Genomic DNA, 72,089 nt, shown 5'->3' with positions numbered 1-72,089 from the left:
AAAGCACCTAAGCAAAAGAAGACATCTCAAAATAACTATGACAGTGGGAGAATCGATTGGGGATTATGCAGAAGCACTTCAGATTCAGAATCAGATTCAGAATCACTTCAGAATGAAGATGAACAAGATCTATCAGGTATGAATTTGTTATCCTCTGGTGATACAGGTATCTATCCATTTGGAAAAGATGAAAGTGATAGCGAAACAACTGAATTTTCTCTTATGGGTGAACAAGAAAGATATCAAATAGAGGCAGAATTTAAAAGGCTGATAGACAAAATTAGAGATCATGAAGATATATTGAACATAAAGAATGGTGCCTTCAAAGAAGTTGTTACCAGACTAAAGGATCAACAAGAGAAAGGAAGCAAGGTAAGGAAGTTTTTCAAGGACAAATAAGAAAAGTTGCAGGATGAAGTAACATCTCTAAGAAATGAAGTCAATGAAAAGAACACAACAATAAAGAAGCTCAGAGATAGATCCAGTTATTATGAAAGTCTTGAAGCTACGACCCTCTCGCTAAAGGAAGATCTTGAAGAATCAAAGAAGCAGAATAAACATCTACTCCAAGCTATTGAAAAACAGGAAAATGAAGTCATCAGCTTAAAATCTCAGCTGGAATGTGCCTTCAGAATTCGTCAAATGCAGCAGGATCTGAATGAAGAACAAGAAAAGGAGATACTCAAATTAAGGCAACAAATGGAAGAAGGAAGAAAGTCTGAAGAAATTTTGAAGAAGCAATGTCTTGAAAGGGAGGAACAACTTCAGATTGAGGTAAATATCTTAAAAGGTAAATTAGAAGAAAGGTGAAACTGTTACGATTTCAAGATAGTACTAAAGCCTTGGATGATATTCTTTGCAGTCAAAGGTCTCCTGCTATCAAGACTGGTCTTGGTTTTCATGAATCTGTTGAAGGTGAATCTAGTTCATAAGGAGAGGCAAGGAACTCTAAAGAGAAGTCTAAAATGATCAACAAGTAGAAGAGAGGTCAACTCCATCAACAATCAAGGAAAGAGATTCTTCAAAGAAAATCTTTTACTCCTAACTATGGAAGTAATAGTTGGCCATTTACTCAGATGAATAATATTTAATGTTATGAATGTCATAATCTTAGACATGTTGCAGCTAGATGCAGAAGAAGAATGGTTCAAGATCATCACACATAAAGATCATCACATTCCAGGTACTTTAATGGATATTGCTTTGCTTGCAATATGTTTGGTCACAAAGTTACTGATTGCTACAGAAGGAATATGAAACATGTAAGATGTTATGCATGCAACAAGCTTGGACATATGGTAAAGGAATGCAGGAACAAGGTACAGGCACCACACCAAAAGGAGAAAACATCATCACACTTGAAGATATGGAAGAAAAAGGAAGTGCAGTCAGAAAAATGTGGCACAGAACAATGTATAGGCACAACAGACTCAAAAGGAGCTGAAAGTGTGAAACTTCATTATCCTAAATTTCATACGCAAATTTCATAAAAGATAGTTGCGTATATACGCGAGTTGGTCACTGCACATTCGCGTATACGATTGCTTGAGGAAAAGCAGTAGGGATAGGCTCAGGAAAGAGGGTCTGATATGATTCAGTCCATTATTTATCATGTTTGATAATGGTTACAATCTGTTAATGATGTGTGGAAATGTCTTGATCCTAACTTGATGATGATGATGTCTTGATACTTCTTGTTGATATATGCGTGATTAGATTTGACGGTAAACAGATGGCACAGGTTCAAGGGGAGCAGATACATTTAATAATGCACTGTTGGCATTATGGTTAGTGGTCCTTGGTGATGATGCTTAGGATACATCTTACTATGATATGGTTATGAGTTGTCCATGACAAAATCTCTTGTGATACATAGTTGACTTTCAAATAAGATTTGTGGATTCACTGATGTATATATGGTGCTTACATGGTGGTCGTCATAAGGATAAGGAGAATTTCTAAGCTTGAATTCACATCTTCTTTACTTGATGATGAATCACTCATATGTTGTTGTCGTCATATGCATAAAGATCATATATTACAGTTATGGTGCAGGATTCCTATAGTTCTTTGTGCTCACATTGTTGTTGTTGATGATATCAAGGAGTTTTGACAAATGATCTTGAGCTCATGATACATAGTACTGGATACATGGATGATTATTCAAAGTTGCATTGTTGGAGACATGATGATGATGGTTTCTTACCTATGTGATGATAGGTTGTTGCTTACATATGTTGATTGATGAAGATGTTCCCAATTGATGATACTTGGTTCATGCAGATCTTGATGGCTATGGTAGTTCTCACATATGGTATAATGTGATTGTTTCTATGCAGAAGTCTGCTATTAAATCTTGCCTATTTCAGAGAAATGTGGTTGTGCATGATTTTAATGAAGGGTATCCACGTACATACGCTTGTTTATGAAGATACAGGCGCATATATTTTGATTTGAAGATATTCTGTGGGCCAGGCTCTGAATGAAAAGAGTCTAATATGGGTCTGACAGAGACCATCTGGCACAGCTTCAGGGGGAGCATATTAACTTCTAATAATGCATTGTTGGCATTACCTTAGAAGCTCTTGGTTCGTGTACACAAGCTGTTTTGGTTAGATCAGGTGCAGAAGGAGAACAGAACGAGATCATGGTTGCAGATCTGAAAAGTGGTTGCTTTATTAGTCATTGATGACTTTCATAAGTCTTGCTCTTGATACTTGGTCTCTATGTCATGTATCTCTTGGGTAATGGTGTCAAGGTCATGTAACGACCTATCTTGGTTTCCCCACTATGCCTAGGATGAAGATGTAATGTTCTTGTTTTATCATATGTAAACTTTTGATGTATCCCCACTTGGTTGGAGGATGAGTCAATTCTAGTATATCCCCACTTGGTTGGGAAATGGATGTATGTATGAGTCCTTGGTGATAGGAAGGTCATTGATGATAGAGTCATGCTCTTCTTGTAGAACGTATTTTTGCAGATCTTGCCTATAGTCAAGGGGAGCATGAACATCACAACTCAGCAAGAGCAGAGCTTTCAGCATGTAGCATGGACAGATTGGTACAACTTGGCATATACAAAGGGGGAGCTCATTCAGAGATTTTAGCAGGTACTCAGGGGGAGTATGGGCAGCGGAATGTTCATCTAGGAAAGAGATTATCTTGGTCTGCCCTTTGCCCTTGATGTCAAAGGGGGAGAGTGATAGGTTGTTGTTGCCATCAAGTCTAAAGGGGGAGATTGTTGGCATTATGATACATATGTTGTACTTGATGGCAACCCACTCATCTCAGATGATAAATTATAGTGCAACCAAGTTCATGCACTTTCATGAAGATAAAAGTTTCTTTCATGTAGAGAAAAGTTCACGCACTTTCATGAAGATAAAAGTTTCTTTCATGTAGAGAAAAGTTCACGCACTTTCATGAAGATAAAAGTTTCTTTCATGTAGAGAAAATTTCACGCACTTTCATGAAGATAAAAGTTTCTTTCATGTAGAGAAAAGTTCACTCACTTTCATGAAGATAAAAGTTTCTTTCATGTAGAGAAAAGTTCACGCACTTTCTTGTAGAGAAAAGTTTGTTTCATGTAGAGAAAAGTTCACGAACTTTCATGCAGAGAAAAGTTTTTTTCATGTAGAGAAAAGTTCACTCACTTTCATGCAGAGAAAATTTCTCTTCATGCAAGAGAAAAGTTCATGCACTTTCATGGTTGGTTCATGGTATTAGTCCGACAGTTTTGGATCCTATGGTGTTGGTCCATGGTATTGCGTCCAAAAGTGTTGATCCCAAGTATTGGGTCCATGGTATTGTGTTATTATGGTTTTGGACCGTGGTGTTGTGAAAGGCCTAAGACTATACAAGAGGAAGGAGATCATTTGGCAAAGAATCATCTGAATTATTGAATATATGATAAAGTGCTAGATCTGGAATACTGTGATTGGGTTATGGTGCAGATCTGGATCTAAGCTAAAGAGGGATCTCACCGGTTGATGGAGAACAAGATCTAAGGATAGATTGGGATCAAATGGTTTGAAATGAACTATCTCTATATAGTTGATTATGCTTATTCTAGATATGTATACTGACGCTTGTAATGATGTGAACTGGGTATAACTTAAGTTTGAAATCGCTGCAAGTCATGATAGAATATTTAGAGATTTGTACACGGGTTAGCTTTGGTGAAAGCGCGTATGTACGCAGGTTTAGTTCACTGTAGTAGCGTATACCATTTGAACTATGATGTTTAAAGTTACAAGTGGTTCAAGTTGTTGATGTGTTCGGATGACTGTTTAATGGTGTCAGTATTCTACATATTCAGTTTGTTTGATTGTGTTGATGGATGAGATCTAATAATGGATCAGGATCAAAATGACTCATATTTATGTGATCTAATGGACTAGATCGGGTTGTTAAGACACATATTATCCTTGTGCAAGTAATAATCTGGATATGTCTGAAGTCAGAAAGTGCATCAAGTTATAAGAAAGTAATTGATGACATATACGCTAGTTCACTTTGGTGAAGATGCGTATACACGCAGGTTCAAAACTTCCAAGTAGCATATGCACTCTGGTGAATGTTTTTGATGATACATTTGGATCTGGTTATTATTGCAGAGTTCTGTTGTCTGTTATGTGACTGTGTTGATTGATAGTGTTACAGTATTGGATAAATTAGAGATTGATGATTTAAGCGTAGTTGATGGGTTTTGCAATAGTGATTGTTCTTGTGCTTCAATGTTGTTGTTGGGTCCAGTATGAAAATTGGATGAAACGTGGCCTTTCAGATAATGATGTTGTGCTTCAGTGTATCCAGTCTGAAAATTGATGAAACATGGTACCTGGAGAAAGAAAGAGAAGTTTGTAGCCTTCAGTAGGTCGGCACCTACGTACTAGTACATCAGCTAGTACAAGAGCCAAGGGGGTGATAGCTCCCTTCTAGTAGCAGCTGGAAAACAAGTAAAGGTTGGATCATTTCAGCAGGTAGCAGCCTGGGTACTAGTAAATAGATCAGCTAGTACAAGAGCAAAGGGGGTTGTAGCTCCCTTCCAGGAGAGTCTGGAGAATGAGAGAAAGTTGTAACCTTCTACAGGTAGAAGCCTGTGTACTGGTATAAGTCTGCACCAGTACAGAACTATTGTAAAAGGTACTTCTTATTAAAGAAGATTGAGATGACTTGCAGCAAGTGGTTTTCACCCACATTGGGTTTCCACCTTACATCATGGTGTTCATGTGTGCTTCTTGTGTGTGATGATCTGTTCTATTTTACTGCTCCGGTTTACTGCTCATATGGTTAATAATGTTTTGATGCACTCATTAGAGATCAACTAACTTAATCATATGTTTACTGGATGTATACCTGTTGCATCACATATGAATCTTAATATGGAAAGTGAAAAGTTATATTGATCTGATAATACTCATTCACCCCCCCCCCTCTCAGTATTATTTCCAACAATTGGTATCGGAGCAGGTCCTTTGTAGAAGCTTGATGGCTTGAAGGAGATCCGTGGAACAATGGGAAAGAAGCTTAAGAAGAAAGCGCCTAAGCAGAAGAAGACATCTCAAAAGAACTATGACAGTGGGAGAATCGATTGGGGATTATGCAGAAGCACTTCAGATTCAGAATCAAATTCAGAATCACTTCAGAATGAAGATGAACAAGATCTATCAGGTATGAATTTGTTATCCTATGGTGATACAAGTATCTATCCATTTGGAAAAGATGAAAGTGATAGCGAAACAATTGAATTTGCTCTTATGGCTGAACAAGAAAGATATCAAATAGAGGCAGAATTTAAAAGGCTGAAAGAAAAAATTAGAGATCAAGAAGATCTATTGAACATAAAGAATGGTGCCTTCAAAGAAGTTTTTACCAGACTAAAGGCTCAACAAGAGGAAGGAATCAAGGTAAGGAAGTTTTTCAAGGACAAATATCAAAAGTTATAGGATGAAGTAACATCTCTAAGAAATGAAGTCAATGAAAAGAACACAACAATAAAGAAGCTCGGAGATAGATCCAGTTATTATGAAAGTCTTGAAGCTACGACCCTCTCGTTAAAGGAAGATCTTGAAGAATCAAAGAAGCAGAATAAACATCTACTCCAAGCTATTGAAAAACAGGAAAATGAAGTCATCAGCCTAAAATCTCAGCTAGAATGTGCCTTCAGAATTTGTCAAATGCAGCAGGATCTGAATGAAGAACAAGAAAAGGAGATACTCAAACTAAGGCAACAAATGGAAGAAGGAAGAAAGTCTGAAGAAATTTTGAAGAAGCAATGTCTAGAAAGGGAGGAACAACTTTAGATTGAGGTAAATATCTTAAAAGGTAAATTAGAAGAAAAGGAGAAACTGTTATGATTTCAAGATAGTACTAAAGCCTTGGATGATATTCTTAGCAGTCAAAGGTCTCCTGCTATCAAGACTAGTCTTGGTTTTCATGAATCTGTTGAAGGTGAATCTAGTTCACAAGGAGGGGCAAGGAACTCTAAAGAGAAGTCTAAAATGATCAACAAGGAGAAGAGAGGTCAACTCCATCAACAATCAAGGAAAGAGATTCTTCAAAGAAAATATGTTGCTCCTAACTATGGAAGTAATAGTCGGCCATTTACTCAGATGAATAATATTGAATGTTATGAATGTCATAATCTTGGACATGTTGCAGCTAGATGCAGAAGAAGAATGGTTCAAGATCATGACACAGAAAGATCATCACATTCCAGGTACTTTAATGGATATTTCTTTGCTTGCAATATGTTTGGTCACAAAGTTACTGATTGCTACAGAAGGAATATGAAGCATGTAAGATGTTATGCATGCAACAAGCTTGGACATGTAGCAAAGGAATGCAGGAACAAGGTACAGGCACCACACCAAAAGGAGAAAACATCATCACACTTGAAGATATGGAAGAAAAATGAAGTACAGTCATAAAAATTTGGCACAACATAATGTACAGGCACAACAGACTCAGAAGGAGCTGAAAGTGTGAAACTTTAGTATCCTAAATTTCATACGCAAATTTCATAAAGGAAAGTCATGTATATACACGAGTTGGTCACTACACAATCACGTATATGATTGCTTGAGGAAAAGCAGCAGGGACAGGCTCAGGAAAGACGGTTTGATATGATTTAGTCCATTATTTAACATGTTTGATAATGGTTACAATCTGTTAATGATGTGTGGAAATGTCTTGATCCTAACTTGATGATGATGATGTCTTGATACTTCTTGTTGATATATGCGTCATTAGATTTGATGGTGAATAGATGGCACAGGTTCAAGGGGAGAAGATACGTTTAATAATGCATTGTTGGAATTATGGTTAGTGGTCCTTGGTGATGATGCTTAGGATACATCTTACTATTATATGGTTATGAGTTGTCCGTGACAAAATCTCTTGTGATACATAGTTGACTTTCAAATCAGATTTGTGGATTCACTGATGTATATATGGTGCTTACATGGTGATCGTCATAAGGATAAGGAGAATTTCTAAGCTTGAATTCACATCTTCTTTACTTGATGATGAATCACTCATATGTTGTTGTCATCATATGCATAAAGATCATATATTACAGTTATGGTGCAGGATTCCTATAGTTCTTTGTGCTCACATTGTTGCTGTTGATGATATCAAGGAGTTTTGACAAATGATCTTGAGCTCATGATACATAGTACTGGATACATGGATGATTATTCAAAGTTGCATTGTTGGAGACATGATGATGATGGTTTCTTACCTATGTGATGATAGGTTGTTGCTTACATATGTTGATTGATGAAGATGTTCCCAATTGATGATACTTGGTTCATGCAGATCTTGATGGCTATGGTAGTTCTCACATATGGTATAATGTGATTGTTTCTATGCAGAAGTCTGCTATTATATCTTGCCTATTTCAGAGAAATGTGGTTGTGCGTGATTTTAATGAAGGGTATCCACGTACATACGCTTGTTTATGAACATAAAGAATGGTGCCTTCAAAGAAGTTTTTACCAAACTAAAGGCTCAACAAGAGGAAGGAAGCAAGGTAAGGAAGTTTTTCAAGGACAAATATCAAAAGTTATAGGATGAAGTAACATCTCTAAGAAATGAAGTCAATGAAAAGAACACAACAATAAAGAAGCTCGGAGATAGATCCAGTTATTATGAAAGTCTTGAAGCTACGACCCTCTCGTTAAAGGAAGATCTTGAAGAATCAAAGAAGCAGAATAAACATCTACTCCAAGCTATTGAAAAACAGGAAAATGAAGTCATCAGCCTAAAATCTCAGCTAGAATGTGCCTTCAGAATTTGTCAAATGCAGCAGGATCTGAATGAAGAACAAGAAAAGGAGATACTCAAATTAAGGCAACAAATGGAAGAAGGAAGAAAGTCTGAAGAAATTTTGAAGAAGCAATGTCTGGAAAGGGAGGAACAACTTCAGATTGAGGTAAATATCTTAAAAGGTAAATTAGAAGAAAAGGTGAAACTGTTACGATTTCAAGATAGTACTAAAGCCTTGGATGATATTCTTTGCAGTCAAAGGTCTCCTGCTATCAAGACTGGTCTTGGTTTTCATGAATCTGTTGAAGGTGAATCTAGTTCACAAGGAGAGGCAAGGAACTCTAAAGAGAAGTCTAAAATGATCAACAAGTAGAAGAGAGGTCAACTCCATCAACAATCAAGGAAAGAGATTCTTCAAAGAAAATCTTTTACTCCTAACTATGGAAGTAATAGTTGGCCATTTACTCAGATGAATAATATTGAATGTTATGAATGTCATAATCTTAGACATGTTGCAGCTAGATGCAGAAGAAGAATGGTTCAAGATCATCATACATAAAGATCATCACATTCCAGGTACTTTAATGGATATTGCTTTGCTTGCAATATGTTTGGTCACAAAGTTACTAATTGCTACACAAGGAATATGAAACATGTAAGATGTTATTCATGCAACAAGCTTGGACATATGGCAAAGGAATGCAGGAACAAGGTACAGGCACCACACCAAAAGGAGAAAACATCATCACACTTGAAGATATGGAAGAAATAGGAAGTGCAGTCAGAAAAATGTGGCACAGAACAATGTATAGGCACAACAGACTCAAAAGGAGCTGAAAGTGTGAAACTTCATTATCCTAAATTTCATACGCAAATTTCATAAAAGATAGTTGCGTATATACGCGAGTTGGTCACTGCACATTCGCGTATATGATTGCTGGAGGAAAAGTAGTAGGGATAGGCTCAGGAAAGAGGGTCTGATATGATTCAGTCCATTATTTATCATGTTTGATAATGGTTACAATCTGTTAATGATGTGTGGAAATTTCTTGATCCTAACTTGATGATGATGATGTCTTGATACTTCTTGTTGATATATGCGTGATTAGATTTGACGGTAAACAGATGGCACAGGTTCAAGGGGAGCAGATACATTTAATAATGCATTGTTGGCATTATGGTTAGTGGTCCTTGGTGATGATGCTTAGGATACATCTTACTATGATATGGTTATGAGTTGTCCATGACAAAATCTCTTGTGATACATAGTTGACTTTCAAATAAGATTTGTGGATTCACTGATGTATATATGGTGCTTACATGGTGATCTTCATAAGGATAAGGAGAAGTTCTAAGCTTGAATTCACATCTTCTTTACTTGATGATGAATCACTCATATGTTGTTGTCGTCATATGCATAAAGATCATATATTACAGTTATGGTGCAGGATTCCTATAGTTCTTTGTGCTCACATTGTTGCTGCTGATGATATCAAGAAGTTTTGACAAATGATCTTGAGCTCATGATACATAGTACTGGATACATGGATGATTATTCAAAGTTGCATTGTTGGAGACATGATGATGATGGTTTCTTACCTATGTGATGATAGGTTGTTGCTTACATATGTTGATTGATGCAGATGTTCCCAATTGATGATACTTGGTTCATGCAGATCTTGATGGCTATGGTGGTTCTCACATATGATATAATGTGATTGTTTCTATGTAGAAGTCTGCTATTAAATCTTGCCTATTTCAGAGAAATGTGGTTGTGCGCGATTTTAATGAAGGGTATCCGCGTACATACACTTTTTTATGAAGATACAGGTGCATATATTTTGATTTGAAGATATTCTGTGGGCCAGGCTCTGAATGAAAAGAGTCTGATATGGGTCTGACCGAGACCATCTGACAGAGCTTCAGGGGGAGCATATTAACTTCTAATAATGCATTGTTAGCATTACCTGAGAAGCTCTTGGTTCGTGTACACAAGTTGTTTTGGTTAGATCAGGTGTAGAAGGAGAACAGAAGGAGATCATGGTTGCTGATCTGAAAAGTGGTTGCTGATATTAGTCATTGGTGACTTTCATAAGTCTTGCTCTTGATACTTGGTCTCTATGTCATGTATCTCTTGGGTAATGGTGTCAAGGTCATGTAACGGCCTATCTTGGTTTCCCCACTATGCCTAGGATGAATATGTAATGTTCTTGTTTTATCATATGTTAACTTTTGATGTATCCCCACTTGGTTGGGTGGATGAGTCAATTCTAGTATATCCCCACTTGGTTGGGAAATGGATGTATGTATGAGTCCTTGGTGATAGGAAGGTCATTGATGATAGAGTCATGCTCTTCTTGTAGAACGTCTTTTTGCAGATCTTGCCTATAGTCAGGGGGAGCATGAATAGCACAACTCAGCAAGAGCAGAGCTTTAAGCATGTAGCATGGACAGATTGGTACACCTTGGCATATACAAAGGGGGAGCTCATTCAGAGATTTCAGTAGGTACTTAGAGGAAGCATGGAAAAAGTGGTACTTCTTGGCATATACAAAGGGGGAGCTCATTCAGATATTTTAGCAGGTACTCAGGGGGAGTATGGGCAGCGGAATGTTCATCTCGGAAAGAGATTATCTTGGTCTGCCCTTTGCCCTTGATGTCAAAGGGGGAGAGTGATCGGTTGTTGTTGCCATCAAGTCCAAAGGGGGAGATTGTTGGCATTATGATACATATGTTGTACTTGATGGCAACCCACTCATCTCAGATGATAAATTATAGTACAACAAAGTTCACGCACTTTCATGAAGATAAAAGTTTCTTTCATGTAGGGAAAAGTTCACGCACTTTCATGAAGATAAAAGTTTCTTTCATGTAGAGAAAAGTTCACGCACTTTCATAAAGATAAAAGTTTCTTTCATGTAGAGAAAATTTCACGCACTTTCATGAAGATAAAAGTTTCTTTCATGTAGAGAAAAGTTCACGCACTTTCATGCAGAGAAAAGTTTCTTTCATGTAGAGAAAATTTCACGCACTTTCATGCAGAGAAAAGTTTCTTTCATGTAGAGAAAAGTTCACGCACTTCCATGGAGAGAAAAGTTCCCTTTGTGCAAGAGAAAAGGTCACGCACTTTCATGGTTGGTTCATGGTATTAGTCCGACAGTTTTTGATCCTATGGTTTTGGCCCGTGGTATTGCGTCCAAAAGTGTTGATCCCAAGTATTGGGTCCGTGGTATTGTGTTATTATGGTTTTGGACCGTGGTGTTGTGAAAGGCCTAAGACTATAAAAGAGGAAGGAGATCATTTGGCAAAGAATCATCTGAATTATTGAATATCTGATAAAGTGCTAGATCTGGAATACTGTGATTGGGTTATGGTGCAGATCTGGATATGAGCTAAAGAGGGATCTCACCGGTTGATGGAGAACAAGATCTAATGATAGATCGGGATCAAATGGTTTGAAATGAACTATCTCTATATAGTTGATTATCCTTATTCTAGATTTGTATACTGACGCTTGTAATGATGTGAACTGGGTATAACTTAAGTTTGAAATCGTTGCAAGTCATGATTGAATTTTTAGAGATCTGTACATGGGTTGGCTTTGGTGAAAGTGTGTATGTACACAGGTTTGGTTCATTGTAGTAGCGTATACCATTTGAGCTATGATGTTTAAAGTTACAGGTGGTTCAGGTTGTTGATGTGTTCTGATGACTGTTTAATGGTGTCAGTATTCTACATATTCAGTTTGATTGATTGTGTTGATGGATGAGATCTAATAATGGATCAGGATCATAATGACTCATATTTATGTGATCGAATGGACTAGATCGGGTTGCTAACACACATATTATCCTTGTACAAGTAATAATCTGGATATGTCTGAAGTCAGCAAGCGCATCAAGTTATAAGTAAGTAATTGATGACATATACGCTAGTTCACTTTGGTGAAGTTGCGTATACACGCAGGTTCAACACTTCGAAGTAGCGTATGCACTCTGATGCATGTTTTTGATGATATAGTTGGATTTTGTTATTATTGCAGAGCTTTGTTGTCTGTTATGTGACTGTGTTGATTGACAGTGTTACAGTATTGGATAAATCAGAGATTGATGATGCAAGTGTAGTTGATGGGTTTTCCAATAGTGGTTGTTCTTGTGCTTCAATGTTGTTGTTGGGTCCAGTATGAAAATTGGATGAAACGTGGCCTTTCAGATTATGATGTTGTGCTTCAGTGTATCCAGTCTGAAAATTGATGAAACGTGGTACCTGGAGGAAGAAAGAGAAGGTTGTAGCCTTCGGTAGGTCAGCACCTATGTACTTGTACATGAGCTAGTACAAGAGCCAAGGGGGTGATAGCTCCCTTCTAATAGCAGCTGGAAAACAAGTAAAGGTTGGAGCATTTCAGGAGGTAGCAGCTTGTGTACTAGTAAATAGATCGGCTAGTACAAGAGCAAAGGGGGTTGTAGCTCCCTTCCAGGAGATTCTGGAGAACAAGAGAAGGTTGTAGCCTTTTGCAGGTAGAAGCATGTGTACTGGTATAAGTCTACACTAGTACAGAACTATTGTAAAATGTATTTCTTATTAAAGAAGATTGAGACGACTTGCAGTAGGTGGTTTTCACCCACATTGGGTTTCCACCTTACATCATGGTGTTCATGTGTGCTTCTTGTGTGTGATGATCTGTTCTATTTTATTGCTCTGGTTTACTTCTCATATGGTTAATAATGTTATGATGCACTCATTAGAGATCAACTAACTGAATCATATGTTTACTGGATATATACTTGTTGCATCACATATGAATCTTAATATGGAAAGTGAAAAGTTATATTGATATGATAATACTGATTCACCCCCCCTTCTCAGTATTATTTGCAACATTTCACTTGTGTAGTGATTTCCTGTCTATAAATATTGCACAATTTATATACTCAAGGAGTTGCACAGTCGCTAGTTGTTGGCTTGTTGGGGTTTGACCCAGGTTCAGTGGTGATTTAGCTAAACAAATCCCGGTACTACCAGCACTTTTGGAAACAGTCCGTAGAGTGCAGACTGAGGTCTCACTCGAAACTGTATGGGAGGGTGCTAGAACCTGGTTTCTACACCCTAGAGATGTCTGATGGTTTCAGGTGGTCCGTAGTTCGACCCTGCACACACATCGCTATGCACACTTACCTATACCTCACAGCCTGAGATGTTGCCTTCACACAGACCTACTTGGGATTCGAATGCTATTATTACCCAAGTCCTTACTAGTATTCCATTGTTAGTTGATTAATTTAGCTTTATAAATCATTCATACAAGTGTGCAGTAGATAAACAGTATAATTGCAATTCATATCAAACACGTAACAACCCAAGAACAGATACACAGAATTAAGATCAAAATTCTCTTTATTATTATCTTGCTTTGGTTATAGACTTGACTCTACCCTGCGCACTCAACTGCGAACTACTAGGCCTATGTGCACTCAGCTGTAGAGCCTTCTCCTACTTTACGACCCAAGACACACTTAGACACTTAAACTCTTGCTCTTCACTTCTGCTTCCTCTATTTGTTTCTTTTATACTTAGGGCCTCACTTTATTTACACAATCCCATGGTATGCGGACCATGGGTAGGCCGACATTACATTACGAGACTAGGGCGGACAACCTTATGACACTAACATAGTTCCGCGCCCGCAATTCGTGGGGCTTTACAACATGATTTGGTCAAAACATGGGCTTGGAGCCCTAAAACATTCCTCGAGGGGATTCCATTCCCAACAGGCCCCCAAAAAAATGTTGTGACTCGCCCTCGAGTCACTTAGTCGGTGTGGCGATCTTGGCATGGAGTTCTTCCAACTATCCTCAAATTGTGCTGATGTCACCAATGCACTGAGTTGTTGCTTGCTGAATCTGTTGCATCCTCTGTTCTGAGACCTCGGTGTCTAGGGTGCTTCTCTACATTAATGTGTGCATCCCTTGTATGTGCACAAGCTTTCCTTCGATGTTTTCCATGATAGTGAAAGCCTTGTCAATCCACGGCTAGACGCGTGCTTTGAGAATTGCCTCCTTATCTCACGCCGCATCCACCAGCTCCTTTAGTGCCTTAGCTTGCTGCATCCTCGCAAGTTGCTGAGTGAGGACTACTATCTACACAGTTCCTTGGACACTATCGTATTGCTACTGGAGTTCTCGCACCTCTGTCTCTAGGTGCTGGATGTTGGGGTCCTCTTGCAGAGTTGTGAGGACCCCAAGTGCTTGCTCCAACAAAGTGGTACATTCTTGCACCACACTTCCAATTTCTTCCAATCCTGCTGTGATAGTGCTAGCGCGCTATTCTTGGACCTCCTGGGGAGTGGAACATTGCACCTTTAACCACAGTTCGGCTATCTGAAGATTCAACTTCAGCTAAACCTTGGTCGTTTCTTCTCTAGCCTCACGAACTTTGGTTTCCAACCTATGGATCCACAACTCTAATGGTAGATCTGCTGGGATGGCCAACTCTGGGACACGTGAGGAAGCGTCATCTACCACCTGCACCAACTGTTGATTCTACGATACCAATTCTTCACGCTGCAAACTGAGTTATTCCATGTTTATCTTTTCCTCGCTAAGAAATTGGATCGTGCAACTCTCTCGAGTGCGCAGTTTTTCCATTATCCCATCCTATAGCAGATATAATGTCTTACGCAGAAGGGCAGCCAAATTGAGGCCAAGGCCTCTCATCATGTATACCAAAAATCTATTATTCTCATTCATTGCTACTAGGTCCCCTTTCGGAAACACTATTGTGTTTTCCATTCGTGCGCGCAACATTTGTTCTGCTGTCAAGGATCTTCCTACCAGGAGGGCGGAAAGGGTACCCACCTGAGGGGGACACACCTGTAACTCTTGTAGTTGCACCCTGAGGGCCCCCAACATAGTCTGGTGCTCCTGCATAAATTCCTAAAGAGCCTTATTTGTGACATCGCGAACCGTCTCACCGATGTCATGGTGGTCACCTTTGGTTAAGGCGATCAGGTTAATGGCCAACATCAAGGCCTTGACCTTCTTCCTCGATCCTGCTCTCTCTATCGTGTGTGGACACTTCAGCTGTGTGGATGCAGTCCATTGGTCCGTGGTCCCTTCTGCCATTTCTTCTTCCTCTGCCTCCTGTCCTTGCGAGGAGATTTCTTGGTCCTCGTCCGCCTTCACAATTTCTGCCTCTACCGCCTATTCTGTTGTTGTTGTTTCTATGGCCTTCTTCTGATTGGTGGCTTTCTATGCCATTTGACGCGTTGCCCTTTCCTTAGCTACTATTATTTCCTTTCGCCTTTCCTCGGCCAATTTTTTAATGTGCAGCTTGGCATCATCCTTCTTCTTCTGCACTGCCACCTTCTTAAGTTCTACAAGATCTGGGGCATGTTATTCTGGAGGCCATGTCTCCAAGATAGTAAAAATGGCATCGTTAGTGACTACAAAAGGTAACTTTGTCCACTGCTTCGCCCGATCCTTACATGCCCTGATAAAAATGTTGTGCATATCAGCTTTAAAGTCTGCAAAACTCTACAAACTGTTGTACACCATGCGCGACAGGCGTGGCTTCTAGTTGATCCACATCTGGATGTTCATCTCCATGAGCACCTAGAAGATTTTGGTTTCATGTGTTATTTTCGTGTCCTTTGTGGCCCAAAGTGAAGCGTACTTCATGGCCTCTGGTAAGTCTCTGTCAATTGGGGGCAATTGATTGTCCTTTGCCAGCTCCCCCGCTATGAGCACTATGTATAGCAATAGCCATGAATAGTGGAAGGTTTTACCCTACTCCTGGGCTTCGTGACATTTCTCCAAGAATTCAGTGTAGAGGAATTCAACCTAGTTAAATTGGACTCCTTCTGCGCATTGGTCAGCCAGTGTGATCACTGGTGCAGGTACCTTGTGTGTGTGACACTTTCGCATGGTTTCGCTGGCCAGGATTTGGGTAGCTACGTATACCACTTTGTCCTTGATGCTAGAGATACCATAGCCCCTCTTCTTATTCTTTAGCTTCTATTTTGTCTTCATGGCCTCTGCAAGCGCCAAATCACTACCTTTCCCTTATGATATGGTCGCAGGGTCCTTTCCTCTGTAGGGGAGCATAGAAATGTGGTGAATTATGTTTGGTGTAATGGGGATAGTCTCCTCCAGCCATAGATACCCATCATGCATCAGGTAAAGCAGCTGCCTGACGACAAAAATGGTTATGGGCACGTGGTGGAAATGTGGCAACCATAATAAGTTCAGCAGCCTCACCTTTTCCACTCCACGCAGCCACTTCCATGGCTCTAATGTTGTCACCACCCCCGTGCTATTCTGGTTCATGAGATTCCCGGTCTCTAGGTGAGGGAATTTCTCACCATCAGCGAGGTCCCAATCTTCGAACTTTATGGTTAGCATGCGGCCTATGTGTGGGCCCTCAAACAAAAGGCCATTAGGGAGGAGCGGGGTCTAGAGCAAACTCTTGGTTTCGTCCAGGTCCTTGGGCACTTTGGCCTTCTCTTTTCATAGGGGGATATATGTGGGCAGTTTTGTCGCAGAGTGTGTAGGTTGAATATCCTCCTCCATGCCTTCGTCTTCTTCTTTTGCGATGATAAGAGCCTGCAAATCTTCTTCTTCCTCATTTGTGTCTATCGTGATAGCTTTCCCCTTCTCTTCCATTCATATTTTGTTGTGCAGCGGGTTCCTCAGGGACACATGTACGGGAGCCATTGCCTGCTTATTCTTCTTGGGTCATGGTGTATGTGGTGATTTGGGGATCTCTGCCACAACCTTGGCACCTTCTAGAACATCTTCCACAGTTGGGGTTTGCACGGCCTCACTGGCGGTTACCTCTTCTATTCCCAAACCATCTTTAGTCGATGTCATCATTCTTGGGTTGTAATCTGTCACTCACAAATTGAGGGGGTGATTTAATGCTCAGCTCAAAATGCTCAAGGCTCTGTTCAATTGCTCAATTCTCAAATGACTAAGTGTTGTTTGTTGGGCATCCCTCTATGTTTTATAGTGCCTTTTGAGTTCAAATTCGACCATTCCCCCCAATTCCAGTTCATTAATGCTTTCTTGGCGGCAGATTTTCCCAAATATTGCCCATAAATCGCGTCTTAAATGCCCACTGCCCACTCCATTTGGCCTCAAGTCGCACATCCCATCGTGAATCTTGACCTCAATGGTCACTTCTTCGCTAATCTGTGCAATAGCGCAACCCTCCGTGTGTGGACGCGGATCCTGTGACACTCCACTTCTGCGTGCATCCCCAATATCGTGTAGTTCCAAGGCAGAATAGTTTATAGTCCCATGCTTCGTTTCAACTCCCTGGAGCACTAAAACTGTCCTTCCCACGGCTAGTCATGTGGTCGCACTACCCATGTGGGACTCCATCCTTTCCTCCACCATGGTTCAAGGAGAATCCCCACCTTTCGTCATTGTGGTTGGTATCATGCATTTTACTACATGCAACTCGCTACCCTGGTCACTTCGTTTGGAAATATGCGGTCCAAGCCAAGGCAGCAGACTAACTAATTCATGGCAATAGTGGTCAAACTTGTTAGTATGATCGTACACACATTGCCTTACCATCCTAGGTTCTTCGACGAAAAATGCTTGCTTTATCTCGTCCTCCATCTTCTTTACCTCTGCGTCCATTATAGTGCTTTTCTTCCTTAATCGTACCCTTTCTTTTTTAAGTTCACAGAGTCTAGCCCATCATATTTCTTCCTCAAGTCCTATGTGTTCTATTTCTCGTGACTGTGTGATTCCTTCATTCCAGGCTTCGCCGACCATCGTATCTATGGGTATTGCTATGCGCGAACTAGGCTTCAGATTCTCCATAGGGATTACAGCCCCTACTTCATATTCCAGCTTCGGAAATTCTTGCGTGGTCAGCACTTTGCTCATGGTCGTATAAGCCCATAGAACCGCTGGTACGCATATGTCCTAGTTAGTGTGTTTCACATGGCGGACTGCGTTCAGCACTTTTCACACCTTGTCAAAGGCTTCCCCATGGATAATATTTGGTGCGCTTGGTCTTATCATACTTCACTGTTCGCACCCTCATCTTACTTGCTCCAGCTTGTCAGTCCCATTTCCTATTGTGAGGATGGTGTGAGTTCGTGCAGGTTGCATACCATACACCTGTACCCATCTAGAGAGGTGGGTGCACAGACTATTTTTCCCATCATACTCAGCTTTTGTCTGCATATGAGGCTTTCCAAACTGCATGAGCATCATCCTTTTGCATCCCTGCTATTCCTCAAAATTATGTTAGTGCATAACCCACCACCTTGTGGGTTTAGTGTGTAGTACCCATTTCAGAGCATTGAACCGCTACTATTCTGGCACCTCTCTTTCAAATTTGTTTAAGAAATCATCCACCTCTATCAACCCATCATACATAGGTAGATCCCTTACTTTTATGGTCACGTAGTGTAGTGATCTTACCATCATGTTGCAATTGAGTGTGATTACCTCGTGTAACCAGTTCTGCCATCGTTCTATTTCCTCATCTGAATCTGATGTGTAGGAGCTTTCGCGCTCCCACAAAATCCTACCATTAGCTGTAAGATTCACCCAATCCTGTTCCTGAGCCATTATCCTGTAGATATAGTCTAGATAGATCCTTCTACAGGGTCTAAAGGTACTACTACACACAGTGACTTTTTCTCAAAAATATTTTTGCACTTCTTTAGATTTATCACTCCATTCATATCAGTGTCCCAATCTATTCCTAATAGCACGAGATAGGGATTGCTTTCATCAACGGTCTCTATCACTTCAAAATCTGTAATCGCACTCGCACCTTTGATATCTATCGTTATTCCCTACAATCTTCCCATTGGTAGGATCTTTTGTTGGTTCGCCATTCATAATTAAATAGGAGACCATTGCAACGCGGGCTTTCCCATGCATTCCCATGTTTGCTTTGGTAGGACATTCACATCTGATCCTAGATTCAAAATCACTTGATCCATTTCATATTCTCCAATTTACGTAGTCAGTTTCATCTCCCTTCCTTTTCAAGTTGTGTGTTTCCCGAGCTTCCAGACTATGTGTGGTTCCCCTAATCCAGCACATCTAGTGATGAGTTCTTGCAGCCCTTTCACTGCTTTGCTATCATGCAGTAGCTTCATGCATGTCTCCAGAAAGGTAGTGAGCATTGATGAGTCCATATCTCATTCTAGTTTGTTTTTACTACCTGAAGTGGAGGCCTTCGTGAAGCTCTTCTTAGTTTCCATGAATGTCTCCTTCGCACGCTCCAAATCGAACTCTGGTTCCTTTGTTGGAGCCTTGCGAACCTAGGAACTTTCTTTGGGTTGCTTTCCCTTGTCATCTCCTATCGTGATACCACTTTGGAGCATGATGTTCACATTCGGGTCCTCCTCGTGCAGCTCAAACCTCATCATTTGCAGGTTCTGAGTTAGGGGAGGTTGTCCAGTGTTCCTTCATCGCACAACTTGGCTATCAGTGTGGGGCAGTCTTTCATTTTATGATCAAATTGGGTACAATATGAACATGATTCTCTCATTATATTCATACAATCATGGGAGTAATTCCCTTGCCCTCCACAATTGCAACAAATCAGCTACCTGCGACCGTTTCGTAGTCCCATTCCATCTTGACCTTGTCCGTGCCCCTGAAATCTAGTGTGCGTTGTCCCTGCATTTCGATCGAGAGTTCGTGTTTCGGTCTGAACTCTGTAGGTAGGATTCAGATCCATCATTAGTTCGTAACTTCTACAGATGCGCTTATCATGGCCTACTGACCTATAGAAATTACATAACAGCTGCTGGGACATCTGCGTATACTTCTATAATAGGTGGCAGTTATCCATAGCATGCCTCCCTCCTATCTGACAAATCGTGCACCATAATGCAGGCACTACACTCAGTCTTGCTTTTGTCTTTGGTCTCAATGGCATCGACCCTCCTCCCACTAGGTAGTTCATGAAGACTGGACAATGGTCCTTGTCATGTCCCTAGCCTTTACACTTTATGCACCATAACTCCTCGCACGCCTCGGGGTGATTTGTCCTGTCCTATTTCAAACTCTACATCTCCAGACATAGGTTTTTCAATTGTGCATGGATCTGTTAGACTCCCAAGTTAGGATCTTGTATTGGGGTCTCATGCAGTCTCATTGCAATCTCCAAAGCTTTGGCCTAAGTAGATAGCTTCTACTATGACAGCGCGGTCCTTAGATGTGGCGTTAGTGATGCTACGAACCATGCGCGATGTTGCCCATCTATTAAGGTCATATTAGCTTCACGAATCATACCCTTCAGTCTCTGATCCAACTCCCAAGGTGTCTCGCCTAGAAGCATCACGTTTTCCTTAAACTCGATAATCAACTGTGTCTTTTATTTTGGTATGTTACATTCCCTATTTAGCGCAGCTTGGGTATCCGTGGTCCCTACATTTGGATGGTCATTGGAATGCTTGATGTACCACGTTAGTGCATGATCCTGCAAGACATTAACCAATGTTGCCTTCTTGATATTATCATCCGTGACTCCTTGCGCTTCCCATACAACCTTTATCATGAACCAAAATTGGTCCAGATCTTCATTCCCTGATCCTTTGAATACCAACAACTTTATTGTGCTTGCCATATTGAACTGTGGTGGTGGTGGAGGTGGTGTGGGCAGAGATGGGGGTGAAGATGATGAAACTGGTGGTGGTGTAGGTGGGGGTGGAATGTGTGGAATTCATTGCCTTATCAGAGTGATCACACTTCTTGGTGAAACTTTTACAAGCTCTTCCTCGCTTTCTCGTCAGGGTGAAATCAAGGGGCTCATTTCTATCTTTGCACTACCTTCGTCTGTATATATCCTCCCAGTTCATGTAGCCCCAAACATTAATTGATTCACATAACCTGCTTTTCACACATTAGCATCTTAATCCAAATGTTCAAAGATTTAATGTAATTACCTTGTGGTCCTTTGAGGTAGCATCGTTCCTCCTCACTGTAGCTGACTGAAGTTTCTACCATGAACTCAGTGATAAAACCTCCTATAATTTGGTCAAGCCAATGGTCCACAACACGCGCGATATTATCTTTTGATGCTTCTAGTCTGCGCACCAACTTTGAAGTCCACACAATAGGTTTGTCGAGCTTACACCTTCCTTGACTGTCTGCTAACTTCGCGATCCACTCGTACAACTTGGAGGAGAAGGATGCAAAGAAAATTTTGTGGATTTTTGTATACAAGTAATGCTTTAACCATTGTTCCTTTGATACTCGCGGATTCCTATTTTCCTGCATCGCAAACTCATGAATTTTATTGTCCAACCACCCTTCAATTTCATTATTTTTCGGATTCCAGTGATACGACATCAGAAATCTCTTATGCAGATCCCGATCCCGACAATAGAACCATTTGTTGGCTTGTTGGGGCCTGACCCAGGTTCAGAGGTGATTTAGCCAAAAAAATCCCGATACTACAAGCCCTCTCGATAATAGTCCGTGGAGCACAGACTGAGGTCTCACCAGAGGTAGTAATGGAGGGTGCTAGAACCAGGTTTCCACACCCTAGAGATGTTTGATGATTTCAAGTGGTCCGCAGTTCAACCCTACGCACATGTCGCTACGTGCACTTAATTGTACCTCGCAGCCTGAGATGTTTCCTTCGCATAGCCCTACTCGGGGGCCGAATGTTGTTATTACCCAAGTCCTTACTAGTATTCGACTATTAGTTGATTAACTTATCTTATTTGCATGCGTAAAGTATACTTAGCAATATAAATCATTCATACAAGTGCGCGTAGTATATAAATAGTACAATTGAAATTCATATCAAACAGGTAACAACCCAAGAACAGATACATGGAATTAAGATAAAACTTCTCTTTATTATTATCTTCCTTTGGTTACAAACTTGACTCTACCCTCTGCACTCAGCTGCAGGGGTCCGCGCGCTCAGTTGCAGACAACTAGGCCTCTGTGCACTCAACTGCAGAGCCTTCTCCTACTCTACGACCCAAGACACACTTAGACACTTAGACTCTTGCTCTTCACTTCTACTTCCTTTGTTCGTTTCTTTTACACTTAGAGCCTCGCTCTATTAATACAATCCCATGGTCCGTGGACCATGGGTAGCCCAACATTACATTACAAGACTAGGGTGGACAACCCTATGACTCTAACATACTTCCGCGCTCGCAATTCATTGGGCTTTACAACATCCTTTGGTCAGAGCATGGGCTTGGAGCCCTAAAATATTCCTCGGGGGGAATCCATGCCCAACACTACTGGTAGAGGATTGCAAAATTCCCAAAGGAAATATCCAATACTAGTGCCAGATGAGGACAAGATTAAGCTTGCGTTTAAAAGTTGTGAAGCTTCCATTGACAAGATCTATCATCGTCAAGATACATTGGTTAAGACCACACAAGTGCTACATGATAGGTTAAGTCATTACGACTCTAGATAGTCATGAAGAACACTTGATGACAGTGAAAAAATAGTTCTTATAAATGAATGTAGGCTCTAAAATTGAAGCGTAGGCAACATTTTGGAGGGGGTTTGTAGTAGCTACGACAAATAGTTAACAAAAATACACTTAATTCATCAATTTTCGTTGTATTTAAGTATTTGGAGACCATAATACTAGTAGTGACCATTTGAAACTTGGGAGCAACACTTCTTACTAAAATAGCTTCACCCAGTGACCTCATCTAGTTAACAAGATCTTGCATTTTCGTGATGTAATCATGGATGGATTCATTACTTTGTGTATGGGAATTTTAAAATTCCTACTTAATGTTTTCAGTTTAGCTACAACCCCACCTTCATATGTGTTATTTAAGATATCTCATGCTTCCTTGGATGATACTACATCAGTGATTCCATGAAATATAGATTCTACAACAACACTTCCTATAAGTGAAAGTGCTTCATTATCCTTCTTAATAAGTTTCTTAAGAGATTTATTTTCATTGTCATTCAATGCTTTGAATTCATTTGGAGAAGGCATAATATATCCACTAGTTACAGGTTCCCATAGATATTTACTGATGAATATAGGTTGCATGCATTTGCTCCAATAAAAATAGTTATTGCCAACAAGTTTTGGCAACACAATAGTGCTTGTTGTCATGAGAAGAGTAAGAAAGAGACAAAGAGATAAAATACACAAAAGAACACAATGTTTCTCAGTTAAACTCGAGACAAGAACCAATGCTCCAAAATAAAATAAGACTCAACAACCACCACACAATATTCTTTTTATTAATGTTTGAATATAAAAAGAGCTAAAAAAATAAAAAATTAAACAAGGCTTCTTCAAGACTTCTCTCTTATTAATACAATACCTCTTAATTACTACATTTTTAAACCACTTATAAAATCTCTCTCTCTCTCTCTCTCTCTCTCTCTCTCTCTCTCTATATATATATATATATATATATATAAATTACAATACCTACATTAAACCACTTATAAAATCTCTCTCTCTCTCTCTCTCTCTCTCTCGATATATATATATATATATATATATATATATATATATATATATATATATATATATATATATATATATATATATATATATATAGATAGATAGATAATATCTTTACAATAAAATAAAAAAATATTTTGCCACATTTACAATTCAGCCAACATAAAAGATTACTTTAAACATATTTCTCCCATAAAAATATTCCTATTTAAAAAATTCATCCACTAGTTTTCTCTCCTGCCAGAACATATTCTCCACTAACTCTTAAACTCTTCACATAATTAAAGTAATGGAAATTTCATGTTTACTGGAAATTAAAGTAAAAAAACTTCACGTCTACCTACAGGCTAATGCACACATTTTAAGGCATATAAACTAGCAATTGTCCCAAAAGGTACAAAGAGAGGTCGATAGGATTATTAAATTGGAATTGTTGTATTTTTCTAGAAGAGTTAATTGGTTTGTGGAAAACCTTTCTTTCTTGGACTGGATCATTATGCAATTACTTTTCTTTAGATGTTTTGTTTATATCTATATTACAAGGAACACATTCAATGTCTTATTTCATTTTAGAGTAAGTTAATTACGCAAAATAAAGAAACCTCTATAGATCGCCAAGCATATACGAAGAATACATCTCATTCATATGCAATACGAAATCCATCTTTTCTTTTCTCTGAGTAAAATTTCAAAACCATGAACACATGCCATTTCATATGCACAATAAACCCAACTTCTGAAATTTCAATACTTGGATGCATCCCATTCATATGTTACAGTAAACCCATATTTTCCTTAAATTCCAATCCATAAACACATCCATTCATGAGCCATAACAGAACCACAAAAAACAAAACCCAACCCTGCAATGCTAGAGCATTATCCCCATTCAAAAGCAAAGAAGTAGCAAATATAAATTCCAGTGTTCCACATTCTTTACTGCGCAAACCAATCATTGCCATCTGAAAAATCAAGAAAATAAATATTATGACCAGTTAAGGAGATGATAGTGACCCTTTTTCTGGCCTTCTTCGGCTGCCTTTCACCTGGGAGCCTCATGCTCGCACACATAAAGAAGAATGTCAACATCAAAAGCTACAACGTTGTCCTGTGGCGGAACAAAATTGGAAAACCCAGTTCCGGAAACAGAATCTTCCTAAGATTTCCTCCAGTGGAAATCTGATCAGAGTTTTTGCATAACAGGACCAAGTACTTTATGCACCCTCTACTTTATAATCGAAGGATGTGTCTCGAAATGGTAGGAAGGTCTTGTCACTTGCCCAATAAAAATGGCAAGGAAGACATTCAAACATAGCTGCTGATTAGAAGTAGATATGCAATCAAGAAATGATTCACCAAATACATAAAAATTTCAGTTTCAGCTCAGATTCTATGATTTCTATTTTCAATTTTGTAAAAAATCATTTCGAGCCCTTACTTGTTACTGCCAGAGCATTGACCAGTGGATTGGTCATCTTGATTATGGCAACTCCATCGGCTCCAACCTCCATGGTCACTTCCACCTTCACCATGATTCCCGACACACACCTCAACTGTAAAACAATTTAATTCCAAGAGCCCAATTAAGCCTTCCAAGCACATAAACGAAGAGAATATAGTTATCGCCTTCCTTGATCTCATAAGATAGCGGAGAATATATAGTGGAGAATATTTCTCGTTTTGCTTAATGAAAAAAGTGCACTGGAGGATTTGGATTGAGGCTTGCTGGAATTGTTTCAATGCGCAGCAGAACTTGGAGGTGACAGAGCTTCAAACCAACATTTCTATGTTTTATAATTCTCGAGGGATTGTTACGTTGTCACTGCATCAGAAAGAGCTATTACTTCAAGATGCACTAGATCACGGCTTTGGGGGTTTGGGGATTAAGTCTACAGAGATAGAGCTAAAGAGTTGGCTGCAAGTAGTTTTAATTGGTGTATGGGAATATAATTTAATACTAATTAGTGCTTGCCAAAAGCCAGGGAAGAAGAATAGTGCTTGCCAAAATCTAGGGAAGAAGAACAGCAACAACAACTGGAAGACCAAAGAAACGATTAACTCTGAGGCCAAGAGTGACATAAAAGAATGGGAAAAAGTAGTAAAAATTTCTTGCCATGCCACAGAGCGCATAACAGAACTCGGAGGTGAAAAGAAGGCAACTCAACCGATATTTGGAAAAAGCAGTCACACTTCAAATCAATGGTTGAAAGTGTCTCACCTAATCGAATGGAGCAAGGCAAAAGTGTTGACGATTTTTGATGCATAAGAAGGCCTATCGGCCTAAAAATCATAGCATGTAATGGAAATAATGACACGTTCAATTATTTGTATCCTGCATGTCCAAACAATAAACACTTAACAACGACCAAACAAATTTTATTAAACAATTTGTGAATTGTTGCTGTTGACAATTTATGTTTGGAAGACGAGTCTTCATGCTCCACATAGGAAAATGCATGTTCTACTTTCTTAACGTATACATCTCGGGCAAACACAGGTATGAAGACAACCCACAAGTTTCCATGACGTTTTCAATAGGGATGGATTAATTTGTCTTAAATACTTTGTTTTTCTTTCAATCATAACACTGAAAAATAAATAAATTGCATATAGATAAATAAATTGAAATTGAAATATATTGCAGTGGTTGGTATCAATAAAATTGTAGATCAAGAATTAATTTTCTGGAGGAATGTTTTACTTGAGATGTTTTATGACTTTATAGATTGCTTCATGCAGATTTATTATTCACACACATATTTCGCAACACAACAACACACACACCAAGCTTTAATACGAAATGAAGAAAAGCACCACCACATGAATAAAGCAATAAATTCAACTATAATAAAACTCAACTCTAGAAATTTCATTAACATAGGCATATATTGAAAAATACCACCACATGAATAGAGCAATAAATTCAACAATAATAAAACTCAATTCTAGTAAATTTCATTAACAAAGGCACATATTTATAATGAGGAGAGGTCTCAGGATTCTTTCATATCCACAAATCTCTCAATCAATCACCCGACAAAAATCTCAATACATTTATTACTCAAAATAACCTATTTACAAATGAGTCATTATTCCAACAATATAGCATTGTTTTCATTGACAATTTTGGATTTCAGAGGTTCTAGATAGGGGTATTGCTAATGGATGAACAAGTGGACTAGATAAACTTGGTAGTGGAAGGACCGTCATTCCTCAAACTCATTTGGGAGTCTATTTTTTCTAACATAAACTATGGGAAATTGAATTTGGTGTAATATTTGGTGACTCGGTGACACAAGGATACTAGGAAGCCCAAGATGGTCTCAATTACATGGATATCAATATCAAGACCTATGACTTGGGAGAACATGGAAGAAGATAACTTTGACATGGCATCAAAATTCACTATATGACATGAGGGATGACTAGATGGAGAAACCACTCCTCTTGGAACAAAATTTTTGATCAATTTTTATTGGAATTTTGGTGCAAGACCAACCCATTTTTCTTTGATTTCTTCTTTATTTAACCTTTGTAGTTTTGTCCTATCAAGAAAAGACAACAAGTTTGAAATGGCCCTTGAAGTTGTTACGATTATTTCCTTGCCATCTTAGGATGAGAAAATCACCCTTTAATGCAACAAATATCTTTTTGCACACTAGGACACCACTTTTGGGAATTGAAATACTTGCAGGAGAACAACAAAGACTGGATTTATGCGTGCATATTATTTTGATCCCCTATCATTTATTTGGTGTTCAACACGATTTGGATGGTTGTCTTCAAATCATGTGAAATCAACATTGGGTCCCAAACATTTTCTTTCCCATCCATAAAATCTAGCTCTTTGGTCTTTTCCTTGGCCTGAACATCAACAAGTCTTTTAACTGATGAGGAAGCCATGGGAACAAGGAAACTTATTTGAAATGATTGACTAAGGGGCAATAAGAAGGCAAGGGAAAAGTATTTGGAAATTTACTGACGACTAAGGATGCACCATGTGGTAGGAGGGGATTGGCCACTATTTGGAGGGAGGATTATTTAAATTTTATAACAGGACAAAGTAGTCAATGCACATATGAGGAATAATTGAGGGTTTCATGAACACAATGGTCTTGAATTTTAAATAATCGCAGTGTGGATTCAACTCATGACCATGCCAAAGGGATGAATCTGACTTGGAAATAAGATTTATCTGTGGGAAACTAAGGTTTTCCAGTCTAAATGTGTCTTTTAAGAGGAGCACAAGGGTTTAGCCTTAATCCCCAAGATTCTAGACTCTTCATATGAGGTATGGCTTCAATAGGTTAAATTTACAACATAAAATAAAATTTCAATTCAAATTTGCAAATTCATGCTTAGAAATCATGAAATCAAGTGATTTGGTATGATGGGTATGCAAGTAGAACTATGGAGTGACCTAGAAAAATGAAAAAGAAATTGGCCCCCCCTTTTCCTTTTATAATAAGCATTTGACTTGGACACATAATAGGACTGAATTGGCAGGAATTTTGGAGGATGTCATGTTAGCATCAGTGGGATGTCGAGTCAGCCACGTGGAGGGTTGACTAGTCATGGCGGGTTTACTGGGCATGCTTGGGTCACATGGAAAATGACATGGACGATGGGTTGAACATGGCAGGTGTCACGCATGGCTAGCCTACATGTATAACCATGTGATTCCATTTCACATCACTTGTGTTCTAGCACTAGAAGGTTGAGGACTGATGTAGGGGCATGAGAAGGTGACAAATAGCCTCCTCTATGTCACTTTCATTTGTTAACTTTCAAGCGGTTCCATGGCACAAAACCTCATGAGCCATTGGATGGCTAGGAATTTCTGACTTTCGATATTGACTGGTGCGCAAGTTTTGACATCACCTCTTGTGTGCCATGAGCAGTGGGCTTATGCCGAAATTCACTCAACAGTGCCTGCCCAATGCTTCCATGTCTGTAAAAAACAAATTCGAATCATTTGAACCTTTTCCTTACCCATTTTGTACTTGGAGAGGCAATTTCACCTTCTGAGGGCCCATTGAAGAAATTGAAAAGACAACATTATTTGGTGCTAACATTCGCTCCATGGGGAACAACAAGTCCCTGTGACTAGTTGAGAACATGTAGTTCCAGTATCTTCCTCTATTATGTTGTGGAGTTTTTTCTGAGCTAACTAATTTCCCTTCCTTGTAATTTTATTGGAAACTGAAAATTACAATACTCGAAAGAAAATTTTTGGAAACTGCTTCTTGATAGAAAATTCATTTTTATTTTATTTTCTTTATCTATACACACACACACACACATACATGCACAAACATAGTTGGACAGGCGTTGAATTGTTTTAGAAATGTGCCATTGACAGAATTCTCAAGGAAATTTCCATCGAGGGTATCAAGCTGATATGTGTTGTTGTCCAAAACCTCTTGCACTTGGAATGGGAAAATCCAATGGATTTCAAATTTTCCGTATTTTCCTTTAAAAACTTGGATTGAGTCCCATTTTAGTACTAAATCTCTAGTTTGCAGATGTTTCTCCTTCGCTCTCTTATCAAAAGCTTCCTCCATCTTTTGTTGGTAGGATTTGGATGTGCTCAAGTCTTATTCTCTTTGTTGTTGGACTTCTATCATTTGATATATTTTTTTTTCATAAGGCTAGTGTCTAACTCCTCTTCCTATAACATCTTCATTACTTGCAGAGTAGGATTCATGGGAAAGATGACATTTGTCTCGTATACTAATTGCTAAGGAGAGGTGCATATAGCCCTATTGGTACTAATTCTATTCAATCACCGTGTACGCTTGAGATTAGCATTCAAACTCTTCTTACTCTTTTCTAAAATCCTCTTGAAAGTTCTCATCAAATTCTTATTTGATGATGCTGCCAACCCATTTCCTTGTGGATAATATGTTGTAGAATGCACTAGTTCTATGTTATGATCATGAAAGAATTGCATCATCTTGAAATAATTGAAAGCCTAGGTACTACCCATGACCAACCTTTTGGGGCACCTAAATATGGAGAGGAAAGAAATGATGACCTTCTCATCAACCTTGTGATTCACAATGGCTTCTACCCTCTTAGTGAAATAAATAATGGTTGTTATAATATACTTTTGTTGACCTCTTGAATTGGGGTGTATCTCTCTAATGAATTCTAATATCCACTACTAAAATGGATCTTAAACATTAATAAGCTTAAACGGTATACATTTAAGTTTTTGTTTGTCAGCAAACATTTGACATTTCAGAAAAGACCTGGAAACAACATTTGGGTCATTAAAAAGGGAAGGATATTAATATCTAGCTCTCAGAATCTTGTACGTTATGACTTTCCATGCTTGATGTTCTTCGCAGACTCCTTGGTGAAACTATAAGATGATCTCATGTGCTTTGATATTCAAGAACAAAGTTAGTAGGACACCAATAGGATCGTTCCAAAACAAGCTCATATCTGCATTGCAGTACTTAATTACTTTAAGCTTTAGGTGTCTGCATTTGGCCTTTGTTAGCTCAAGAGGATAACATAGATTTTGCATGAATAATATGAGGCCCTAAGACCATATGAAATTATGAAATTTTCAAAGGTCCTTCTAAAAATGTTCTTATGGATTCATTCCATCTGGTGCGAAGGGCTCTTGTTTTCTCCTTCCTATTAGAACAAGAGGTTCTTGTGGATTCTCTCTTTAAGGATGAAGATGTTCTTGTGGATTCTCTATTCTGAAGAAGGAGGTTCTTGTGGTTTCTCCTCTCTACATACATTGGAAATATATTCATTAGCACACATATTGAGTGCAATATAGTTTTACTTGGTGCGTAAATTAGCCAACCCTTGACCCTTTACAAGCTTTGTAGGCATGATTTCTATATCATATTCCCGGAGCTTTGTTATCTGTTGTCCTTGTATGCCATCACTATCAAGTTGTATGGGAGTTTATTTTTCTGTTTTTTATGACATGTACGCTATAACTTTAGAATGAAGCAAATACTCCCAAAATTCCTTAAATTATTTTACCATAGCATACACTTGTTTTCTAGAATAATATATTTTATTTATGCATATGTCAATGTGCAACTGAAAAATGCTATGTGTTGCTCATAATTTTCTTCATTCTATTGTAAAAGGACTGTTGTAATGGTATTCTCAGAGGGAAAATAGAAAATATGAAATTATTTGGAAAATTTGGGACTCATCAAGGTTGGAGCTTCCATGGTGACCTTCTCAATATGCTTGAATTATGCATAATCTTTAGGTTTCCATATCATCTCATTGTTCTTCTTTAGCATACCTTAAATTTATTTGAAAGCTACAAAGTTTGTACTGAATCTACGTAGAAAGTTGATCTTCCCCAAGAATGAATAGATTTCTTTCTTATTTTGGGGTAAAACAATTTTTGATATGGCCTCAACTCTTTCTGAATTAATTTAGACATGCTCCTTGGAAACTATATGTTCCAATAATTTTCCCTCCAGCAAGGGAAAGAATGAATTCATAGAATTCAACAAAATACTGAATTTTATACATTTCAAAAGGGTTTGTCTCAAATTCACTAAATTCTCTTCGTCTGATTTTGAGAATACAATAATTTCATCTAGATTAAAAAACTATGAACTTGTCACTTTCACCAACAAATGCAATATCCATATCTGTTTGAAATGTCACTCCCGCATTCATCAATCATGTTGTAGCTACTATAAACCCTTCCAAAATTTTACCTACATCTAAATTTTGGAGCCCCTTATTGGTCATGTGAACTATCATTCTAAGTCATCCAAGGCATCCTTAGTCTTATTTTCTAAGCATTTAAGTATTCTTATTGGAATATTAAGTGTCACAACTACTTCCTTTCAAATTCCTAGCTCTTAATACCTTCATAATTGCACCTCGTCCAAGTAGACATTGCACACTCATGGAGACAGTGGAGCAAACTTCTTTCCACTAGGAAGAGCACACTCCTTATCGACAATCAATGCACACTCATGGGAGACAAGCAAGCACACCTCTTATTGATACAAATAACACAGTTTCTAGATATAGTCATTATGTAGTTCTCAGAGATATTTATTCCAACAAATTTATTCACAATCAATGCACACTTTTTTTGATAGTGTGTGCACTTCATGCTCACTTATTCAAGTTAGTGTTTTCCAACTTCTTAGTATCAGTTAACTCACTCTTGACTCCTATTTTCCCAACATGCACTGACTGCACTCTAAAACCCTAACCCAAATTACATGTATGCTCTCCTTACATAAATAGTTCATCCCAAAGCTCATTTCATATTCATATTTCACTTTTGAGCTCTACATACTTTCGAAGCATAGGGAGCATTCTCTCACTCTTTCTTTCAAGTGCAACATCATCTAGGTGATTTTCTCAACTGTCGATTTTGCTTTCTTTTTCCTTCACATGTTCCTCATTTTCTTTTGCATGCATCAATTTTTCTTTCTTTCACTCTTTCATGTGTCTCTTTGCTTCCTTTCACTTATTTTGTTAAGAACACCTAGGCACACCTTCTAGAGGCAGCTCTAGTGTGATCCCTTGCATTCATTGATCCTATTTATCACAAAGACATGCACTTCTGGTTGTTCATGAAACCTTTCCGATCTATGCATATTCAATTATAAACCCTAAAGAACCTTATGAAGTTGGTGATTTATTTGGTGATGTTAAAGTGTTAGATGGAACTTTTGAATATTGATCCTCTTGAAATCACTGATGAAAATTTTCTATAGGTATATGTTGATCTGCCTATACCCTCAAAATTTAATCATTGAACATTTGAAAGTTCACTTGTTATGGAGTCAAGGTACTTCATATTTCACTAATGGTTATGTCAGGTTCTCATGATCTTGATAAAATCCCTGAACTAGGTCAGATCTGGATTTTCTTGCATAACTCTTATTTCAGCATTGTCTCTCTAGATGTAATCTCATTCTTGAATGATGTTTAACATTTTAAATATGATATACCTGATCCTCAAGACTGAGTGTCTGATCGGATAGAATATTTTGGTTTGATTAATTCATCTTCATGCGAACCTTTTGTATGAAATCTAGGATTTGAATGCATAGATTTCTTCCATGAACATAACTTTTAAGCATATCATTTTCATTATCGAGACAAATATCATCATTGGCCATAATATTTCTTCTTGTTAAACTCCTTCGTGAATAATACAATTCTTGTCTGTCTAGCATATGTCACAAAGCTAATCATTTTTTTTGCACAATATGTCCTCGTAAGTGTTAGTGAATGCCTAGTTTATTTTGAGAATCAAAATCCCCATGCCGACAGATTACTTTCCCGAGCTGATACATGGGTTAAATATGAATCAATGCATGTTAATCTGTTGTCATCCTGTTCTCATCATTTTTGTATCCTGAATGGTTCCTTAGATCTACTACCCCAACATCCATTTTTTATCCTTTTGATTTTCATGTTGTTGGTTTAGTTTGTAATTGGATATGAGGCAATCAGTTTTTGTACATAGCATGCAAGGATATTAACTCTGTTATTCAAATAATTCATAAAATCTCTCAAATCGACCTATCTATACTTCTTAATAATGAAGGATATTATGTGTTAAATGACTGGTCTGATCATAACACTGGTTATAATACTTTTCACTCAATTAATCATATCTGAAAATTGTAATGGATATTCCACTCAACAATTTGTCACAATAGATCTAACAATATTATATTCAAAATACAAAAATCCTGCACTATTAAAGTTTTATTTAATTTAAAGATTTGTAGATTTTACTAAAATTAGTGCATGCATGTGAATGGAAATTATGAAGAAAATTAGAGAAATAAAAAATAAGCTCACAAACACAATTAAGACACAAAATATGCTTTGGGAAACCCTTTTGGGAGTAAACCCAGTTGGACACTGAGGTCACTTCACTCTCTTTCTCTATTTGGAAAATAAGGTTGCAGGTACAAAGAATTAATGCTTGTGTCCCGTGGGCCACTATAGTGAAAAAAATCCTCTTTGTCTGCTCTATCTCCTATATCTCCTAGGTATCTTTGATTAGCTATGGAACAAAATTCTCTTGAAAGAATGGAATGCCTCTTCCTCCAAGTCGCCTAGTTATATCACAGCTCAATAGCCTAGTAGTGGTTAAGTTTGACTACATCAACTCCTAAATAGAGTTACAAAATAGACTATTCCAGATTATTTTATGTCATAAACACGTGGCTAGCCCATTTTCCATGAATAATGGGGGCTAATGCGGTATCCTCTCGAACTATAGGTGTGAAAACAGGAAGGTCAAATTTTGAGTGGTATAACTTTTGCATACATATTCTGATTGACGCGCTTCTTGCACCGTTAGAAATATCTCTATGTGTAGAACAAAATGTAAAGTGTTCATGGTAAATTAGAAAAAAATAACCCCAAAAAATGTGCTCTTGGAAGCTTTCAAACCTCGTTTCGCCAAACAGGGTCCCACCAGTAAAAATGGTTTCGTGAGCTAATTCCTCCACTTTTTCCACTTTAAATGCATCGATATGGATGAAAAACAATATAATGATCCAATCCATATCACAGCTCCCAATTTTGGGAGCCTTTTGGTCCCCAAAATTATTTATTGAATGAGGTGAGGAAATTTTTCCTCCCCCTGCTCTTCGATGTACCAATTCGATTCTCTGGGAAGTTGTCCCTTCAACCCAATATGCCAATGGTCATACTACCCTTCTATTGTAGTTCTGAAACTCTTCTAAAAAATTGTATCTTCTATAAACTTCGCTTGAGCATTTGCTGCCCAATACTCCATATAAGGTAAGACATGTTTCTCTTCATGGTCTAGCATTGAAGGATCATAGAGTTTTAAATTCTCTACATTCACAATTGAGTAAATGCGCATATATGGTGGTAAACTAAGTCGATAGGAATTGTTACCCACCTTTCCCATTATCTCAAAGGGGTCATACCTCAGAGCCTTGATTTTCTTACCAGGCACTTGCAACACATCCTTATTCAACCGTAATCATACTCTATCTCCAACCTTGAACTATTTTACAGTTTTTTGCACATCATGCCTAGCCTTATACTTCTCCCGTGACTTCTACATTGTGTCTTGTACCTGTAGATGGATCTTCCTGATCTTATTTATAATTTCTTTATCCCTCAAAGAATATCTTATAATATATTCCCTCACTCCTCCTTAGTGCCCATATGCAATATCCAAAGGTCAAGGTGGAAAATATCCAAAATAAGTCTCAAATGGGGACTTTCCTATATAAGTGTGGATTGTTATGTTGTAAGAATATTGTGTATATACCAGATTTTCGTCCTATATATTTGGATGATTTTGGTTATATCCCCTCAAAATTTGCTCCAAAGTCCTATTAAATACTTCTATCTTCCCATTTGTCTATGAATGGAACGTTGTAGATATCTTCAACTTTGTGTCCATATTCTCCCACAATCTAGTCTAGAATGCACTGAGAAATCTTGTATCGCATTCTAAAATGATGCTCCTTGGTATCCAAAAGTGCACCCAGATTTGTCCAAGTAACAAATTTTCTACTTCTTTCTTGCTGATGGTCCTTTTATAGGGCATTAGAATACACATCTTGCTAAATTTGTTAACTACCACGAACAGGTAGTCATGTCCCTTCCTTGTTTTTAGTATACCTCCCACAAATTCCTTGGAAATTCTTTCCCAAGGAGGAGTAGGTACATGTAAGGGATGATATAGACCTTGTTTCATGTTTCTAGGCTTGTTGGTACAACAAAGCATGCATCCTCTTATGAACCTAGCTACCTTCTCTTGCATCTTCGGCCAATACACATACCTCTACAAGTTAGCCATGACCTTCGCTACACAAAAGTTCCCTGAAACCTTGGAGGTGGGAGCCTCTCTAATCAGCTGCAATCAATCACGTTTACAAACACATAGCTTATACAGCCTTTAGAGTAACCCGTCCTAGAGATGGTAGTCAATGGTTTTGTCGCCATCGTGCACATGACTCTAAATCTACAACTGCTGATACACCTCCTTGAAGTCCTCATCCTCTTAATATACCTCTCTATATGCATCATGGGTGAATGGTTCCATGTGCATAAGAGTCCCAAGAGTTGTAATATTTGATGTGAGTGGCCTTGAAAGCGTGTTGTCCAACTTGTTTGTGTTTCCCTTCTTATACTTGATCACCAAATGAAACTGCTGTAAAAGACCCCATCTAGTTGTAATGCCTAGTATGTTGTAGCTTACTTTGGGCCTACAAGTAGTATAATGGTTGGTGATCTGTGTGGATTACTATCTCCTTTCCCCTCAAATAGTGCTTCCACTTCTTTAGATCTTGCACCATGACATAGACCTCTTTATCGTAGGTAGTGTAGTTTAGAATTGCCCCATGAAATATTTTAGAATGGTAGCATGCAATCCTTCCTCCCTACATCAAGACAACTCCCATAACATACCCACTTGCATCTATCTCCACTTCAAAGGTGTTATAGAAACTTTTGGGCACTAAAACCCCAATCATATATGTCCATAAACCAAGGGCTTCTAAGTCCCTAAAAGTGTTGTTTCATGCCCTAAAGGAACAAGGTCAGCTGATTACATCATCTCCCAGAAGTTCTCCATAGAAAACTACTCAGAATTGGTCAAAACTGGACCATACAGGTTGCTCAGTGCTAAGGGTGTGATGCATCTCACCTGCCCCATGTAAAAGGTGCGATGCATGCTGGAAATCCCTTCTGTAGGGTGCAATGGGCGAGAATGGACAAACGACAGAGATAGTTTGCGAGGTGGATGATCATGGAATCTTTCAGAAACTTCTCCTATGACACTTGCCTCTCTGAATTCACCCAGGGATGAGTAAGAGATCATGAATCTCCAAGTGGAATCAAGAACTATCAACGAGAAGACACTAATCAAAATCCCAGAAGATGACTCACCTCCCTGCAATCATCTATATATGGATCCCTCATCCCAGAGATCTAGAGGCTGGAATTTTGTATCTTGTAAGGAAGTGTTGTTGGTTTCCTGGTGTAATATCATAGTGTTGGGTGATCTAATATTTTCATGAGGTGAAGAAGGGCTTTCATGCTGGGAGGATGACACTGGATCAGATCAATGGGTTGTAATCCTCTCTTGTAATCTTTACATCAATAAAGATACTCAAGTTTTCCTCCACATTCTTTTATGTCTGATAGTATATGCATTTGTGTGGTTAATATATATTTGGCCCTATATTGCTTATGATTATAGATCTCTGCACTTTGAAGGTATTATACTACTTTGACTTTACAGGTACTCTTTGAAGCAGAGTGGTCAAGAGAGAAGCAGCAAAGACCTGCCGGTGAGGAGAAGGAACAAGCAAAGAACCAAGCGAAAGATCGAGGTTGGTATTCTTTGATCCTCTCCTATCTACTTCTCATAAAGGAAAACAAAAGTAACTTTAATCTGTTTGTTTCTAAGATAGCTACCCATCTTAGTGGGACTAGAAGCTCTGCATAAACACTAGATTTCCCGATAACAAAATAGCAACTCCACTGGGGAGCGAATAGATTTCTTGCTTGTCTATATTTGTTTTTTTTATAAACTTACAGATAGAGCCTGAAGTCAAGCCATCTAGCCTTCGAACTGAATTTGCTATGCAAATGCAAAGTAGATCAATGTTGCTTCAGTCTATCTCAGGGTTTTGTTTATAAATTGAACAATCTATTTGCAAACATCCTAATTTCCCTGGTGGTGGCTCTAGTAACCTCATTAGATAAGCCCCTGTGATTTCTATTTACTGAATATCATTAGCTCGGCCTAAATCCCTGCACTAAGTTGCAAACTGTGACCAAGAACCAAGTTGAAGTCTCATCCCTGTACCACCACACTTTCTCCTCTTGGGAATCTGGATGCATTGCACCTCCCGTGTGTAGTAGGTGCATTGCATCACACTTTCCCTGTGTTGCAGGTGCGCTAATCAGATAAGACCTCTTCTGCTTCCAGATTTTGGTTTCTTTGTTCACTCTCTTCGGCTTTATTTAGGAGTTTTGCTGTCTATGATCAGTATACCACTGTGGAAACCCCCTTCTTTTGCATGATTCTGCCTCCATAGCACAAAGAATTGTGAATGTTTTTATGTATTGTGCACCATTTACAGTTCTCTTTTACAAAAAGTAGCGTAATCAAACTGTCGTCTTTTGATTTGGAAGTGTCGCAAGTGTCATTTTCAGTCAAAGAAAACAATCCTATCATTCTTAATGGTTAATTATACAGTTACTCTTGTATTTGATTTGAATTAGTAGTTTTTCAAATGTCGAAAGCAGTTTTCAATTCAAAGTCACAAACTGTCGTCATTATCTTCCTTTCGTTTTTGAAGAGAAATTTGTTAGTACTGTCCCTTTGAAAAGATAAGCCAGATTTGTACTCAGCATTCTTTATGTCATTCACACATTAAGAAAGCGGAAAACAAATACATGCATGTGCATTTGCATTTAGACTGCTTGTTGGTTTGATTTAGGACAATGCATCTAGTGTGTGCTCTCTGCTATATGTTGAAAGAATATCATCTCTCTTTCTTTAGTAGCTAGGATTTTCATTGCAAAAAGAAGATCAAATGATTGTTTATCATCTTAGATTTCATTTGAGGAATTATATATCTACATCATGTGGTGAACCTGAAAGGAAAATTTCTTAAGAAATATCAACTGTAAAATAAATTCACTGAACATAAAAACGCTTTGGAACCTAACGCACAACATCTAGAAGTCTAGGCTAGAGACGTATTCTAGCGTCGTAAAGCCTGGTAACTATTGCTTTCATTGTTGGTTGGGTGATTCCTCCTCTTTGAGATGATAAGTGCCAGTACACACTTGTGCTCCCACGTACCGTCGAGTATATATTGGGAGACCACAATAGGCTACATCCTTTATCCATAGGAAGCCGTGTCTGGCGCCCTATCAATCACAATGCACTGAACACAACATTTGGGAAGATTGACTGTCGTACCGTAAAAAGTATTCTGCAGTTTTGCGATTGGTTTGGTAATCCCTTTGTCTAGATTTCCAGCGTAGCCTCTTTCGTTCCTTTTTAGACGCCTTAAAAGAAAAGGTCCATCTGAGAACTTGTCACTTCAGGCTCATTAAAACCAAAGGCGACTAGAGTCATCTTTTGATTTTTCTCAACTGTTAAAAATTGAAAAAGAAGGTTGTGTCAAAGCGTCTAAAATTTATTTTAATCGAAGTAACATCACTGTTCCCTCATTGATCTTAGGTTGACAAAATGGAGTCCACCAACCAAGTATTTCCCCTTGGAGGAAATCTTGGTCCTTTCTCCTCTTGGGGAGATGTTGGTGCACCTCATATGGCCACATTGTCACTTCCAGAATTGACGATTGGCTTTCCAATATGGCTCTTCTCGACCTCTGTCATTCAGAATACCATGATTCCTGAACAATCAAGTCAGCAACTAGATGATACTAGAGTTACCCCCCAACCTTCTACTTCATCTGTTTCTCCCTCTCCTCCTTCCTCTTCACTTGATGAAGCTGGTAAAGCAAAAAATCAAGTAACTAAGAAGGAGAAGAAGGGGAAGGAGAAGAAGGAAAAGAAGAAGAAGGAGCCAAAGGCAAAAAGGGGTAACCATGCATCATCTAGCAAAAATCCACACACGGCACCGTCCAGACCTAAATCTCCATGTGTCATTTGCAAAGGGGACCACTATCATCGAGATTGCCCTTGTATCCCCCGGATCTTAGGCGACTGGTCTCCTCGCTTGCACAATCTAGTGTCATCAACCTCTAACGATCATGTTGAAAGCACACCATCAACTAGTGAAAATGAAGTCTCTGGACAGAAAGGAAGATGTAAATTTCCTTGCAAACTGTGAGAAGGCAATCATGTCATCCACCGTTGTCCCTTCCTGGACGAAGCTAAAAGAGTCTTGGATAACCATCCTGCTTCACCGCTACGGCTTCCTCCTGTATACAAGAAACTCTTGCCAAGTCCATCGCTAGTTGAAAATCTGACCGACACAACTTTGCGGTCGATCGAATCATCCATCATTGAACATAAACCCACTGAATCCATACCAGACGAAATTCAAAAGGTTGAGGCAGCAGTCGACCTGGTCTTATCTTTGAAAGGTCCATCTTCAGATGATACAATCACTAAAGAGAATGAGAATGACACTGTTCAAATTCTTTTCGTAAAGACAGACTCCAATGAACATGGGGGAAATATACCCGTTCCTTTACCGCAGGAAGGAAGTTCGTCAGAGTCATACGCGGCTATTTATTCGGTCCCACCTCTGAGCAACCTAGTCATTTCCTTCTATTGGAATCTACTAGGCAGACCCCGTTTACTGGCTAGTGTACCATTCTGAATCATTGTTCAAACCTACAGAATGGTCATGGTCAGTACCATCATAGATGAGGGGGATTCTGTGAGTATCCTTTCCTCAACTACCTGGAAATCGCTTGGTTTTCCATTGCTTCTACCTGAGATGCGAAATCTAACAGGCCTTGATAAAGGAACCAGTCGACCATTAGGGATCCTTCCAAGTTTGCCTAGAACATTGAGAGGGAAAACCGTGTATCTGAACGTAATGGTAGTCCAAGGACCTTTATATTATAATCTACTCCTTGGGCGAGACTATATTTATAGCATGGGAGCCATTGTCTCCTCACTCTTTCGAGTAATGTGTTTTTCGCATGAAGGTCGAGTACTCCATCTCATAGAGTAGCTTTCGTTCCTTAGCTCACACATAGCTAATAGTCAAATACCATCCCTAAATGGTATTTTCATGCAAGGAATGTCTCATCAATCTCCAGTCCATCCACCTAAAGAACACAAGTAATTCGGTGGCCATGACTGAAACCCAAGGGACATGCACCCTGGTCTGCTTCGGCAGAAAAACTTCAGGTATAGGGTAGGCTTCCGCAGAGGATATATGACTAGTCTGACACACCCATCCATATAGGAAAATCAGATTAGACCGGAATAAGGTATCTCTATTAGAAAGTAGGCCTTTCTCAATAGAATGAATTTTTTGTCGGCAAATTGAAAGGTAACCTAGAAAAGGTAGGCCTTTCCCAATAGAACAATTATTTTTTTTACAAATTGAGGGGTAACCTGGGAATCTCTACTTCACTATACCTGGGGGCATGTAAACATTTTGCGTGCAAGTGAAAAGTGACTAGCATAACACTAACTCCATAGTTTTGCTAACTTCAACTGCTTAAGTTGGGTGAGTGGTCGAATCGACTGTTCGCCTTCGGAGGGGCCAAATGGCACCGGCGAGATAAAGGAAAAATTTTCCTACCCAACCTTAGTAGTTAACTAACCCCTAGGATAGTAGTTGGTCATTCCTAGCTTGCATGGAAGAGGTAGCGGAGCAAAGTTTCGAATGGTGCAAGCTCCCTAAAAATTGAACCTATCGATGAGACATCCTTATTATACGAATGGCATGAGCAGTTTTTATGTGAAGTTCAAGCTCGTTAAAAATTAAACCTAAGAAATGAGCAAATGTTCCCGCTATAATTTAAGCTCATTAAAAAATGAACCAACCTCTCGTAAGTAACCATTGTGAACGCATTATCATCAGCTTTTTTGAGCCCTGGTCATGTTCTTACCATCACCTCCACTCTGTTTTAGCTGATCATTCACCTCCATTTGATTTTTACCCCTTGTGAGGAATAATTGCGAAGAGTGATTCTATTAGCCATCCTTATGACACTGCCATGATTAGAAAATTCCAAACCTTACCTGGAATCAGCTACTACCTGGAACTATCACTCATTCCTCAAGAGGCAAGTCACATTTAAGCTCTTTTCGTCTGACTCATAAAATATGAAAAAATTGCCGAGCAGTTTGCCTCTCCAGCTCGTTAAAGCTACCGGGAGTGCTATCCCTCCTCTAGATTTTAATCTTTTTGGCCCTGAGGGATTATTACACAAAAAGATCAAGCGCTTGTCTTGTTCGGCTTGTTAAAATTATCGAAAATTCATCCCTTTCGTATTCTTTTATACTTTTTCAGACTTAAGGGATTACATGACGAAAAATGATCACTGGAGTTTCCTTTCCATCCCTTTTCAGACTCTATAAAATTGAAAAAGGAACGAGTTGTCTTTGTTGTTAAAACGTGTTAAAACCAATAGCGACAAACTTGTCCATGCAGACAAGAATGAGTTTCACTGTCGCTAGGCTCATTAAAACATAGCGACAGGTTTTCCTAAAGGGAAAATTATAGAACAAGCATATGTTATCCTCCTCAAGCTTGATAAAAATAAAGAGGTACTGGTCAGCAATGACTGGGGAAAAATTGGGAAGAGAACTTGAAGAAACTTTATTGGTAGCGAGTCGCTCTTGAACATGACACTTTCACTCCATCACCATGATTGAGTCGGGTTGGGTCATTTTGTTCACTGGTCATATTACCATTAGTCCATCGTACTATCCATCTTTGGGGTTAACGCTACCAATCCATTTCAGTGTCGCCTATATGTTCAAGAGAAGTCAATCAGAGAATTCACCAACCCATCTTGTGTCTCATCCGCTGCAATACCTTTACGCTTCATTCTTTCATGACCGCCACCCTGAACCCTGTATCATCATATCGTTTTCACCTCCAAAAGTCATTTGCTCTATTCTGTGTCATAGATGTGGGATTCATTAAGGCCCTCCTATGATGGGTCACTTCTTGTCGACATCAGCTCATTATCCAAGAAGTCGGCCTAGGAACAACCCTTTCAGTACTTTGAAGCTTGCATGCCTCAATGGCAAGTTTCTCACTTTCGGCGACAGGTTTACATCAATGGCCTTCGACCGAGAGATTTTGCGTGGTGTTCGACGCCAATTCCCATTTTCACACCACGTGAATTGTACTATCGTATCTTGAGGGTCATCATCATTATCAGTGGTTCCTCTCGCGCCTATTAATAGCTTACATCATTGGCTGGTAATCAGGTGATGTCTTTCCATGTTCGACTCCAGAACATTTTTCACATGGATTGAGTTGTACTTCGGGCAAAGATTGGACGAGTTTGAAGACCCTGGATCTATTTTCATCCATCCAGGCTACGAAATATTTAGGAAAATAAAGACATCAAATGTACATCATTGCTACAGAGATGATCATCTAAATCGAAGGATGATGGCTCTATCAAAATCATCAGTCTGCCACACATATGGTTGTCTGTCCTATGTACATGAAAATGAATTTATAAAGCTGAGCATGGGAATGCCTGCCTCAACTAGATCATGAAAATGTTATGAAGATAATGTATTGTATTGTATCTTATTACAGGTCGCCTTCCAGTTCGAAAAACCTCGGATCCTCATGATAAAGAATTTCACACGACATCAAAAGATTAATGACCTCATGCTTTAGGGGGCAACTGTTATAGACATTTTTTGGCACTGCAACTCCAATCATATATGTCCATAAACCAAGGGCTTTTGAGTCCCTAAAAGTGTTGTTTCATGCCCTAAAGGAACAAGGTTAGTTGATTACATCATCTCCTAGAAGTTCTCCACAGAAAACTGCTCAGAATTGGTCAACACTGGACCATACAGGTTGCTCAGTGCTAAGGGTGCGATGCATCTCACCTGCCCAGTGTAAAAGGTGCGATGCATACTAGAAAGCACTTCTGTAGGGTGCGATGGGCGAGAATGGACAAATGGCAGAGGCAGTTTGCAAGGTAGATGATCATGGAATCTTCTAGAAACTTCTCCTGTGACACTTGCCTCTCTGAATTCGCCTACGGATGAGTAAGAGATAATCAATCTCCAAGTGGAATCAAGAAATATCAGAGAGAAGACACTAATCAAAATCCCAGAAGTTGACTCACCTCCCTGCAATCATCTATATATGGAACCCTCATCCCGAAGATCCAGAGGCTGGAATTTTGTATCTTGTAAGGAAGTGCTATTGGTTTCTTGGTGGAATATCGTAGTGTTGGGTGATCTAAGCTTTTCATGAGGTGAAGAAGGGCTTTCATGCTAGGAGGATGACGCTGGGTCAGATCAATGGGTTGTAATCCTCTCTTCTAATATTTACATCAATAAAGTTATTCAAGTTTTCCTCCACATTCTTCTATGTCTGATAGTATATGCATTTGTGTGGTCAATATATATCTGGTCTTATATTGCTAATGATTGTAGATCTCTGCACTTTGAAGGTATTATGCTGCTTTGACTTTACAAGTACTCTTTGAAATGGAGTGGTCAAGAGAGACGCGGCAAAGACCTGTCGGTGAGGAGAAGGAACAAGCAAAGAACCGAGTGAAAGATCGAGGTTGGTATTCTTTGATCCTCTCCTATCTACTTCTCATAAAGGAAAATGAAAGTAACTTTAATCTGTTTGTTTATAAGATAGCTACCTGTCTTAGTGGGACTAGTAGCTCTGCATAGACACTAGATTTCCCAATAACAAAAGGACCGTTGTAAGTTTGGTAATGCCATAACTAGTCCTTGACTGATCTTCTTTTTTAGCTCCTTGGAATCCTTATGCTGACCTTTTCCCAACTAGAAACTCTTGACACGTGTTGTTATGGCATGGAGTGGTGTTGCTACTACTGAAAAGGAGGCTATGAATTTCCTCAAGTGTTGTGTTTCCTTAATGAAACTCCTAATCTCAAAAGAAATTGTAGGAACTAACCATTTCATGATGGCATCCATCTTGGAAGGATCTATGTTCAGCTCCCCTCCATTGATCACATACCCCAGATACACCAAATATTTTTGTGTAAACTCACACTTCTTGTGATTTGCTAGCAACTTGTGCTTCTTCAATGTTTCAAGCACATGTGTCAAATGTGAAATATGCTCCTAGGTAGCACTCTATACCAATATATAATCCAAATAGACAATAGCAAATGAATCTATAAAAGAGCGCAGTATATCATTCACTAATATAATAAATGTAGTTGGTGCATTACATATGCCAAATGGCATAACTAACCACTCATACAAACCTTGCCTTGTTTTGAAGGTGATATTCCATGTATCTTCTTCTTTGACTCAAACTTGGTGATATACATACTTTATGTCCAACTTGGTGAAGTATTTTTCTTGCTGAACCTGATCCAACAAATCATCTATCTTAGGTAGGGGTCATCTATTCTTGAGTGTGATTTTGTCCAATGCCCTATAATCTATACACATCCACCAAGTCCCATCCTTCTTGAGCAGAATGATGACGGGTGACACACATGGGGATGTAATCGATCGAATGAGACGCTATTCTAGTAATTGTTGCAACTGTTTCTTCACCTCACTTGCTTCTATAATAAATTTCCAGTACAACCCAATATTTGGCAATGGGGAGTCCAACAATAGCTGGATCTCGTGTTCCACTTCTCTCTTAGGTGGTAACCCTCTAGGTTCTCGGAACACATCCCTGTATGCCTGTAACAAATTCTCCAATTATTTTTTGTATCTCATAGTATACCCCTCCAGGGATGCCTTTCCTATTGTTGACTCCTCTATAGGATAAATTTCTCTTAAAAACAATAAAACATACCTCGTGCTGGAACTGATCAATTTCTTTTCTTGGTTGGCACTTACCAGTGAAATTTTTGACTTTCCTTTGTGTGCATTGATGATGAAACATTTTCCATCCTTGATGAGCTGGTAGTGGTTGAATGTCCTCATGAATATTACATCACACATGTACATGTATGGACTCCCAAACATGACTCAACATACATCAAGGGGAACCACATGTAGATCTACTTCATCAATAAAATCAACATTAATAGCAAATCTAATTTTTCATTGTTTTGTTACCTTCAGATCTACATCCTTATTTACTCATCCCAGTGGATGTAGGTTTGGATGATCATGAACTTCTAACCCCAACTTCTTGACCAACTCTATTGCAATGAGATTCACCTATTATGCTGAGTCAAACAAATCATCAATATTTGTCTTCTTGGCTTGTATCTTTATATGGAAGAGTTTGGTCATTTATTTCTCTTCTTTTTGTTGAAGGCTACTCATATTCACATAATTTTGTATCGATGTTCATACGATCTTCTCATTCACATCTGAGCTTCTTTCAATGTGGTTGCTTGAATAAGTGGCCATGAGATTCTTCTTCTTGTTATATTTCTTCTTGTTCTTTGGGTTTAACTTTGGACGCAACTTCCAACATTTTTCCTCTGCATGGCCATCGATGTTGCAATGGATTCTAGGATCGTTTCACTAGTGTGCTTATATTTGGAACAAAATGCTCTTGAAATGATGGAATGCCTCTTCCTCCTAGTCGTCTGGTTATATCACAACTTGATAGCCTACTAGTGGTTAAGTTTGACTATATCAAACCTTAACTAGAGATACAAAATAGAATCTTCTAGAGTATTTTACATCATATAAATGTGGCTAGACAATTTTTCATGAATAATGGGGGATGATGTGACATCCTCCTAAACTATAGCTGTGAAAATAGGAAGGGCAAATTCTGAGTGGTGTAAATTTCGCATACGCACTTCGATTCACACGCTTCTTGCATCGTTGGAAATATCTATGTGTATATAAAAACATGAAAAGGCATGGTTCTAAATCAAGACAATTTTACCCCCAAAAATTCATTTGATTCCTCAAAACGCTCCTGAAATGTTTCAGACCTTGTTTCACCAAACTGGGTCCCGTCATTAAAAAAATGGTCTTGTGAGCTGATTCCTCCACTTTTTCAACTTTGAATGCATAGAGATGGATGAAAAACAATATAATGTTCTAATATGGATCATAATAATTTTCCCACTAGTATATTTGATGATTTTTTTTTACATCGATTGATCTTATCAATCCCATTGATATTTATGATTCATAATCTAAATGTTCAAATACCTATCAAGAAGTTGAGGCACTTCAACTTTTGTTGGTGCTTATGTTAGGTCCTGGTCATCTTGACAAATCTTCTAAACAAAAGTCAGAGAAAATTTCCCTTGCCAAATTCTCTTTATAATTCAATTGCGCTAATAAAAAGTTAATTTTCCCAAGATTTTTATGGTTTTCAAATATGTTGTTTAAAATATTACGATCAAATCACTGATTGACTAGAGGAATATTATGTTGAAAGCTTTGTTGTTAATATTAAGTTTCAATCTTACCTTATGTTTGCTAAGAACGAAAATGTGGATGAATGTATATTTGTAAGATATTTTAAGGATATGAATGCTCCTTTTTATGTACATAAAGGTAGAAACACAACTTGGATAAAGCAAGTCATTGTGGAACACCTTTCTTCCTGTAGGCAAGACCTTCAAATTCTTAAGCAGGTTATTCATATAAACAATTTTATTCCTACACATTGTTTTACCTCACTATTAACTTCTTTTCTTTTTGTGCTTGAAAGTGAGGAGCAAATCTTTTGGTTACATTGGAAATTTGATTTCACATTATCCTGACCTTCTAGTAAGATATATTAGGATTTAGGTTTTGTTATGATTCTTTTATTAAAATAGTTTTAAATCCTTACATGGTTTGCATAGTCTTTCCATACCTTACTTTCACTTTTGCTCTGTTTTTCACCCTGCATCTATTTCCTTGCATTATGCATGTTCCTTTTACTAGAGTTTTGTTTTTTGCATCTATTTAACAAATTCGTACTGAATAAAGACTTTGTGTGAAAGCCATTTCATTTGTGTTATGAAACCAGCTCACAAAAAGATAGAAAAGAGAGATCCACGCCTTAGAATTCAGCCTCTTCGAGGGGGCAACCTCCTTTACATTACATAAATGAACAATTCTTGGATGATACAAATGAAAATACCTGCTTTCTATATATAGGAGTCTAAGTGGTTCCAATACAATCAAAGCCTACATAACAATAATATTGTAGGGCACAACAATAACAATAGTGGGCTTCTATGTGGCACAATAGTAACAATATGGGCACTACATGGGTACATCAATATAAATAAGGGGTATAACTACAATAATAATGGGGTAATCACTAGTATTATAGGGACCCAACATGCCCCTCTCCTTCAAAAAAGTGTTGTCCTCAACGCTTGAGTAGTTCAGGATACTTCTGCATAAAATTCTCGTCCTCCCATGTGGAATCTTCAGCGGATAAGTTCTTCCACTTGATAAGGTACTCTGAAATTGATCGATTTCGTAGCTGTCGAGTTCTTGTTTCTATAACTGCTTCCGGTTCCAATATAATTTTTCCTTCTTCGTCAAGTTCTGGCAATATTGTTTGAACTGGGAGCTTGTCGCCTATAACCTTCTTTAAGCATGAAACATGGAAAACTGGGTGCAATCGAGAAGCTGCAGGAAGCTCCAATTTGTATGCCATAGTACCAATCTTTTGCAACACCTTGTACGGGCCATAATACTTTGGTGATAATTTATTATCCTTCTTAGCTTGCTTGAGGGACATTTGCTTATATGGTTGTAGCCGTAGGAATACCCAATCACCTACATCAAAACTTCTTTCACTGCGATGCTGATCTGCCTGTTGTTTCATTCTATTCTGTGCCAACACAAGGTTATCCTTTAAGAGTTGGAGGACTTGTTGTTGATGTTCGATGTGATGTTCCACTGCCTGAACCTTAGAATTTTCTCTTAAATATGATGTGATGGATGGTGGTTGATACCCATAAAGTGCCATAAATGGGGTCATTTTTGTTGCTGTATGAAAGGAAGTGTTATACCACCATTCAGCCAAAGGCAACCATTTGACCCATTGTGTTTGTTTATCAGATACAAAGCAACGAAGATATCCTTCCAAACATTTGTTTACTATCTCAGTTTGCCCATCAGATTGAGGATGATAAGATGAGCTATGAGCTAACTGAGTACCAAGACAAGAAAATAATTCTGTCCAAAAATTTCCAGTGAAAATGGGATCTCTGTCACTTACAATAATCTTTGGGTTTCCATGTAGCTTTTGAATTGTTTCCATAAATGCAGTAGAAACTGTTCTGGCTTTAAATGGATGTGATAATGCACAAAAGTGTGCATACTTGGTAAGTCTGTCAACTACCACCATGATGACACTCTTTCCCTCAGACTTGGGTAAACCAGTGATAAAATCCATTGATACCTCCTCCCAACGTTGGCTTGGAATGGGTAAAGGTTGTAATAGACCCGGTGTCTTAATTGTTTCAACTTTATTTTGTTGGCAAACCAAACATTCTGCCACAAACTTATGAATATCTGATTTAAGGCCATCCCAAAAAAATTCCTTCTTAACCCTGTGGTAAGTTTTTAAAAATCCTGAGTGCCCTCCTAAGGGAGAAGTGTGCAATTCCATAAGAATCTTTTGTTTTAGCTCAGAATTCTTACAGAGGTATAAGCGATCTTTGTACCATAACGAATCATTTTTCCAGCTAAATGTATCAGACGTACTGGAATCTTGTTGTAGCTTTCGAATAAGTGCCCACACTTCTTCGTCATTCTTCCATTCCTCCCTTGCTTCATTTATCCAATCTGGTTGGATGATAGAAATAGCGCACAACAATGCTTCCACATCCTCATCCTTCCTTGAGAGTGCATCTGCCACCACATTTTGCTTCCCCTTTTTGTAGATGATTTCAAAGTCATAACCCAACATCTTTGTGACCCACTTTTGTTGCTCTTCAGAGGATAATCTTTGTTCTAAAAAGTATTTAAGGCTATCATGATCTGTTTTTACCTTGAAGTGTCTTCCCATTAGGTAGGGTCGCCATTTCTTAAGTGCATGGAGTATTGCCAACATTTCCTTCTCATAAATAGCTTTTCTTAGAAACTTTCCCTTCATTGGACGACTTTCAAAAGCAATGGGTCTTTCATCTTGCATTAGAACAGCACCAATTCCATTTCCTGAAGCATCACATTCCACAGTAAAGGTTTTTGTGAAGTCCGGTGTAGCTAAGACCGGTGCTTGGCACATTGCCTCTTTAAGATGTTCAAAGGCCTTTGTTGCTTCCGAAGTCCATGAAAATGCATCTTTCTTCAATAATGTCGTTAGAGGTGCTGCTATTCTCCCATAATTCTTAACAAACTTGCGATAATACCCTGTCAACCCAAGAAATCCTCGCAAATGCTTTATGGATGTGGGGATTTTCCATTCCTTAATGGCTTTAATTTTGGTAGGGTCTACCTTAACTCCTTCATGAGATACAATATGACCCAAATATTCCACCTCCTGGACTCCAAAGAAACATTTGGATCTTTTGGCATATAATTGTTTCTCTTCCAATAGTTGTAGCACCCTGTCGACATGTTCAACATGATCCTTCCAAGACTTGCTGTAGATAAGTATATCATCAAAAAATACTAACACAAATTTTCTAAGGAATGGTTTGAAAATTGAATTCATCAAACCTTGAAATGTTGAAGGTGCATTGGTAAGGCCAAAAGGCATGACCAAAAATTCATAATGACCCTCATGAGTTCTAAATGCCGTTTTCGGAATGTCTTCAATCTTCATTCTGATTTGATGATATCCTGAACGAAGATCCAACTTGGTGAAGTAAATTGATCCATGCAATTCATCCAGTAATTCATCAATGACAGGAATGGGGAACTTATCTTTAATAGTGAGCTTGTTGAGCTCCCTATAATCCGGACACATGCGCCATGATCCATCCTTCTTGTGCACCAATACTACTGGAGCAGAGAAAGAACTTTGACTCGGTTGAATTATACCAGCCTCTAGCATTTCTGCAACCATACGTTCAATTTCACTTTTTTGGACATAGGGATATCTGTACGGCCTGATGTTTGGAGGAACACTTCCTGGAATCAGATGAATAGCATGATCATGATCACGCATAGGTGGGAGACCTTTGGGAGTCTCAAATACCTTGGAATGATTGTCCAAGACTTTTTGGAGATCTGGAGAAATAGATGATTCTAATGTGGAAACATCTAGCGAACATAATTGTGCAATTACACCCCTTTGCTCCTTTTTTAGAAGCTTTGTCATACCATTAGAGCTGATTATCTTTCCTGGTTTCCCTGCAATACCCCTTAATTCAACTTCCTTTCCTTCCACAGAAAATTTCATGAAAAGTTCTTGAAAATTAAAAGCTATTGTACCCAAGGATTGTAGCCATTGGACTCCTAGTACAACATCAGCACCTCCCATTGGAATGGAAAGCATTGGGCTAGTCAATACATATTCTCCCATGGATAGCTTGATATTATGGCACTTTCCAGAGCAATTTATTGTTCCTCCATTTGCAATCATCACTTGACACTCTGGTGCTGGATATAGGAAGCAATTCAATTCTTTTGCTACCCTACAATGAATAAAATTGTGGGTGCTTCCTGAATCAATCAACACTATCACCTTTTTCTTCTTAATTTGTCCTTCTATCTTGATGGTTTGAGGAGTGGTAATTCCTGCCAATGCATTACAAGATATGGTCGGATTTATTTGTTCTTCATATAGGCTTTGTTCCTGGAATATATCCTCTTCTTTTGACCTTTCTTGCTCCTTTTCTTCTTCCTCTTCACAATCTATGTAGAATAATTTCTTCTCAGCACACTTATGACCTTTTGTGTATTTGCTATCACAATTGTAACAAAGCCCTTTTGCTCTTTTTTCTTCCAATTGTTGCGGTGTCAACCTTGTAGGTTGTGGAAGACTATGGGCAACAACACTTCCATCTTTATAGTTGTGAATGGTATGCTTCCTAGTTGCCATAATTTTGCTTTCCATTTTTCTTGCTAACCTGAATGCCTTCTCTAATGAATCAGGTTCCCAAAGGCGCACATCATGTTGGATATTATCCTTTAAAGACCCTATGAACACATCAATCCTATGCTCCTCTGGAATATCTTTTACCCTTATGTTCAATTTTTGGAACTCCTCAATGTGCTCCATTATTGAACCCTTTTGTTTGAGACTCATCAATTGGCTAAAAAAAGTGTTGCTTTTTGTATCCTCATAATGTGCTATCAATTCTTCCGTAAAAATTGCCCAAGTGATAAATTGTTTACGAGAACAAAGCCATTGATACCATACAAACTGATTTGGTTCCAAATATAAAGTTGCCATACGTACCTTTTGTGTGTTTTGCACATTATTGAGATCGAAGAATTGCTCCATCTGTAATATCCATGTGGCGGGATCCTTGCCATCAAACTTCCTCATATCGATTTTTGGAACATGGTGAGTCTTCGATCCAACATTAGCGTCTATGGTATCATGATTAACATTTCTTTTGTTCTCATCATGAGTTTCCTTTACTACCTTTTCACTATTAATGACACTTTCTTGTAGCAACTTCTTCAATTCTTCCATATCTGTCTTCAAATCTATCTTCAAATCTGCCATGTCTCTCTTCAAATCTGTCTTCAAATCTATCTTCAAATCTGCCATCTCTCTCTTCAAATCTGTCTTCGTATCATCCATCTTAGCTTCCATGCCCTTTATCTTAGATTCCACGCCACTTATCTTAGCTTCTGTTAGCTTTTGTGAGCGTGACATTTGTTGCACTTGTTCTTGTAATTTTGATATATCATGTAGCATTTCTTCTTCTTCTTCATGAGTCATGCTAGAGCTTTCAGGTTCCTTACTAGGTGTTTGCATTTTCTTTCCTCGGGGCATCAGTTACCGATAATAATTCTTTACTATGCCCTTTGAATTCCGTTAAACCAAGCTTACAAAAAATTTAAAAAAAAAAAACTACACACCTTTTTTTCACTTTACAGAAGCCTGATATTGAATCTGATGTGTCTCTGTAATTTCGAATCATCCATTTCTGAAATTGCTACCTGCAGTAGCCTTCTGCGTCCTCTTTCCAATGCCACAAGTCTGAGCCAAATTGGATTCTCCAAGGAAGAGTTATGTGAAATCTCCCACAGTGACTTGCTTTTAGACTGGTTCAGTAGAGCGAACTTGTACGACGTGCCACGAGCCACTGTTTCAACCTTTGAATCTAAAAAACACATAAAAGAAACTACAGTCCGTCCTCTTTCTGTACCTTTTTACGAAATTTCAATCCGATCCTCAGAGAGAGAGTTATGACGATTTTCCCCAGGTCACCTGTTTTGAATGTAATTCAGGAGTCTGCAAAAAGGCCAACTTCCTTAGATCATATCACCGAAAATGTCGCGCGAAAAGCTCTGAAATTTGGACCCAAGGTTCAGCGCCAATTCTTCTCAAATGGGTTTTTTTTGCGACTTCTGAAACGTCACAGAAAAAAAGTTATAGCGAAAATGCCACGATGACCTGTTTGGAGCAGCGAAACCCTAGAATCCAAAGCTCCGATACCAAATGTTATGAAACCAGCTCACAAAAAGATAGAAAAGAGAGATCCACGCCTTAGAATTCAGCCTCTTCGAGGGGGCAACCTCCTTTACATTACATAAATGAACAATTCTTGGATGATACAAATGAAAATACCTCCTTTCTATATATAGGAGTCTAAGTGGTCCCAATACAATCAAAGCCTACATAACAATAATATTGTAGGGCACAACAATAACAATAGTGGGCTTCTATGTGGCACAATAGTAACAATATGGGCACTACATGGGTACATCAATATAAATAAGGGGTATAACTACAATAATAATGGGGTAATCACTAGTATTATAGGGACCCAACAATTTGGCTATGAAGTAATTTGGAAATGTTTTAAAATAGGGTATTGTGATGACTGGAAATTATTGGTAAACTTTTAATGCCCTTATTATTTCAGGCCTAAATATCTTTAAGAGTTTATGATGCTTAGATGGAAAATAGAATTCACTCCTACGAAGAGCCTTAATAAATCTATGACGCCTACATCCATTACAGGATCTTATTTCCTTGATTTGGATTTTGTATTAGATGGTTCCAACATGTCAACTCAATCAAGTAGAGGAGGGAAAGGAGAAAATTTAAATGAGAAAACTAATTTTAGAGATATATACATAAGAGTCTCTACAAAACAAGGAACAACCTTTTTTGCTTTTAGAATAAGTCAGGATCCCTCTTCTACCTGTAGTGAAAAAACTTCATATGAAATTCCAATGTGCATAGTAAGATAAAATAAATAAAGGGTGAAGAAAGAGAAAGGCTTCCTAGGCAGAGAGGTGAAACAAGCAACTTTGCTGGGTATTAAACAAACCTATTGGACGTGGAGAAATTCTTGTGCTTCCTTGATGTTTCTCTCTCGAGGTACTGAATAGGCCTACTAGCAGTGGAGCAACACTAGAGATAACATCAAAACTCTAAACATATTAAACTTGCAAATTCACATAGTCCTACTCCTTGATTGAAACCATTGAAGTTTGATTAGTTTTATGAAAGAATTAAGTCGACAATAGGAACAAGGGAAGCTACATCTATAACCAAGCAAGGTAGATAGGGTGATCTATAGGATGAGACAATAATTCTTGAGAGCTAGAATTTGTGTGTAAAGTTAGACTCGAATAGAGAAGTTAGGGTTCTTCTAGTGAATCACCAAGTGTTGTAGATATTACAACCCACTCAAAAAGATTTCCTACATCTAAATTTTTGAGCCCTTTAATGGTCATGTGATTTTTCATCCTAATTCATCCAAGTCATCCTTGGTCTGATTTTTCTGATCATTTAAGTCTTGCTCTAGAAATATTAAGTGTCTCAACTACTTTCTTTCACATGCCTAGCTATTGATACTTGCATAAGTGCATCTATTCCAAGTAGGCATTGTGCACTTCTTGGAGATAGTGGAGTAAAAGCCTTGCCACTAGGAAAAGCATAATCCCTGTCAATAGTTCGTGTGCACTCTTGGGAGACAAGAAATAGCACCTATTGTTGATAGACACAACATAGTTCCTAGAGAAATTGATTGTGCAGTTCTTGGAGATAGTGATTGTGCACCCTTTGTTGACAGCTAGTGCACATTTCGCATTGACTGTGAGAGCAAAACTCTTCAATTTAGTGTTGTCCCACTTCTTAATGGTATTTAAGTAAACCTTGACTCCTATTTTCTAAACATGCACTGAGTGCACTCACAAACCCTAATCTAGTTTGCATGTATGCTCTCCTTATATAAACAATATAGCCTAGAGCTCATTTCACATTCATCTTTCACTTTTGAGCTCTGCACACTTTTGGAGCACAAGGAGAATTATCTCAATTTTGGTTGTATGTGTTCCATCATCAGGGTGAGATTCTCAACTGTCTCTTTTTATTTCCTCTTCCCTCCCATGCATCACTTTTTCTTTTGCATGTATTTCTTTTACTCTTTTATGTGTCGATTTTGCATATCTTGTTAAGAATACCTTGGCATACCTTATAGAGGAATATATAAAACATTCCCTTGAATTTATTGATCTTATTTATCACAAGGACATGCAGTAGAAACATTCCTATGGCATAGCACACTTTCTCATTACAGTGGACACTTGTGTTGTAAATACTTGTATCTTAACTGTCACACTCATAGATAGGTGTCGATATATTGTTGCTTCAATGTACACATGATGGTTTTGGGTACTATGTATGTCATGTTCTTGGTTATGTATGTGTGTTTTATCATGTTTGGGACTTGTATGTATTCTCTAACTCTCCCTCTCTCATCATACCAATCTTACACCGAGTCAATTTTGGAGTTTTTCCTTATCCTCACATTATGTACAATTTGTGAGTGCATTCAACTTCCATCCAAGTGATGAGAACATTGTGATCCTCCAAGCCTCAATGTGAGACCCTTGTCCCCTAAACTTGTGTCCATCTTGAATTAATCTCCCTTCAAAAGTGCATGGTGCATCTTTAGACCATAACCACTCAACCCTTGTTTCTTACACTTTCCCACTGCATAAATCCTTGATCAATCCTAACTTGTGTTGCACATTATGCACTCCTAGTGGCATTTTCACTTAACCTAGAGGCTTAATCTCATTCATTACACATAGTTCATCCTTAAGCCTCAAGGTCCTAGCCACTATCTCTTGGAATTTCCCTCCACACCCAAGCCTTACCTCTCTCTCTTGCAATTGCATGGTGTGCACTCCTAGTGCCCAAACCTCCACCTCTTCTCATCGTAACTCTATTATTTGCACCTAATAAGGCCTCTCTCTCAGTACTTGCACAATGCCCCATCACAATTAGCATATTACATGAGAAAACAAGATAGAATAGGTGATTTTGGGATTGATATTGTCTTCTAATGACTGAACTTCAATTTCGAGTTGATGTTCAAGGATGTCATTAATAAGAGGTTTCAAGAAGAAACTTGTGGAGATGTGTTAGGTCCCTATAATACTAGTGATTACCTCATTACTATTGTAGTTGTATCCCTTATTAATATTGTTGTGCCCCTATTGTCCCCATATTATTATTACTGTGCCCCATAGAATCCCTCTATTGTTATTCTTGTGCCGTTATATTATTATTGTTAGGTCAGCTTGGTTATATTGTGACCCCTTAGACTCCTATATATAGAGAGGAGGTTTTGTCATTTATATCATCAAAGAATTGTTCATTTATGTAATGTAAAGGAGGTTTCCCCCTCGAAGAGGCTGAATTCTAAGGCGTTCATCTATCTTTTTTATCTTTTGGTGAGTTGGTTTCATAACATTTGGTATTAGAGCTTTGGATTCTAGGGTTTCGCTACTCCAAACAGGTCATCGTGGCATTTGCACTATAACTTTTTTCTGTGATGTTTCAGATGCTTAAACAAAAACCCATTTGGGTTGAAATCGTTCTGAACCTCGGGTCCAAAATTCAGAGCTTTTCGCGCTATATTTTCGGAGATATGATCTGAGGAAGTTGGCTTGTTTGCATACTTCTGAATTACATTCCAAACTAGTGACCTAGGGAAAATAGTCATAAATTTTGTTTCGAGCATCATATTGCAATTTTGTAAGTAGTTACAGAAAGAGGATGGACTATAGTTTCCTATTTATATTTTTCAGATCCTAGGGTCAAAACAGTGACATGTGGCACTTCATACAAGTTCGCTCTTCTTAAAAGGTATATAATCAGGTAATCTTGGGAGATTGTGCCTAAATCTTTCTTGGAGAATCTAAATTCCATCATACTAGTGGCATTAGAAAGAGGATGTAGAGAGATACTACAAATCGCAATTTGAGAACTGAAATATCCAAAATTACAGAGATACATCATATGTAATATCGAGCTCCTACAAAGGGAAAAAAGGTGTGTAGAATTTTAAACTTTTTGCATAACCTTGCTTTGAAAAATTAGTTTGAATAAATTCAAACGGCATAGTGAAGCATTATTATCGGTAATTGATGCCCCAAGGAAAGAAAATGCAAACACCTAGTAAGCAACCTGAAAGCTCTAGCATGACTCATGAAGAAGAGGAAGAAATGCAACATGATATATCAAAATTACGAGACCAAATGCAACAAATGTCACTCACACTAAAAGTAAGAGAATATAAGATGGATGGTTTAAAGAAAGATGTAGAAGCTAAGATGTATGGAATGGAAGCTAAGATGAATGACGTGGAAGCTAAGATGGATGATTTGAAGACACGCATGGAAGATTTGAAGGCAGATTTGAAGACAGATTTGACAAAGTTTCTAGAAGAAATTCTTACTAATGGTGAAAGGGTAGTAAAGGAAACTCATGATGAGAACAAAATAAATGTTAATCATGATTTCATAGACTCTAACGTTGGATCAAAGAAACACGATATTCCAAAAATCGATATGACGAAGTTTCATGGCAAGGATCCTGCAACATGGATACTATAGATGGAGCAATTTTTCGATCTCCATAATGTGCAGAACACATAAAAGGTATGTATTGCAACTTTATATTTGGAACCAAATTAGTTTGTATGGTATCGATGGCTTTGCTTTCATAAACAAATTGTCACTTGGGCAATTTTTACGGAATAAATGATAGCACATTATGAGGATACAAAAAGCAACACTTTTTTTAGCTAATTGATAAATCTCAAACAAAAGGGTTCAATGATGGACCACATTGAGGACTTCCAAAAATTGAACAGAAGGGTAAAAGATATTCTAGAGGAGCATAGGATTTATGTCTTCATAGGGACTTTAAAGGATAATATCCAACATGAGGTTCACCTTTGGGAACATGATTCATTGGAGAAGGCATTCAGGTTAGCAAGAAAAATGGAAAGCAAACTTATGGCAATGAGGAAACCTACCACTCACAACTATAAAGATGGAAGTATTGTTGCCCCTAGCCTTCCACAACCTATAAGGTTGACACCACAACAATTGGAAGAAAGAAGAGAAAAAGAGCTTTGTTATAGTTGTGATAGCAAATACACTAAAGGTCATAAGTATGTTGAGAAGAAGTTATTATACATAGATTGTGAAAAGAAGGAAGAAAAGGAACAAGAAATGTCAAAAGAAGAGGATATACTCCAGGAACAAACCCTAGATAAAGAAGTAACGAATCTGAACATATCTTGTAATGCAATGGATGGAATTACCACTCCTCAAACTATCAAGATAGAAGGACATATCAAGAAGAAAAGGGTAATAGTGTTGATTGATTCAGGAAGTACCCACAATTTTATTCATTGTAAGATAGCAAAATAATTGAATTGCTTCCTATATCTAGCACCAGAGTGTCAAGTGATGGTTGCAAGTGGAGGAACCATAAAATGCTCTGGAAAGTGCCATAATATCAAGCTATCCATGGGAGAATATGTATTAAACAGCCTAATGCTTTCCATTCCAATGGGAGGTGTTGATGTTGTACTAGGAGTCCAATGGCTACAAACCTTGGGTACAATAGCATTTAATTTTCAAGAACTTTTCATGAAATTTTCTGTGAAAGGAAAGGAAGCTGAATTAAGGGGTATTATAGGGAAACTGGGAAAGATAATCAGCTCTAACAGTATGACAAAGCTCCTAAAAAAGGAACAACGAGGTGTAATTGCACAATTATGTTCGCTAGATGTTTCCACATCAAAATCATTTATTTCTCTAGATCTCCAAAAAGTCTTGGAAAATCATCCCAAGGCATTTGAGACTCCCAAATGTCTCCCGCCTATTCGTGATCATGATCATGCTATTCATTTGATTCCAGGAAGTGTTCCTCCAAACATCAGGCTGTACAGATATCCTTATGCCCAAAAAAGTGAAATTGAACGTATGTTTCCAGAAATGTTAGAGGCTGGTATAATTCAACCTAGTCAAAGTTCTTTCTCTGATCGAATAGTATTGGTGCACAAGAAGGATGGATCATGGTGCATGTGTCTAGCTTATAGGGAGCTCAACAAGGTCACTATTAAAGGTAAGTTTCGTATTCCTGTCATTGATGAATTATTGGATGAATTTCATGGATCAATTTACTTGACCAAGTTGGATCTTCCTTCAAGGTATCATCAAATCAAAATGAAGACTAAAGACATTCCGAAATTAGCATTTAGAACTCATGTGGGTCATTATGAATTTTTGGTGATGCCTTTTGGCCTTACTAATGCACCTTGTACATTTCAAGGTTTGATGAATTCCATTTTTTGATGATATACTAATCTAAAACAAGTCTTGGAAGGATCATGTTGAACATGTTGACAGGGTGCTACAACTATTGGAGGAGAAACAATTACATGTAAAAAGATCCAAATGTTTCTTTGGAGTACAAGAGGTTGAATATCTGGGTCATATTGTATCTCATGAAGGAGTTAAGGTAGACCCTAGCAAAATGGTGTAAGGAGTTGACAGACTTACCAAGTATGCACACTTCTGTGCATTATCACATCCATTTGAAGCCAGTATAGTTTCTACTGTATTTATGGAAATAATTCAAAAGATACATGGAAACCCAAAGATTATTGTAAGTGACAGAGATCCCATTTCCACTGGAAATTTTTGGATAGAATTATTTTCTTGTCTTGGTACTTAGTTAGCTCATAGCTCATCTTATCATCCTCAATCTGATGGGAAAATTGAGATAGTAAACAAAGGTTTCGAAGGATATCTTCATTGCTTTATATCTGATAAACATATAGAATGGGTCAAATGGTTGCCTCTGACTGAATGGTGGTATAACACTTCCTTCCATACTACAACAAAAATGACCCCGTTTATGGAACTTTATGGATATCAGCCACCTTCCATCACATCATATTTAAGAGAAAATTCTAAGGTTCAAGTAGTGGAACATCACATCGAGGATCAACAAGAATTTCTCCAACTCTTAAAGGATAACCTCATGTTGGCGCAAAATATAATGAAACAACAGGCAGATCAACATCGCAACAAAAGAAGTTTTGATATAGGTGACTGGGTATTCCTATGGCTACAACCATATAAACAAATGTCCCTCAAGCAAGCTACGAAGGATAATAAATTATCACCAAAGTATTATGGTTCGTACAAGGTGTTGCAAAAGATTGGTATTATGGCATACAAATTGGAGCTTCCTGCAGCTTCTCAAGTGCACCTAGTTTTCCAAGTTTCATGTTTAAAGAAGGTTATAGGCGACAAGCTCCTAGTTCAAACAATACTTCCAGAACTTGATGAGGAAGGAAAAATTATGTTGGAACCAGAAGTAGTCACACAAACAAGAACTCGATAGCTATGAAATAGATCAATTTCGGAGTATCTCATCAAGCGGAAGAACTTATCCGCTGAAGATACCACATGGGAGGATGAGAATTTTATACAGAAGCATCCAGAACTACTCAAGCGTTGAGGACAACACTTTTTTTGAAGGAGAGGGGCATGTTATGCCGCTATAATATTAGTGATTACCCCATTACTATTGTAGTTGTATCCCTTATTAATATTGTTGTGCCCCTATTGTCCCCATATTGTGATTACTATGCCCCATAGAATCCCTCTATTGTTATTTTCGTGCCTTTTTATTATTATTGTTAGGTCCGCTTGGTTATATTGTGACCCCTTAGACTCCTATATATAGAAAGGAGGTTTTATCATTTGTATCATTAAAGAATTGTTCATTTATGTAATGTAAAGGAGGTTTCCCCCTCAAAGAGGCTGAATTCTAAGGTGTCCATCTATCTTTTCTATCTTTTTGTGAGCTGGTTTCATAAAAAGATGAGATACATAGATGTTATCATGCAGGAATAAAGGAATCTCATACCATGATAGGGAGATGTCAACTCATGCCAACATAGAAGGTTCCAATACTTATCCATACCCTTTGGAGGGTGAAGATGAAGCACATTTTAGATTAATAATGAAGAGTTGAAGACATAGAAACAAAGAAAATAAATTGGCATTGATACATTACAATGAAGTTTCATGTCACGGTCACCAAATTGTAGCTTCACAAGTGTGAACACAAGAATATTATTTTATTCTATGTCTTTTCACCACATTATTTGTGGAATGTGATTATGTAATTTATAATATTGAAAAATATAAGTGTGTGGAAGCCCAAGGGTCACACATGGAATGTGAAGAGTCACTAGGAAGTACAAAGGTCATGTAGGTGCTTAAAAGCCATGTGCGAGCTCAAGATTCATGAGGGAGTTCAAGAGTCACATGGGAGGTGAAATGTCATCTCATCTTTTATAAATAGACCCTCATGCCTCAAGTAAAAGGACTTTTAAACATTTCACCTTGGCTTCTCAATATTGACATAGGAGATAATATTATTCTTTAGAGGAGCAAGTGGTGGCTTAATCTTCCATTATTGGGGTTAGCAATGCAACATTGTTGTTAATTCTCCACTGCTTTATGTATGAAAATTACTTTACCCCAAATCAATCCTTAAATAAGAAATATTTTCAATGAAAATTAATTCTTCCAGGAGTAAAAAACAAATAGAACAATAAATGCAATGACAATAAGAGACAATTAAGAGCATCAACAAGAGACACCAATTTGGTCAAAGGCCAGGGGAAAATCCCACAAGGAGGAAACCCTTTGAAATTATTCTTCTATTAGATTGTACTCAAATGTTAAAAAGAGAGTACAATGAGACCAAATCCATAAATAAAAGTCAAAACAAAAGTTTGAATTATCGAACAAATCAACCATGTGAAATCCAAAATGCTAATGAAGAAAAGTAAAATCAAGTCAACTATCATAATCTGCAATTATCGTCAACACTCAACAACAGTAAATGTGACCTAACTTATCCACAATCCTATGATCAAAGTTCTTAAATAAAACTTGTCCAAAGGTCAAATAGTTTGGCCTCGAGTGTTGGTCAAACAGAGCCAAAAAATAGTCCAAAAACACCCAGTTAAACTTGGTCAAATGAGAGAGAAACTCTTTTTGGATAAAGTTTTAATTGATTTCAATAAGATGATTGTTATGTGGAATCTATAACTGCATACATATCTATCTTCCGTAGGCCTAGTGGACTGACCTAGAACAACATAAAGACAAAGGCACTAATTTTTTCCTTAAAGTAAATAGATAATAGGATGAAGCCTACCTTGGATCCATCGTATGCTTCGCTCCTTCTTTAGCTTGAATGCTCCAATCCTATCTCCAAACGTTATTATTAGCACCTGCATAGTCATATAACACAAGCCAAAAATCTACAAAATCTATGTAGCATCATCTAATCTCTTTATTCAATAGATCAACATGGTATTGAAATATATGAAACCATAACATCATATATAGGAAAATAAATAACTCTTTGCATTAATATAAATGTAGTGAGTTACAACCAAAAATAAGTGTTCATCCTATAAAAGGGCTCCTCCTAGTTGAATTGTCATTTCCTTGTCACAAACTGCACCTCTAATCACTCTAATTCATGGAAATATATCTCTCACATCAGCAACATAAGGGTAGAATCACACTCCAAAGGCCAAACCCTTACTTGTGGATGACAGTAAATATATAGGTGAAGGAGGTAGTTCAAGAATTCTTATCCTTTTACCAATTAGGGCTTGAGTTACACTCTTGATGGGAGGATGAGAGAAAGGGATAAGGGATGAAAAAACCAAGGTAGGATAGGATATGATTCAAGACTTTTATCTGATGTAAATGGTTACAACAGATCCTGGAAGTTTTTGGAAGAAGAGGCTTTGGGATTCTCTCTCTTTTTCTCGATTTTCTATAAAATAGGTGCATAGTGGAGCAACTTGTAGGTGATAAACACAGTCCAAAGTGGACCAACCTAGTTTTGAACACTATCCAATAGGAGGCTAGGGAGCATTGGTCCTTAAAATGACTAAAACAAGTTTTTTTCACGCATTAACTTAGGGATAAGAATGAGTCAGGCTTAGTGATTTGTGAAAGAATGATGAGAAGGAGGTCAAAGGATGTTGATTGATCTAGTTGAAGGCCTATTGACCAAATGTGACAAAATAGCCTATAAAAGATTGCCCCCTAAAGCAAAAAGTCAGGAATGATAGTTGATGACTGAAGTGCTTTACCTTATGACAAGTCAGGATCAAGAACAACTGGTGAGATCATTATTTGTTACAATACATTTACATCATGAAATATTTATTTAGAGAAGCATACCCATACTCAACACATAAGCTAACATTACATGAAAAATGATCAAAATACATGTCCATGGATGACTGGTGATGGACCCATGACTAGATAAATGCATGTATGATCATAGCCATCATACATTGTGATCTTGTATTACTCTTGAAATCGTAATTCAGTTCGATGCAACTAGATCTGGGGCATTCTATCTCGTTCACATGACCAACTAATGTATGAGTCTAACCATGTGAATCAATGAGCTGGAGTCAAACATGGTAGATACCGTCTGATTACCGACCATGATGGAAGTCGTTAAGAGACATGAGAGAAACCATTGATGATGTTAAAGGTTGTCAAGGTACTATAGTACAATCCATATGGTGTGAATAAATGAGTTTATGTTGAAAATCACACATAATATTTCGGTCGAAGGTCAATGATGTAAACCTATCATCCAGAGCGAGGAAACTTTCCATTTATGTATGAAAGCACCAAGGTACCAAGGGGTGTTTCTAAGCCAACTTCCTGGATAATGAGATGATGTGGATAGGAAGTGACCCATCGTAGGAGGGCATTGATGTATTCCCAATCAACGACATGAAATAGGTATCATTGATGATTTGAGATAGAATGATCAAAATGATGCTGATACGAAACTGGATCAAGAAAGGCAGACATGGAATGAAGACTTAAGAGTATTGTAGCAAATATTGAATGAATGACTTCTCTTGAACACAATAGTTCCATTCAAATGAGTTGGAAACATTAACCAAAAACCAAAAGTGAAGGCTTTGAAATGATATGATAAACCAAAAGACAAGTAGATTTCCCAACCCAACATCAACAGAGATGAAGTCGAAGAGTATCGTGTTCAAGAGCAACTCACTGGCATTAGAAAAATGGATTTTCCCAATTTCCCCATCCATACTGGTTAGTACCTCTTTATTTTTTAACACGCTTGAGGAGTATAACATATGCTTGATATATAAGTCCATTGTTTGGATGAATCCCTCTGAGAATATTTAATTAAACCAGAGAAGGAATGGTCCAGTCCTATCATGAACGAAGAGTCCATCATTGTTTGATGTTGTAACGAGTCCAATGAAGGTATAAATCAACATGTTTTTCACATTTAGAGAGTTTGAAAAAGAGGCAGAAAAGAAAAAATTGAATGTTCCTTTTTGTAAATAGTCCCTTAGGTCCAAAAAGGAAGAAAATAATACCCAAGAGAACCTCTTATCCATGTTCGACTAAGGTATCCTTCTTTTGTAGTTAGTCTATCTCAGTCCGGAAAAGGGTTAACCTTATACTGAGTAGACATCTTTTCATTTAGTTTTATGAGTTTGAAAAGAGAAGTGCTCAAAAATATTTTATATTTTGGGAGTTTAAAAAGAGCTGAAAGAGGAATCCCATGAGTTACTTTTTTGTAAGTTTACGGAGTTCGAAAAACTAATAAAAGTATACTTGGTCAAAATTATCTATTTAAAACATGGAAAAATCCATCAAATAGGTGTCAAACTACTCAAAACATCACAAAACTATTAAACGTACATGTTTCATGGTAAGAATAGGTTGTTACTAAGTCCAAAAATTAAATGTGAATAAAGTATTGGAAGAAGAAACCATAAATATCCAAAATTACTATTCATGTTTACCATTTCACATTTGCCTTCAATAGTGAGAGTTCTGAGTAGATTTTCCCAAGATATTTTGCAGCTGATTGAGCTCAATCTCGTATATCATTTTAGGTTACATCACTTCCAGGTAGGTGCTAAGATATTTGTCTTTCAATTCATGGTCCCATTTTATGATTTCATGATTTTGTTTGGTATTTTTGAAGGCCCCGGGGTTTTATAAATTTTCCCTAGGACCAATAGGGTCTTATGGTGTCAAAAACTATGTTGCACCTAAGTCAAGATACACTACATGTAGGGGTGCAATGCTCTGTCTCCTACCTTGGGGGTGTGTTGGGCACAAATACGAAATTTGTTTGTCAATTTCCCTTCAAACTTTCTGAGTTTTGTTGCATGGAAAGGATTGTAATGTGTCCCACATTGATGTTTCGAGTATTCATTAACATAAAATGGATTTCATTTGAAGAGAAAGAGAACATAAAGAACAAGATTCAAATGTAGATAATGATCCTACTACCATCCAGGAACTAAAGGATTGTGGATTGTTGAAATTTTTCTAGCCTCCTGGTATGAGGCAACAAATGGAGCTACTAGAGTATCTTGTTCATGCATGGGATGTGAAAGCACTGGTAGTTTGGTATCCAAGAGAGGTGCCCCCATCACTCTCCTAGGTGGGAGAATGCATGGAGAAATAATGAAAGTTATCTAACCTACCACTTGGAGCCAAGATAGCCCTTGTTGTGGAGTATACGTTCAGAGTACTATGACTAGCACCATAAACATAACTAAAATACAGTTTAAGGGATGCCAACACTTGCAAACCAAATGTAAAAGGAATCAACAGAAACCTTAGGAAACTCTATAGAGACACACAACAAAAATCCTCAGCATGCCTATAGATAGTATGTACACAATGTTCTGATGCATGAGATCACACATAGTATTTTTGAAGGAACAATTGATTCCTATGATCTTAGGTAGGCTTCATATCGGGATAACGAGATGAAGCCTACCTGGAATTAGGGGAGTTTTGAGGTCTAAAATGGGCCTCCTAAGGAAATTATAAAATAATAGTGGAAATAATAAAATAAGATTATATTACATCATCATATTTTAGAGGGAAAAAAGAAAAAACTATTTTTTCAACTCATATTTTCAACTTATCTCCCTAAGCGTTTACTCAAATTTCTAGAGAAAACACTCGTTAGATGCATAATTTTATTCCTCATCCAATGAGTACCCATTTTGTGTACTTTTGATGGACCTTGCTACACAAAAAGTGATAAATACATGAAAAAATTGATTACAATCACGTTTTTCATGTATTTCTCATTTTTCGTGCAGTAATGTCCATTGAAAGTATGCAACATGGGTACTCCTTGGATGGGGAGTTAAATTTTACATCCAATGAGTACTCTTGCTCAGAATTTGAGTAAAACCTTGAGGAGATAAGTTGAAAGTACAAGTTGAAAAAGTAGTTTTATTATTTTATTATCTTTTAATATTTCTACTTTTTTACTCGAAAAATGGTGAATCATCCCCCCTGGTTGACATCATCATCTTGAATCCTATTGGTTCTTATAAAGTTATTTTGGTTGTACATTTTTCTTAGGAGGCCCATTTTAGACCTCATAATTCCCCTAATGGATCATTACTTAGTGTAGTTCAGGACAAAACATCACAGGAAATTATCTTTCCCATGAAGTTCTTTTAATTGAACAAGTGAAGAAGTTGTAGGCAAGTCATTGATTGCCTTTAATTTCAAAGGATTAATACAAATTCCATACTTCGAAACAAAAGAAATCAAGAAGATGACCAGAACTAAAACAAAACAAACATTTGTGTGGATTCAGTTGAATGTTATAGTGTATACACCGTAGGAAAATAACCCTAAGATGCATCAAGTGATTAGTTCGATACTTGGAATGACTAGACATATCATCCAAATATGGGTATAGGATATGTTTAATATAATGAAAATAACAATCCATTTCCTATTGAAATGTGGCCCCAGTACTCTTCGGACCAAATAGGAGTTTCTTGTAGGAGAATGTACCCCAGGGACAAATAAATGCAGTCTTAGGTTGATACATTGGGAGAATTTTTATTTCATTATATCTGAACAAACCATCCATGAACGAATATATTTCACAACTAGCACAATCGTCAACAATATGGTCAATGAATGGGGTTGGGTAATTGTCCTTTGGACAAGTGCGATTCACATCTCAATAATCAATGCATATGTGAATTTTACCTTGTTTCGTCATGACAAGGACAATATTTGACACCCAATCGGTGAGAGGATACAGGTATATGAAACAATCACGAAGGATATTTTCAACTTCACTCTTTATCCCGATAGCCTTTTCTGGATGGATCGGACGGAGGAGTTGCTAGACTGGTTTAGCATCAGGATATGTTTTAATATTGCACACTTCTATATTTGTGTTGATACTTGGCATTTCGTCATAAGTCTATGTAAAGGCATCACAAAAATCCTGAAATAGGTCTTTATAAGTCTTGATCTCAAATGGAGAGCAAGATGCACGAATATGTGGATTTTTGACAATACCTGGTTTAACAGAGATATGAAGAGGTATCAAATATTTGATATTTGAGATTTTCTTCTCAGAATAGACTTCGTGGACAGAAATAGAACTCGTAAAAGATTAGATGAAATTGGGTAGATACACATCACTGAGATTATCCTTGATGGAATCTGGTAAGGAGGAACAATGGTCATGATCATCCCATGGCACATCGTCTGGTATCATGAACTCCATGATGCTCTCATTGGTAGAGAATATGCGAGAGAATGGATTAGAAGACATGCCATAATCCAATGATCGATCAGCCCAATTGACCTAAGAAAAGGTATGAGCTGGACAACCCAAATAGATAGCTTCGTAGTCTAGTTCAATACGGCTAGGCAACATTCGGTCACCAAAAATATGGATGCTAGTTTCATCTGGTATAATGCACGGATCGATCTAGAAATTAGAAGATGATATCATATTTATATAAGTAACCGAAGATGAGTTGTCTAGAGGAGGAGGAGGAGGAAGCGTAAAGGTTCCCATGAGTGAGGAATCCTTCAACAATCCAACCCTGACATGCTAATAGGAATGTAGAGTTTTCCCTACAAGTGGGACACTTCTAGTAACATGAGAATCGAAGGTGAAAATGGTGAGTTGGTCAATGGCCACAATCCCACCCATATGAGGAAAGGAGATCATACGGAAATAAGTTGAAATGATTGTGGCCATGGCATAAACCCATGTACGACCCAATAGAAGATTATAATCAAGAGGTCTGTCAATAAATTCCACTTCTATGGATACTATTTTTCCCCTTAATATTACTTGTAAGGAATTCATAATATCATAGGGCTTATATGTTCTCTAGTCAAAAGCCTTCAATGTGGTAGGTGACTAACTCAATTGAGGTGAACTGATATCCTTCTAACAAGACATAGACATAATGGAGGTGAAGGCTCCCTTGTCCACAATAGATCAATGAATGTTCTTACCATGGAAGAAAACCTGAATGATAAAAGCTAATTGGGCTAGAATCCGAAGAGTATAGTTTTCATGACTAAAAACAACTAGGTTGGAATCCAATGGATCCACACATCCTATAGATGAAAGAAAAGCCTTTTTCTAGGTAGGGCAGTTTTGCAACACCTCAAGGGCCAACATAGCCGATGGAGACTCAACCAAGTCTTGAACTACATTATATTTTTGAGCATCCCTCATGCAAGGATTGAAAGGAGACTTATGAAAAATGCCCTTTAGAGGCTTAAAATTCAGCTTTGTAGGAATTATGGGTGGAGGAGGATCAGATGGAGGTGATGTCGAACTGGCCATTTGATCAATAACCTGACCATACATGGGATTCACATTACCATAGTACTTGTTCAGAGCGTCCACCATAACATCAAATTTATGCTTCGTGGAGGAGATCATTAAAACCTTGTTGGAGGAAGATGGGTCTCAAGCAACCATATGGATCTCCTGATTTGGAAATGGGTCGGTCAACACAGTAGGAGAAGTGGAATATTTCAAGAACTAATTCACTTCAGCATAGTGGGGATACTCACGAGTAAAGTGCTCCTCGTTGTAGATGAAGCATGGGTAACGGGGCTTTCATTTCTCATTATAATACTTATTTGTTTTTTATCCTGCCGTGAAGAATCTCTCTTCTTTTTTCCTTTTCCTTTCTTCTTGCTTCCTGGTTGCTATTGAGATTTTCATTTTTAAGATGAAACAACATTTATCTTGGAAGAAGAAGCCATAGGAGAATTAGACGAAGAGTTTTGGACAAAAATAATAAGAGCATTACTAGATTGTTTGATGACTATTTGCGAACTAGCAGAACCAATGATACCATTAGCAACACGAGATTCTTTACCAGGAGTGGAAGGCACAATGTTCAAAGGTCTCAAAGCATCTAGTATGTTTTCACAGAGCATGCCATATCAGGTATAGATGAGGTTCAAATACTGAGCATGAGAAATTACTTGATTTCAATCATGACTCTGCCTTTAGCTACATCCTCTGTGATAGATGGAAACAGGGATTTAATAAACCAATCCACTAGAAATTGATCTGGAACATAGGTCTTAGCCAACTAGTGAAAATGTCGTTGCTCATGAATGTGATATGAGAAGTGAGTGGCTTTAGTTTGTTTGAAGTTGGTTAGAAGTTTTGTTCCAATTTCATATCAGATTGGTAACTGGAAATTAGTAAGGAGGGTGGAAGCCAAGGAACTAAAATCATGAAAGAAAGTTCTAGGTAACTTGATGTACCATATAGCTATAGTACCTATAAGAGTACATTGGAAAAGATGTAAATCGTATGGAATAATCATTAAGGGAGTTTGAATAACACCACAAGTGAGACATCATGACATGGTTTAGTGGGTCTTCTCTAGGATTCCGATTGAATTTTGGGATATCTAATGGAAATTTGGTGGGAATTATCAGCCACTATGGTGAATGAGCGATGGGATCATTGGTAAGTTGAGTCAAATCTGGAAATTTGAGAGTTTCCAGAAAGGGTGATTTCTAGTTAAAATATGGTGGAGGATTACCTGGATAAGAAGGAGTAACCTGAGCAATAGATACTTGCATTCCCGACTAAGGAGGGTTTTTATAAAGAGGCACTCGTGCACCAAAAGAAGGAGGATTCTGGTAACTAGCATACGCATAACCTTGTTGACCAGCACCAGGATAACCTTACGAAGGTTGGAATGGTTGAGTTTGGATATGTTTCCATTGCAAAGGCATTTTAGGAATACGTTGATAAGGTCTATACTATTTCCGTACGGGATTCTGCATCATCTAGACATAAGGTGGGTTCGATTGGGACTGTTCCATACTATACAATTTTATCCTATCAAAATTTGAGGAGTAACTTGTCAAAGTTGGTGAGACTGTAAGGTACCTTGTAAAGGTTGGGCAAGTGGAGCATCAGGGGTACCAGATACCAATGGAATAGGTTGAGATGAAATCATAACCTGTGAAGGTTGACTGACATGTATTCGAGCTTTTTAAGGTACATATGGATGGGTAGGAATTTTGGATGACGAGAGAACGGGTTGAGGATTCAACAATTAGTCGCAAAATGAACCAGGTTGGATGGGAAAAGTAAGTTTCCAAAAAATAACAAGAATTCTAGGATAAGGAGGATTATAACCAACTTTAGGTATACCAATAACATGTTTTCCCCCTACCATAAGGGGAGGAGATGATAGAGGCAAATGCAATCAAGATGGAGGGTACCCAACATAAGGAGAGTTAGGATATTGAAGATAACCTTGCCCACTAACATAAGGGCCACCCTGCAATTCAATGGTAGGTGTAGGTGGACGAGAAGGAGCACGCTATATAGTGTTCATAAGAGAAGTACCAGATGGAATTCCTGAAGTGGATGACATGGGAGAGGTCCAAGGACTAGAGGATGCACCAAATAAGGTACCAGATAAGTACTGATATCCATGTGGGACATACGGGCCGCCATACAGATGTACCATTGGTGATGTTGCAAACGTGGATGAGGAAGAAACATTTGATGTCTCAACCATAGTAGTGGACAAGGGTTGGGAGATCAAATCATATCTAGTCGTGGTTAACAACCCCAATGAATATTTTTGTGAGAAATTTGCAGGTAAGTCCAAATGATCAACTAAAGGAGTTTGTGTCGGAGTCTGAATAGGAGGAAGTGGACCAGTCTAATAAAAATGACATCCACTCCAATGAATAGGAGTAGAGGGATAAGGCTCTTCTTGTAGGATCTCTTCAATACTCACAAGTCCATATGGAAGAGGTTCACTCTCGGGTCCAAGATATATAGTTGGAGGTACTTTCTGAGACATAGGAAGAGAAGGGGAAGGACTTGAAGTAACATTTGAAGATGGTTGAGGTTCCTCAGGTTCAACAACCTTAGGAAGTAAATTATTTGACTCAGGAAATTCAGGCTCAATAACCTCAGGCAATAAGGTTTTAAGGGCTTCAGTTTTGTGTAGGTTTTAACCCAGTACAGAAATTACCTACATACGAATTCTAAAACATAGAAAATAAATAATGTGAGAGCAGAACACATACAACAAATATACACAGATATTTTCCCCTGGATCCCAAAACCAGGACTACCAGCTTGATTTTTCGTTATATTCCTTTCAATGTTATAATACATATTTATACATGCCGAATCATCCAATACAATGGACCGAAAACCATCGTGTCCAAAAAACATGTGCGAAAATCATGCACAAAACCATAGGTGGGTCCGCCCAACCTAACATAGGGTCCAAAACCAAAATTTTCCGAGGCGCTACCCCGGACCTCATAAAGTGGGGTTACGGGTGCCCCTCAAACCCCCTATTAACTACGTGGAAAGAATATAACACAACCCAACATTCGCCGACTTGTTTTGTTTCCACAGGGGGCCATAAGAGAGCTTAGTCATTTTTCTAGCCCTGAAATGCCCATTATCTCTCCACACCACGAGAACTTCTCAGAGCTCACAGATTTTGTCAATGCATCTGCAGTATTCTTCAAAGTGTTCACCTTTACCAGCAACACCTTTTTGTCTTCTATCATGTCCCTCACAAGCTAATAATGAACATCAATGTGCTTTGTCTTTAAATGATATGTGGGGTTCTTTGCCATGAAAATTTCACTTTGGCTATCACAGTCTATCCTTATAGCTTCTTGTACTAACCCCATACTTGAACACAATCTCTGCGACCAAACTGATTCCTTGCTTTCATGAGTGGCTGCTATGTATTCTACCTTTGTACTTGACAGTGGCACTACAGATTGTTTCTTACTCATCCAACTGACTGCACCTCCAAATAGGTAAACACATACCCACCTATAGATGTTCTTTGATCTAGATCTCTAGTCCAGTCTACACCAACAAAGCCATGAATATCCAACACTCTGTACAATCCTAGTCTTCCTTGGTAGCAC

Source organism: Pinus tabuliformis, chromosome 2_2, assembly GCF_031772625.1.
Source record: "Pinus tabuliformis cultivar Carrire ecotype Pingquan chromosome 2_2, CPIR1, whole genome shotgun sequence".
Lineage (NCBI taxonomy): Eukaryota > Viridiplantae > Streptophyta > Pinopsida > Pinales > Pinaceae > Pinus > Pinus tabuliformis.
Note: the sequence above shows the minus strand (reverse complement) of the source record.